The sequence below is a fragment of the Impatiens glandulifera genome, chromosome 6 (assembly GCF_907164915.1).
Source record: "Impatiens glandulifera chromosome 6, dImpGla2.1, whole genome shotgun sequence".
Lineage (NCBI taxonomy): Eukaryota > Viridiplantae > Streptophyta > Magnoliopsida > Ericales > Balsaminaceae > Impatiens > Impatiens glandulifera.
In genome coordinates this window covers 52,630,261-52,702,349 of record NC_061867.1, presented here as the reverse complement: position 1 = coordinate 52,702,349, position 72,089 = coordinate 52,630,261, and the positions used below count along the sequence as shown (strand labels likewise).

Sequence of the window (72,089 nt, the reverse complement as noted above, 5' to 3'; positions counted from 1 at the left end):
TGGGACATCTCAATTTCGATGATTTAAAAATCATGTCTGAAAAGAAAATGGTGAAGCGGATGTCTTTGATCAATCATCTAGATCAACTTTGTGAAGCATGTCTTCTAGGCAAACATGCAAGATATAGCTTTATGAAGGAAACAACGTCAAGAGCAACAAATTCACTTAAATTAATTCATGCCGATGTTTGTGGACCGAACAAGCCATCGTCTTATAGCAAAAGTAATTATTACTTACTTTCATCGACGATTTTAGCCGGAAGACTTGGGTTTATTTTTTGAAAGATAATTCTAAATGTTTTAAGAATTTCAAAACGTTGATGGAGAAAGAGTATAGCTACATAATTCGGGCGTTGAGAACCAATAGAGGTGGAGAATTTAGTTTTAATATCATTAACTGTTTTTGTGAAGAAAATGACATTAATCGTTTTCTCACAGCTCCAAGATCTCCACAGCAAAATGGAGTGGCTGAAAAGAAGAACCGATCCATTCTCAACATGTCTCAAAGCATTATGAAACCTAAGAGGATGCCAAAAGAATTTTGAGCGGAAGTAGTGGCTTGTGCATTGTATCTCCTTAATCGTTGTCTGACTAAAAGCGTGAAAGACCTAACACCAATTGAAGATTGGAGCGGAAAGAAGCCAGATGTATCTCACCTAACCATTTTTGGAAGTATTACCTACAAGCATGTGCCGGAGAAAAAGAGAACCAAACTTGATGATAGAAGTAAAAAGTTTGTGTTAATCGGTTATGACGGAAAATCAAAGAGATTATAGCTCTACAATCCTGCCAACGGAAAGATGGTTGTGAGTCGTGATGTAAAGTTTGATGAAGATGATTCTTGGAATTAATTAGGAAGTTAATGAAAATTTCGTCAACAATTTATTCTCATTCTTCGATGAGGACAATCAAGGAGAAATTATTAAATATATATAATTTGAGAAGAATACCATATTTAAAATTTATTTTAGAACAACAAATATTTGTTAATGCATAGTACTTGACAAAATATGTCAACATTTATTCAATAAATAAATTTTTTTTTTTTTTAGGATATGTATAAATTAAAACTATTATTCTTATGAAGACATGGAGGAGGATCCCCAAAGGCGAACGCGAATGAAATCTATGTCGGGATTGGAAGATTTCATATAAGAAAGTCACTTCTTTGGAAAATTTTAAGGCGACATAAGAGTTCTATTGTTTGTGTTTGTAATTCAAGTGTAAAAGTCATTAGAATTGTTTGTATTTCTTTTAAACTTTGGTTCTATCTTTCTAGGTTGATAGAATGATTGACGAAACCTTGTCTCGTTTTTTTTTTCCTTTTTGAAATTTTTTAATAAAATAACATTAAGTCGTTTTTTCCCTAATAGAAAACTATTATTCTTTTCTTATTAAAAGTTTAAATTAAAATTAAAATCATAATAAATATTTTATATTTACTTATTATTTGATCAATGAAATTTTAAGTAATTTAATCGGATCATATTAATAATTATCACGAATGATGGAGATTGGACACAAATGTATGCACAATTAAGTACTTGTCTTTTTCGTCATACCTCTATAAACCCTTCCGTATACATACAAAAATCAAATTCTCCTGTATTTCAACTCTTGATACCATGTTGAAAGTCAAGAAAAGCACAAATTAAAAAATTGATTGATTGCAAATCTATCATAATTTTATACACAACTCTTTCCAAATCTTACATTGTGGAATACACAACTATTTTTTACCTTTAATATATATATCATAATTTATTCTATACTTGTTGTAAGAGTTGGAGAAGCTACAAGTTTGCTCATAAATAAGTAATACAACAGAGTGATTTTTATGACAAACTTAGTTAATTAAGTCATTCTAGAATAACCAAACCAGTATAAGTACCATGGAGATTAGTTATGAATTAATTTTTTTTTTAAAGAAAAATCACATCAACATTATTTTTTATTAATAGAGGTGTTGTAAAATACTTCAAATAATATCCTAGAAGTATTAAGCTCTTGACTTGAACACATTGGCTCATAGTGTCCACTATTAAACAAATACTTATTTTTTGGTTTCAACATAATTTTTTTTTTAATGTAAATCTAATATTATACATTAGGTATCTTAAATAAAATTATTGTTTATCAAAAAGTTGGCCAAGAGGTAATGCAACGTACTTAAAGTAAAACCTCGATAAATTAATAATTTATTAATTAATCGATAAATTAATAATTTATTAATTTATCGAGATATTCATGAATTTTAGTAAATTAAATAAATTCATAAATATAATTAAATTATAGATGCATGAATTTAATAAAATTATAGATGCATGAATTTAAATAAATTAAATATATTCATGAATATTACTAAAATTAATTCATTCATGATAGGAAGCAAATTTCAAGATGAAGTACAAAGAGATATCATTTTTAAAAAGGAAGCAAATTAAATTAGAGTCTTATTATAAAAGCAAATATCTATAATTTTGATGTATTATAGAATTATTAATTTATATATTATATGAGACTTATATGCATTAATAAAAATATATTATCTTATAAATTTAACAAATTGTTAATTTATCTTAATGGACCAAGTTGGGACTAAAAAAATTATTAATTAATTGAGTTAATTTATCGAGATTTTACTGTATCTAATTGTATAGAGTCCCGCTTTTTTAGGCTCAAATTTCTCAAAATTTTCAAAAGTATATAGTATTATTATTTATTATTTAACTAATAAATATATATTATAAATTAATTAACATTTTTTTATCACTTATATTAATATATTTTTATATATTAAAAAATATATATATATAGTGAATATTATAATTATATATTTATTTATATATATTTTAAGAAAATGAGAGTGGGAGAAACAAACATTTCGATGATACGAGAGAATAATTAGCACTTACTAACTAAGAATGAAATTAAAAAATATTTATTTTCTCCTTATATTAATATTTTTCTCTGTTAATAATTTATCCCTCTTTATCTTAGATTAAGATGTAAATATATATATATAAATATATATATATATATATATAATATATATATATATATATATATATATATATATATATATATATTATCAGTTAACTTATTTATTTATTCTTATATATAGTTTTGAAATTAATTAGAGAAAATGAATAAATCAAATATATATATATATATATATATGTTTTAAAATATATTATATTTTTTAGAATAAAATGGATAATGAATAAATAAAATAAAATATTATTAAAGAAATTTTTGTGTTTTGAAAAAAAAAATATATTGAAAATTAAAAAAAAATGAAATTTATTTTTTTATTTTTATCTAGTTGTGTATATACTAACATTATGTATATTTAAATTGTTGCCTAATAAATTAAATACATTAATATTTTGCAATGTTAACTCTAGTCAATTAATTTTTTCTAATTCTTAGGACCGCTCTGGTTATTGGTAGTCAAAGAATTTAGTGATGTGGTTAAAAAACACTAATATTATACTAATGGTTAATAACACAAAAATTCAAAGAAACTGCATAAAATGGTCATGATTATGCACCAAAATTATTGTTAAGAATCTCTTAAAATATTTTAAAATAAAAAACTTGATTTTAACATATTTATGTAAAACTTAAGTTACAAAATTAATAATATAAATTATTATAATAATTCTTGTAAAATAAAAGAAGAAGAAAAACTTGGTTAACCCTTATATTATTTTCTTAATTATGTTTCTCAAATTCAAATATTTAAAAATAGAGAAGGATAAACTTTAACAATATAACATTACTTATATGTCTTTCAATTATCTATGTCGATTATTGATTTTAGATGTACCTGGTTTATTTATAAACAAAATATAAAGAATTCGAAGAAAAAAATTAAATACTTCACTAATAATAATTTCCTACCAACATAATTAACTTATTATCTACTACATAACACTTATAAATAAATAAATAAAACATTAATGTCGTTAATTTAACTATCGAATTTCAATGAATTAAATTTTTTTACTGCTAATTCTATTAATTAAGTTTAAACAAGGATTATGAAAATAATAAATATTAATATATATATATATATATATATATATATTTTATCTGTCATATAAATTATGATTTTTTTATATAATAGTTTTAACAATTATATATTTTATTTATCTATATATTTTATTTTTTTAAACTTATAATTATTTGGACGAAAAAAAAAAAGTTACTAGGACATCCCAATCTTAGGGTTGGACCCACAAGAACAAAACTTGAGAGAGATTCATTGCACATTATATGGTGTAACAAAACAAAACTTGAATTGTGTTCTATAATAAAGGAGAGTGAGCGAGTAATAAAAATGTAATGTGTCTTTTTCATTAATATATGTTTCTTAATTTCATAATAAATGTTTAGAAAAGTAGTTCACTTTTATAATTTAGGTGGCACATTTTTTTTATCTATGTTTTATGTTTGGTGGTATATTTTTGTTATTTTATTTCATGAAAAAGAATTTCACTTTTACACAAAGGGATTATTGTTTCATCTTGAATTTTTTAAATATTTTTATAATGTAAAATAAAATTGTTCAACAAAAAAAACTGTTATTTGAGATTTATTTAAGATAAAATTGAAGTAATTAAACAAGTAAAGATAGATAAAATATTTCAAAAAATTAAATTTTGATTAATAATTATTTTTTTAAAAGAAATTGATATTATTAAAAAATTTGAAAAAACATAACGAATAAACATGAAAAAATAAAATAAGAGAGAATAACAATAAACAAGATCCACAAATAATAAACACAAAAAAATGGGATTGTTTCATCTTTGTTCTTTTACACAAAGGGATCTACAAAATTGATTAAACTCAACAAAGATAAATAACAACAAATGCAACTTCTAATGTCAACTATTCACTTATCATCCCTATGACAATCGTTCAAAATGAACCCAAATAATTAACTGTTTGTCCGTTGAATTAACTGGGTTTGTTTAGAATGCCTATATGGTAATGGAATTCTAATCTTTTCCGTAGGGCGAAGGATGATCTCGGTGGGTTCATTGAGTGTGATGAGAGTTCTCAAAGAGAAAACGATGAAAGATGAGTCTGAATTCTTGTGGCCCCTCTTGAGCCAAACATTAGATATACGGAAGTCCTTCTTATGAATAACGGAACACATAATTGTAAGGTTATGGTTTAGCCACAACGTTCTACATAGGTTTAAATAACGTCGAATATTGTTTCTTGTTCTGGTCCTAACAAGGATATCGTTGTTGAACCTTCATTGACAACTCATTCTACGGGTCCGACGACATTAAGAGTACTTGTTAAGGAATTAGTGGTTACACATTTCTATGTGGATTAGACTTATTTAGATCCCATTTAGATGGGATCGCTAATGTTGAATGATTAACCGTTATGGATGGTATTGTCCGGGTATTAAGTCTTGACGCCTTATATGTCGTAGAAGTCACAGTGTGTTTAAGCAAAGAGAATGTAGGTCATGAGGTTGTATCCAAGATTATTCACTTGTTATATTCGACTCATCTTTCTCATGATTCTCCCTGTTAGAGTATAATATAATATATTTGTAAGATATTTTCACAATATTATAAATTATGATAATATCAATATTATATTATTTAGTTTTCTTATATGTCAAATATAATATCTATATAATAGACATAATCTATGTAACCATGAATAATAATTTCAATAAAATCTTTCTCTCTTTAGTTTTACAGTCCCGTCCCAAATAAGGGTCATGTCAAAGTTATAGAGTATTTGTTTGAGATGCACACAGTTTAGACGAATATTAAGCATTTTTCTCTTCTCTTACTCGTACCCGAGCTTGTCAACCATATCTCTCTAGTCGGTTCTCCTATGAGAAATAATTTACATTTGGCCTCATACCAAGCTAGGGTACCCCGTTATCACATCAATCTCATATTTAATTGATGATTTGGAACGTGTTGAAAGGGTTGCGGATGATATCTAGTCCCCTTCTTCTAGTTTGTTAATATCACCCTAAGCAGATATCTGTATCCCATTGTCAAGCCGCCGCATGTGGTCATTCATGAGGTTTTCGAGAAAGAATTTGTGGAATCTAATCCTTAGTACGATGCCAAAGAGGAGGTTTGTGCAGAGTTCTCGACTCATAATATTATTCTGAACGAGAATAGATCTCTACTGCAAAATGTTTTGAGGTCCGAGACGGAGGTTTAGCCAAAGATTCACGAGTTTTCCCCACTTCTATATTGTTATCTTTGAAGTAAAATGAAGAAGATTGCTCTGCCTAATGGTAATATTATTGATGAAAAATGGGTTACAAAGTCTAATAGAGCATACATTAATTAGTTTATTTTAATGATTGGAAAATTTTTGGCGTGGATGTTTGCGGGATTAACTATTATGCAAAATGCAAAGTGATTAATTCTTTGGTTGGCACGTGGAGTTGTGGTATCTATTATTTCAGCGAGACTAAGATGCAACATATGACTCAATAGATTGTTCGTGACCTCTATAATTGGAGGATGTAGTTATGAGGCTCTAAATTTTGAAGGGGCCTCAGGTGGGATTCTCGTAGCATGAAATGAGGATTTATTTATGAAAATTGATGCTAATGTAGGTCGATTTTTGGTTAGTATTCAGTTTCGAAAGCATGGGAATAATTATTAATAGAGAAAAGAGAGAAAAATATTAATGTAAAGAGAAAAAATTAAGAAATGTCTTATATAACATTAAGTCTAATTTCTTCAATGAGCTTGTGGATTTGGCCAGTATATGGGAATATGGGATCTACCTATTATTTTTGCGGGGATATGAATGAAGTTAGGGTTTTACTGAGAAAAAAGGTGATTAGACTCACAAAGCATATGCGTGAGTTTTTTGAGACAATCGAATTTGGAGCTCGTTGATTTGTCTTTGAAAAGAGGACAATTCACATTTAGAAGAGGTAAATGACATGGTGGGAGTGTGCAATCCCTCATTCATAAATTTTTAGTGAGTAACTCGATTTTCTGTGGTGTATCTAATATATTTTAGAAGATCTATCCGTGGAGATTTTCTGATCATCGTCGTATCCTTATTGAGAGGGGGGATGTGGTTTGAACAAATCAGCCTTTCAGATTCGAGAAGAAGTGATTGACTAGAGATGATTTTAGCTCGATTGTAGAAGGGTGGTGGGCGAGTGATTTTGTGTTTGACTCCCCATCCTTTAGGTTATTTATCAAACTTAACCATTTATGGAAGTTGCTAAAAAGTTGGTTTGTAGGGGATCATGCATTATTTTTCTCTAGAGTTGATATTTTAAGTCGTAAAATTTTAACAATTAATGGTGTAGAGGAAGTTCGTGAACTTTCTATTATAGAAATTTCTTCACTTATTCATCTCGTGAACGAGTTGCTTTAACTATGTAAAGAGAAGGAAATTGAGGCGAGACAACGTATTAGAGAAATTTGGCTGCGTGAAGGTGATAAAATACCAAGTATTTCCATGGAATCTCTAAAGCACACAATTAAGAAATTACACTATTAACTCGATATTTATTGCGGGTGTCATGTATGAGAAAAAATTGTCCATATCCACTAGTATTATTTATTTTCACAAAGATTTGTTCCATGAACTATTTTGGGTTAAACCAAAGCTAATTGACATCAGTTTTGCCTCTATAAATGCAAATGAGAAGTGCATGTTGAAAGCTCGTTTTCCTATCAAGGAAGTGGAGGCAGCAATAATGGATTGTGGTAGTGATAAGGCCCTTGGGAGCGATGGTTTTATTTTGGGTTTTTTTAAAAAGGCTTAGGAGTTTCTTAAGACTGATATTATGGCGGCTATGAATCATTTCTATCAATTCTCATTTTTTGAGAAAATCTGGATTTCTACGTTGATTGTCCTCATTTGTAAGGCAACATAGACTATCGATGTGAAGAACTTCTGACCCATCAGTCAAGTCACGTCATTTTATATGATTATCTCAAAGTGTTTGGCACACTCAATGTTACCTCTGTCATGTTCAAAGTAATTTAACAATTATTGATATCAGATTCTTCAAGTGTCTTATAAAACAAGTTCGGTCTTCACTAGTATGCAAGATTAGAGAAAGGAAAAAAAATAGAAGCAACATGGAAGAAATTGGGTGAGAAAGAATTGCAAGAAAATTGAGACACATACCTGTTTTTCCTTATTGATCTGTCCAAAAATTAAAGTTACCAAATTGTGTATGAAAATTTTTTTAAGGAAATAATCAACGATTATTTCAGAATCGGTAATATAACTTCAGCATGATAAATATATGTTATTTTACTATTTTATTTATTGGCGAGACTTTAGCAATGTTTCAACTAGCAATGGTAAAAGTAACTTTAGCGCCGATAATTGTATTTTAATGTACTGTTTATGTTTTGAAATGGACCATTCTTCCCGCTATTGGACCAATTTCATTCCAGGACTAAAGAATGACATTGGTGGAGTGATAATCAAATGAAGTCACATTTTGATTCTCATTAAAATAAATAGTCTATTCTTTGTTTTCAACACAACAAATGTCCTTTACTGGCGCAAATATGTGTCGCAAATGTATATCAGCGTAAAATTTATTAGACGATATTGGCGACGCTTATTTTAAATTTTAGCAACGCTTTAGTTAACGACGGTAAAAATAATAACTTTAGCTTCAGAACTGTGTTTTAGTTTACTATTTATATTTTAATGAAATTACTACATAATTATTAGTGTTCACATGTTTTAAAACATGGTTTTTAATTTTCAAACTCAAATAGAATTACACTTCAAGATTTTTTTATTAATTCCTTACCAACATGACCCTTCCAATTCAACTTAGTGGGTTTCAAATCTAACATTGTTTGTATATTAAGGAAAACTTTCTCTAGGCATATTAGAAGATGAAACAAATGATGTTGAGAATAATATTTGTCGCACAAATAATCGAAAGAACACTGGCAAACTTGATGAAAAGAACAAGAAGCCAAGTCTCACACTTGTAACTTCTGATTCTCTTGAGTGATAGTTGTGAGAATAAATTATGATTAAAGAATGAAACTTTTGAAGTTTAAGGAAAAGGTGATTTATGTGCATGGAAGTAATAGTTATAATTTATTATGTGTCATTTTCGCTTGTTTGATTTGTGTCACTTTCTCCTAACATGGTTGAGTGTTAGTGATTGATCTGATTTGTGTAGTTTTCACACATTATTAGTTATATATCTATTTGGTGTTGGTTATATTTGTCTCTTTCATTTAACATGCATGATTGAATGCAATGCATCCATTATTGCTTTGATTTGTATCTCTTTCACCTAACAATTATGTTTGGTCGACCCAATAGCAATATCAAGCTCGAACTTGGTCGAGGATTTGGATTTCCGCTCGTACTAAAATGTCGCCATACGAGGCTTCAACTTGAATATTGTGTCATCTCCCAAAATTTATGGGTTGGTGTTGGTGTTGGTGTTGGTGTGACTTCTCTTTTAAATTATTTTTTAATGTTAGTGTCCGCCGCGTGTGATTTAAGGTTCTCAAATGTTGGTTTCCTTTATTTTTTTCTTAATTTCATATTTTAGTTTTTAGGCGAGGTGAATTATAGAATATGAGGGGGTCTACCCTTGGACATGCTCGCAAAGGAATGGAGATCCAAAATGACTCTTTTTGGATTTCCATCATTTAAGTTCATTTCTCTTTCTTTTTGAAGTTTTTCTATCTATCTCATTCTTTTTTTTAACTTATGACATTGACACTTTTTCTTAATTTTTTATTTAATTTGGTTTCTTCTCGAGGTGAATGCAGTTCCCACGAAATTATATATGAAGGGAAAATTTCCTGAGTATTGAAAGGGTGAAACATACCCAAGTAGGGGTGTAAGTATTGATTAAGGAAAATAGATATTTAGAAATAAAATACCAATTTAAATTGGGCAGTTCTATACTATTTCTAGTCTATTCTTCATATGAGAAAGAGGGTGGTTCCTTAATATTATGATATTTGAATCATAAATACATAATGGAAACTTATAGAATATATCTTGGAGATTGAAGAAACAATAAATATAGAAATTGATAATGTGTCAAAAATCACACAAATAACCAATTTAAAACAATATAGATCATGTAAAAAAATAAAAACACAAAAATTTAACAAGATTTGACCAAAATATGTCTATATCGTCAAGGAACTGCTCATAAACACATCATTGAACTGCTAAATTACCACGTCTCTATTTATATGTTTAACAAAAGAATAATTTGATCATTCAAAAATAAATAAAACTTACATAAAACTAAATGAATCACACCTTTATGTCGAAAATAGGTTTAGCAGGATTGTATTTAGAAATCCGTTCAAGCTCGACACCAATTTGATTCCCCGTTAATTCTATATATAAATTTTCAAAATCCAGTAGGTAAAGGCATAGCATTCCAGTCTGATCCCAGCAAAGCCAGCTTGGGTGGCTAGGATGTGAAATTGCTCATGTAACAATTCTTGTTCGAACTCCAAACATTAATGTTCATCACTCCAATCGTGAACTACCCGGTACATGAAAGAAATGCAACTTTTTTACCGACGCAAGCACAAAAAACTATGTGTTTCAATGTAAGGATAAGAAAATAAAAAGTAATTTAAAACATATTTAAATAGTATATTTAAAACTTGTAGTAAACATTTATCACAATAATGAATTCTAATAATACAAATAACATTCATTTAAGGATTTAGATCAAGTCACAATAAATTGCTATTGTTTTGTCTGTTTTATTTTTTGTACGAACGGAATAATAAAAAAATTAACTATTTTTCATATGATATATAATATTAACTAGATGCTTTTAAATTTCCTTCAGGATTTATCTAATTATCTCCATGTTATGCCTTTTGTTCTTACTAAGGTTTATTACAACACAAAATGCTAATGGAAACAAGCATGTCATCATGTCTCTTCTACACTCTGAAATCGCAAAATACATAAAGTGTCATAAATCTAATGAATCACACATCGATTTAGAAAATTGGGAATGACATTAATGTTCGAGAATCTCGTTCATGTTCAAGAACCAATACAATTTTCTCACCATTTTTATTTATAAATTTCCATAATGGAGTAGGTAAAGGCAGTGCATTGCAATCTTAGCTCTGCAAAGCCCGCTTGGGCGGCTAGGAAATGAAATTCTTTATGAGTTCGCTCTTTTCCTCCGTGATTCATTAATAGCATAATCATGTCAAGCTCGTAAATGCTCTTCGTGTTTGTTTTGTTATCGAACACTTCCGAAACTACACATTCGACCAGTATCAATTTTCCATTGTATGGTAACGCTTTGTAACAATTCTTGAGCAATTTTAAACACTGTTCATCACTCCAATCATGGAGTATTGACTGCATGAAAGAAATTAAATCTCTCACAAACAAATAAAAAAAATATACGTTTCTATCTCACGATGATAAGAAAAAATGGTTGTCAATAATATTTTAAATTATATTTAATTATTAATTGCTTTATAATTTATATTTGAAACTTTTTATGTTAATTATAGAGTTGTTGAAAAAATTCGAGTTCTAATTATACAAACAATTTATATACTAGATCTTAAATATGGTAGCAAATGGGGTAATAGCGACGTATTTATTAACCGTCGCTAAAGATCTTTTATTAGAATTTAATGCGACAAGTATTGGTCTCTTTTGTTAATGTTTTGTTTAGTAGCGACGAGTAATACAGCTGTCGCTACTTCCCCTCTTTATACTAATATATGCTAACAAATTGACTGTTTTTCATATGATTCGAAAGAGTAGAAGACGATTTCGATTAACCTTCATGAAAATGACATCGGCCTTGGGGACACTCTCGAACATATTTCCAGTGACATGTTCCACGCCTGTTGTCACGGGCTCAGTCTTTTCACTGACGATCCGTGCGGCACTAGTTACGATCTTCGCAAGAAAGAGTAACTAGTCAGCCTTTCTCGACGCAACACTCGGCGTTTAATAGAATTGACACAAGAATTCTAGAGAGAGAGAATAACTCTTATAAAAAAAATAGTAGTATATTACTCGAATACTTGGTGATTTACAATGTAATACCTCACAGGTATTTATAGGACTAATTCTAACTGTTACATTGATTGTGCACTAATTTAGGGATTCCTTATAATTATCAATCAAGGACATTCCTAATTAAGGACATTCCTTTTATATATCAATTAGTGATCCACTAATCAAGGAATTCCTTTTAACTCTCCATTAAGTGCGCTAATCAAGGACCTTCCTTCCAGCTTCCTTCCAATCTAGAATCTTCCTTGGGTTGGGCTTAAGAGGGCTCAAGCCTCCTCCTCTTCTTGGGCTAGGAGGATTGGGCCGTGACATTCTCCTTAAGCCTCCTCTTCCTGAGCCAAGAAGATTGGGCTGTGACACTGTACGTGTGAAATTTTAAATCTCAATTCTTGTAAATAGTAAATAATGCATTTGATAATTAGGGGTAGTAATAATTAAACCAGGATAAGGAGGAGCGTGATAAATGACATGCGGTAGGTCGAAGTTAAAGCCCTTGATATTGGGATACATAGAAATAATGATTTTGAGGGTATGACCAAGGCCTCCGCCCACATCCACCAATGTCATGCTCTCCATGTCTTTGTGAAATCCTCGGTATTGTCGTAGCAACTCTTTCATCACGATTATAGTGTGATTCATCAATCCTTGATTAAACAAGTCATTATACCTCGGGTCCACGCCCTGGTAATCGAATGTGTTAGTCCCGTTTTCCCTGTCAAAAGGTACCCCTCCTTCCATTACAGAATTTTTCAAATGATACCTACATGATTACAAACCAATGTAATTAATCATATATGATTTTTAGATCACCCATTCACCATTAATGTAGAAGAAACTATACTAACCAGCTTCGAACAACCGCCTTGTCATGTAAGAGTGTCATGAATGGTGCAAAGGAAACACCTTCTTCATTTTTCACAAAATATTTTGCCACGGGAGCCAATCCGTATCGTGGCTCGCCATTAGTGGTAGTTGTGGTCAAAACATTGAAGCTAGTGAGAAGCTTGAGGATTCGTTCAAGCATTATGTGTGCGTTAGGGTTTTTGCAAGGGATTTCAGATGCAATCTCTAAAGGGGAGAGCATCGTGCCATGACCGGACCTAGATATGATCTCAAATACGTTGAGATCGATGGCTGCCTGCATCGTCATGGGTAGCGAAAGGGAGCTTAATAATTGGGTGGCATATGCTCGATTCTCTTCTTCGTCTTCTATAATACTAAGAGAAATGTCGTTGTTGGCTTGAGCCATCATATTTGGTAGTGAATAGGGATATTACTAAGTTTCTATGAGCTATGAAGAAAGGAGGTTGTCTATTTATAATAGAGTTTAGTTAGAAAATTAGTTATATATATTGTGTTAAAGATAATAAAAAAAAAGGGTTAGTTATAATTCTTATTTTGAAAAAGATGGCATTAATCTTCCCTATTATTAATTAATATTATTATTTAATTTTTTAAGGAATAAATATTTACATTATTATATATAAGACATTGTCGTTATAGTAAGACATCACATATAAACAACATCAAAGCGCTTTGCGTAGCCCGATGTAGTCGAGGAGAAGCACGCGCGCATCGCACCGGATCGGGTAACACCCTGTTAGCTAGGAATCTAGCGGACCGCCCAAACACAACGGCGCTTGACACACTACAACAAATTGCACCTGTGCCAACGTTTAATCGCCAACATATATTAAGCGTGGAAAGAGTTTATAAAATAAAAAGACTTTTCCCAACCCTTGACTTACCGCAACCCTTAAAATATTTTGATTTAAGAAAATAATGATAAAACCCTAAAATCAGCTTAGCTTCGGATAACTTAAATCCTTAACTAAATTTTAGATAAACGGCTTCAAGACATTCACATCACCCCACTCACCACGAAGAGAAAATCTCATCTGATTCCATCGAGACTATCAACAATCTTCCGATCTTTCCAAATGTTTATATTACGACAGTAAAGTTAGTCCAAATCAGCTTAGAGATGCTTCTAAACATTTCTAAACGGCGATCAGTTTGATCGGAACTAGTATCGTTCTCCATCAAACCCTACCTGTCAATGTTTACCCCCATTTCTCTCACTCTCCACCAGACGACTACAAAAGGAAAGATGCAAGTAAGGCTTATTTCGTCTGATTGTTTGTTTGATGGTGTATTTTTACATGCAAATTTTGTTTTCTGTAGATTATGAATATATATTTAGATGAAACTCTCGTATTTTGATCTCTATTTCAATGATTATTTTAGAATGTTTACAATATTTTTCTACTCATTCTGAAATTATACACGAGAAATTTCACCCTTGGTTTATTTTTAGTCTAAAGATGAAATTATTAATGATAGTTGGTCATGTATTCACAAATTTTCAGTTTGATTTTCATTATTTTCTTTGATTCTAGTCATTTACAATCCAATTATTTGTAAGTTTTATATAGGAGAAAGAAAGTTTATATAGTTTGAAAATGGCAATAAAACTATTAGTTTGTTCTGAACAGGGCAATAAAATTGTATAGACTATATTTTTTTTTTTAATTTGACGTAACAGAGAAGAGTGAAGAAAATTGGTCCATAAAACTAATCACATGAATGAAAACATAATTTCAACAGACGGACATTAATCATTCAAAACATTGTTTAATCTAATCTAGACTTTTGCTTTGTAAACTTTTATAAATCTAATAACAAGACACAAGCTTCCTAATCTAACATTATACAGAAACTAGTTGGTCTTCTCCCTTTCTAACAACATAACAACATACCTTCATGTGGCAATCTCTTCTTTCATCATATTTGTAAGAGTGTGTTGTAGCAGAAAATTCATTGAAAGGAAAAAAGATAAATAGAACATAATTTTTTTTTATTATTCCAAACCATATATTGTGTATAAGTAATTACGAGCATATATTTACAGAAATTATCATTTTTATCTACGAAAATGGTGCAAGGTAGGATCAGATGTACTCATAGTTTATTGGATTTCTTATTATAAACAATTATTTTGATCTGCAATTCAAAAAAGTTGCGCTATTCCTGCTGAACTGCAGAAGGTGTTGAATTGCAGAAGGTATATTTGTTATACATTTTCTATTCCTGAACTTGTTTAATTGTTGTTTTCTTCGGGTTTCAAATCCTGTACCTAGCATGACTCATCCTGATTGATAATCTCGTATGACAAGTAAAAATGATCGGTCCCTCTAGTTGATCGTTAATAGATATTATTTTTAATCTTGATAATGTGAAGGAAGTTATGAATAAGGTAAGAGGAATTTTTTAGGGTCCCTTCAGGCTTTTGTCGACAAACTATCTGAGAGTGTGTTGTCTGTAATATTCGTTTAGGGACTAAAAAAAACTTCATTTCATATAGGTAGATTACAACTTTTGATGTTTATTTTTTCACTTATGTAAATATCACCAACCATTTTCTATGTTTTTGAGATCTTTTCCATAAACTTTCACTATCAAAGATGTTATTGTACTATTGTATATATATCAAATTTGGTTAATTGGGGGAGTAGTGATCATGGCTCCAAAGATAACGACGGATAATGAAGAATTTAGGCAGATTTGGTCCACCCATGAACCCGATGGGATTTGGCTGGATGGAAAGACAATATTTCTTATTCAGTTTTTATTAATTTTAGGTGTCCAATTACCAATAGGGTGACCAATATTTAGTTATATCATATAATATTGAGGTGGTTGGATAAAAAAAGGTGAGAAATGTCATTGCCAACATCTCAAATAAGGTTGTTGAAAATAATGTGGATTACTTATCATTTTTATTATTATTATTAAATAACTATTTTTGAATTGCAGATTCTCCATGGATGGTGTATAAAAAGGCATCATCATAATGATCATGATATCCACATGCATGATGTCACGGGTTCAGTCTTTTCACTAACGATCTGTGCGGCACTAGTTACGATCTTCGCAAGAACGAGTAACTAGTCATCCTTACTCGACGCAACACTCGACGTTGAATATTATATCACTCGACGTTTAGAATTGACACAAGAATTCTATAGAGCGAGTAAACTCTTACAAAGAATAATATTATATCACTTTAATACTTGATGCTTCACAATGTAATACTTCACTGGTATTTATATGACTAATTCTAGCTATTACATTAATGACACACTAATTTATGGCATTCCTTATAAGAGTCAATTAGTGTTGCACTAATTTAGGGATTCCTTCTAATTGTCAATTAGTGATGCACTAATCAAGGACATTCCTTTTAACTATAAATTAGTGATGCGCTAATTAAGGACATACTTTTTAACTGTCAATCAATGATGCACTAATCTAGCACCTTCCTTCCAGCTAGAACATTCCTTGCGTTAGGTTTAAGCGGGCTTAAACCTCTTCCTCTTCTTGGGCCAGGAAGATTGAGCCATGACATTCTCCTTAAGCCTCCTCCTCTTCCTGGACCATGAAGATTGGGCCGTGACATTTTCCCCCACTCAATTTGGCGACGTCCTTGGCGTGTCCTTCTTGTAGGCCCGGATGATGTCTCCACATATGATAGAAGTTTTGAGCGACATGCTAGTTTTCCGACCCGTTTCCTCTATAAGAAAGTGTCTTCGTATTGCCTCACAAGCCCCTTGTGAACTTTGAAAAATCGTCTCCCTTGATGAAGGAGAAGTTTTACTATCACTCGGTTTCCTCTGAACTCCTAGTGTATTCTCTTCTTGTCCTCCCATTTCTTAATTCTTTTGGTGGTGTTGGTTATTTCACACTTCTCTTTCTTGAAGGGAAACTCCTCCGGTTGCCTCTTAAATTCCTCCAATTTGGGAGGTTTAATGCGATAAAGAACCGCCTCCGGTGGTTTAGTACATTTGACTAACTCTTCTCTGTGATCCACCTCTCTCTTATGGTGGGGTTTCTCTAATAATCTAGCGGGCATTACATCGTGTTAGGATCTAGGTCGCGGCTGGGGGACCGGGGTTGGCCGGTTATCGCGTCTCACTCAAAGGTTGGTGATTAATCCGGTTAAAGATTAATACCAGGGTTTCAATACTACACAAACTGTCACAAACCCTTGAATAGAGTTCAAGCACGGAAGTGGTTTGTTTCAGGTTGAAGCAGCACACACACGAGATAGGCAGAACCGGATTTGAATAAGACAGGTTTAGAGATTGTTGGGTCGGTATTGGAGCTTAGTAATTCGGTTTAAGTGATGTTGAATCGGTCGGAGCGGTATTAGTAGGTTAGTGCAGATCGGTTATAAAGTAAAAGTAGGCGGAAAGTAAATAACAAGACATGTTTTATGGATATTCGGAGATAAAACTCCTACGTCACCCCTTCCTCTCGAAACCGCGAGAAGGATATTCACTAAGGAATACGAACACAATCCGATCGAGACTTATTTCCTGCTCGATAACACCCGTACAATTTAAATCGGAATTGTAGAATACACTTCAAATAAGCGCTTAAGCTTTTTAGAGATAGAACACAATCTTTTTCTTAGGCTGTAGAAAATTCAGAACTTGTAACCCGCGTTTATTCCTCTTCAGCTCCTTCTTTTATAGGTGAAATGTGCCAACGGTCATATTTCATTTCCTTGAATCTGATTGGTTGAGCAGAGGTTCATTGATTCAGACCTGGCGGTCTAATCTTCCAATGTGTAGGTCAAACCGGCTAGGTTTGTCTTTTACTTAATATGGCAACTGTCGGTTGGACAGTTCCTGTACCTGGAAGATTGCATTTCTGATTTATCCTGAAGTGGAAAGATCTTGTAGGAAGATCTTCTGCAGCCTGCAGACTATCCTCAGACTTGTATGAATATGGCAATACTAAGTCTGTTCCTTCGGTATCATTCTCAACAGATACCCGAAGTGTCTTTTTATGCTGGTCGGTTATTATGTTAACCGGATGACTTCCAATTTTTCCATGGCTTCGGATTGACCGACTGTTTAATTGATTCTGGCCTTATGATTTGACCGATCTTGTCTTTCTTGTTCGGTCATGTTTTTGGTCGGTTTGATTGCTTGACCGGTTGAGTTTCTTAACCGGTTGAGTTCTTTGACCGGTTCGATTCTTTGCCTGTTCCTGCACAAGGGATTTGTTTTTGTTAAGTTTTATTTAACCGATCTAATTATATCTAACAATTTCTCCCTTTTTGATTATTTTATCTAAAATATTCAAAATCATGTAAGAATGCAAATGTAGGCCGGTTTTGTTTTTAAGAATTTTATTTGGCCGGATTTTTGGAAACTGACTTGGGAGAATTTTTCGAAAAATTTTGGAAAATTTTGAAAAAAATTTTGAAATTTTTTATCTTTTATCTTATCAATTTCTCCCTTTTTGATTATTTTATTTAAAATATTCGAAATTTAGGCCGGTTTCCAAAAACACTTTATATTTAAGAAATATGCTAAGACAAAATGCTATATATAAAAACCGAAATAAATTTAAGGAAATATAGTAAATAAAGCCCCTATTTCTTCGATCTGGACGGTAGGAAATGATCCAGCAATTCATCGTCTTATTGTCCCTTGTCCTCTTGAACCGGCCTAGATGAGGATCCCCGACCGCTTGAGGTGTCGGTGTGAGGAGAGAACGGTTGACCGATCGATCTGATTGGAACCGCATTTAAAACCCGCTGTCTTCTGAGTTGCGACTGAACATCTTCTTCGAAATCATACTCAGCTTGCAGAACCGGGTTGGGTGGAGGGTCAACAACTGTCTCGGTGACTCTGTCCAATAGCCCCGTGATCTCCGTCTTCCTCGAAGCAGCCTTTCTTTTGCGTGTAACCGGAACGGAAGGAGAAGCAACCGCCTTGGACTTCTTGTGAGCCTTGGCGAAATTGTTGTACGTTTCTTGTTGAGCCCTTAGCCGGTTAGCATCTTCGGATTGTTGAGCTGCTATGGATGCTGCTATGGCCGGTGCATTAACCGCTAGATTTTACATATGGCCGGCTATGTTCGCATCAGCCGCTGCCGCTTCCTTCTGTGTCAGGATCTGCTCGTCCAATGCATCTTGGAGTTTCTGAGCCGCTAGAGCATTCGCCTCCTCAATTGCTTTATCGGCAGCCAGCTTAGCCATTGTTAACTCTGCCACCTGTTCGGTGACCGCCTTGAGATCGGCTTCAAGCTTTGCGTTCTTTTCTTCAAGGGTTGTATTCTTTTCTTCAAGGTTGATTACCCTGTCAAGTGTTGAGCCGGCTTGGGCACTTGACCGAGCCAAGTCCTCATCGACCTTTGTCAGCCTTTGATCGGTCGTTTCTTGAGATCGTTCCATCTCGGCTACCTTTTGGCTGACCGAATTGAGATCGGTCACCAGCTTCGGAGTTATAGCCTCCAATGCTTTGGTTCGATCAAGATGACCTCCGTACAATTGATCCGTATTACTGTAATTCGTTTCAACAGACGTGATCCGCTCGACCGCCTTCTTTAGATCATCTTTTGTCGTTTCGGCCATCTCTAAGGTTTTAGCGGCGGTTTCTTTGATTTTCTTTTTCCATGGCCGAACCGCGTCGTTGACAAATTCTTCAATGAGGGCCTTGACCCTCTCTTCCGTAATGGCCGGTTCCGAATTCCCGGTTTGAAAAGATCCACGCTGGTTGTTGGAAGGCGTACCTGTTCTCACTTCGGTTATGTTGATGTTCTGGTCCGGTGGAGGGGAGGATAGCTCTTTATCAGTCGGATTCTGACCGCCAACATCCTCAGGAGGCGGTGAGTTCGTTGGATCTTGATGTTCGGGCACCGCTTCAAGCCGCGCCACCTCCTCGGTCAGTGTCCTTTCCTTGACCGCAAGCAATTCCAACACCAAGAGTTGAAGTTGAGAATTCGGTGTTCCCGGAGTATGCTTTTTTTTAGACGTTGAATGTGTTCAGTTAGCCTTTGTAACCGAGCACGCGGTTCTACTATCGTGTTTCGTTCTAGGGCGGTTGTGACGTCGTTAGCCTTTGTGAGGCTGATGACCTCCTCCTCCATTTCCATCAACTTTTCGAATTTCTCGCTAACGGTGAGATCCGGTAGCATGTTTTTGTAGAAGATCTGATGCCGGTGCCGTATCCACTGATAGAACACCTCGGCTGCCGCGCGAGCCTGCTGGTATATCTCGTCCATGATTCTGCTGACGAGATCCTCGGCCGTTTTCCGGGTGTTATCATCAGCGTGGGCATCTTCCTCCCCAAGTCCGTCTGAACCGGCATCAGCGTTATCATGACTGGCCGATTGATCCTCCACTGTCGGTCCTTTCCCTTTACCGAACTGATCTTCTCCGGTATTTTGTGAAGTGGTTCGGCCAGAGCTTAATGCCGAGTCTTCAGTGTTGGGAGTTTCGGACATCGGATTTGCCGATCCGATTGGTTGTTTATCTTTCTTGCTCCCGAATTTTTCTTTTACCGGAGCTGCTTTCTTAGCGGTTGCCTTCTTCCTTCGGCCACCTGTAGAACCGGAGGCCTTTCCTTTGCCTTTCTTGTCCTTATAAGTGATGGGACTTTATGATTTTGCTTGAGGTTAGGTGAACACCAGGGCCGGTGTTGATGTCGAAATGGCGCATAATTTTTCCAAGTGAGATGGCGTATCCCCATGACCGAGTGGAAGCCGGATCCACCATTTCACATAGTTTGTTGAAAATAACCTTGGCCCAGTTTATTTTGATGCCGTTGACTAAACCGGCAAGCATCTCGATCTTCGCCCGGGTGAGACTGTCATAGTTTCCCCCTCTTGCTTGGACCGATTTTGTGAAAATATCACACAGCGGTCGGTACTCCGGTCGAAGAGATGATTTCTTTCCGGAGATTTCAATAGGAACCACGGTTTCAGAAAGAATTTGGCAAGCTGCCTCGAATGTCTCCTCATCCAAGGCTGCAGAGAAGTTGCTCCCTTCGGATGGTAGATGTAGGATTTCAGCGACCGACTCCTCCATCAGTTCGAGCTGCTGACCGCCGATGTGTGCAATTATTGATCCTCCGGTGATGAATGCGGTTCGGAAAAATTCGTTAACCGCATCTTGGTATAGAACAAATGGACCGCCCAGAAAGTATTCGAGGCCGGACTCGGAGATCCGGGATAACACCTGCTTTGCCGGAGCCGAACCGTTTGCCCGGATTTCCTCAAAGTCGACTTGGATGATATGTTTGAATAGTACGGAATCGCGACCCATTCTAGATGATCGAACCGAGAGACAAGACAATAAGGATTTGAGAAAGTTTGAGGAAGCTGAAAGCTAGAGAGAGAAAGTTGATTCGCGTGAGAATGAAATAAAATAACTAAGGACCCTATTTATAGTTGCGGTTTGGAATTCCAACCGTCGCGAACCGTCCCATCATGATTAGGCGGGAATTTTCCCTCCAAGAGCATTGAGCGGCAAACCGAATGCGGGAAACCATAGGCGGGAAAACCATAGGCGGGAAAACCCTAGGCGGGAAACCATAGGCGGGAAACCATAGGCGGGATTTAAGAGCGGGAACCTATAGGCGGGAGTCCATGGGCGGGAAATTTCTCTCCGAAGACTTTGAGTGGTCTTTTGATTACGGTTATGTGACTGGTGATTAGTCGGTTCTTCTTTTTAACCGTTTATTCAAGAAGCGGATTATTAGTCGCGATGATGCGGTTTTTGATTTTGACCGGATTTTTCAACAAAGTAGTTTATTTATATTAACTGGCTAGATAGATGGATGGATATTTTTGATTTTGCAATTATTGACCCGGTTATCAAGCTAAACAAAATAAGATCAGATAGTCATTGAAAAAGAGAGATACATGATAGAAACCGATTCATTGACCGGTTTAGAATACATAGGAAATGAAATTACAACCTATGTAATGACTATTCTGGAGAGCTTGTCCTCCACCCCATCCTTATCGAGAACATTTGAAGGGAATGCCGGTGTTCCTGGTCCATATTCTGGACGGTATTTGAGAAAGAGCCGGCTGAGGTGTGGAGCGTAACCGAGACCTTTCTTTGTCTCGACCATTTTCTTCAGGTTTTGGAAGATGACCGATGAACAGTTTATAGGTGTATTGCTGACAATGTAGGTCATCATGTCGAACACTCTCTTAGAGTAGTGTTGGTTCGGAGTTTGGCAAATGATGGATCGGTTGACAATCTCGTAGAGAAGCTGGATGTGGTGGGCAAGGTGGGTTTTTAGCCCGTAGTTTTCTACCGGCACCTCGGTTCCGGAGAACAGTTCAGAATAGTCGGTTGTTGCGCTTTCCACCCGGGTTGGGAAGTCAGAAAACCCCTCTGTGGGCAGGTTGAACATTTTAGCGAATTCGCTCTCGTCGAGAAAGACAGAGCGACCTCTCACCGAGGAAACAATGAAATCCCCTCTTATAGAGGCATTGTTGAAGAACTGGGTTACGTCCAGAATGAGTATGGGTCCGGATTCTTCTAGAAAATCCCGAAGACCGGTGTCGATTAGTGATTCGAACATGAGTTCCTTTGTTACCAGGTCCCAGTGCTCCATGCAAGAGTCGAAATCGATGCTTAAGAAGTTCCTTAGAGTTCGTCTCGACATTATTGCAAATTTTGCCAAGAGAGAGAGAGAGTTCAAGAATTTTTGTTTTGAGATGTGTTAAGTTGATAAGGTGGGGTTCCTTATATAGATCCGAAATTGGAGGGAAAATATTAGCATTTAATGTTGAAATTCAGTTTTGTCTTATTAATGAAGAGAATATTTATGTTTCCAAACTCCTTGGGAATGAGTTACTTTTGACCGGTTGCGGAGCTCGAGGTAAGGAATCTAGTTGAAAAGTAACTGATCTTGTTAGATAGTAATTGCTCATGTAGTTGGAAGTTGAAAGTTACTATCATTAATGAGAAGGTACAAGAAACCGGAAGTTGAAAGATTAAAAACCGAAATTGTCATAGACTAAACCGAGATGATCATAATAGAGTTGAACACTGATACAATCGGTGCGTGGAGCAAAATGACCGGTTGTAGGAAGGAGTGACTTAGTTGCCGGATGAGTTAATGTGGCGGTTCCTCCTCTTTCAGGCCTTCTCAAACTGCTCATAGAATGAGTCGGTGACCTCTTTGGTGATGACCTGGGCTTGGTTCAACCCTTCTCCTGGATAGAGCGGAACCCCAAGTTCCAATAGTAGGCAGCTTATCTGGGGGATGAGGCCGGTTTGACGAATGCCGATCATCCAGATTAGGACGTCAAACAACACCCTTGACAAGTTAACTGGCGTACCCATGGTTATGGCAGACATCATGTTAAAAACCGCAGCACAGTAAGTGTTTGTTACATCCCTACCCAGGATGCTTCGACCGATAACATCGTTGAGAAGCTAATACTCAGCTCGCAGCGATGACCTAGCACCGTGGTCATTGACCGGGTAGTTTGACCGAGCAAAGCTTAAGGCTATTTCGGCCTTGAGTTCAGCCAGAACGTTTAGGTCGGTGAACCCTTGCTTCGGAAGGTCGAAGCATCTTGCGAAATCACTTTCTTTGAAGTCAAACACAGTCCCTCCCACCTTGGATTGAATGTGGGTGTCAAAGTGAGGAGTACCTCGAAAGACCCTGGCATTTTAGAAGAATTCCAGGACTGTTTCTGGGAAGATGACATGTTTGTCATCTAGGAAGTGTTTGAGACCGGTGTCTTCAAGTGACTTAATCATCTTGAAGACTTCATAATGCTCAGTGCATTGAGCTGAATCGAAATCCACTTGAAGGATGTTTGGAAACTGAGACATTTTGTCTTAGTAAGAGGATGAGTTGTAGCTTGTGATTGTTTTGTTTAAGGTTTGCCTAACTTATATATTAGTGGAGGGATGATAGTATTATCCAGTGTGTTGCAGGTAATGACGTCTATTAACCATAGGATAAATCATTTTGCATGAAATAAGCATGTCTACAACATAGGATGTGGGTCATAGGCCTGGACGGTGAAAGATATCATATATTCACGTCTTTTGAGGTATGACCGTTTTACTTTGAAAAGGTAGTTTTTCTGAACAGATAAGTTTAAACACAGATAATTATTCCACTTTTATTTTGGAGTTCAAATAATCCGAAGTAACTACTTCCAAACCGGTTGGTTTTCAGTCATTCGTCCCGATGCGGTTATTTGGTGTATGCACTAAGTAACCGGTCGGTTTACTCTAACTGATAGACAAAGCGGTTCTTCCATAGATACCTTGGTGAATTTGGAATCAGACAATTTAGGAGGAACTACCGGCTTTGTCTGTTCGAACCGATTTCCCTTTTAAGCATTTTTAGGAATAATCTGACTAATATCGGTTAAACCAAGTGTGAGTCTGAATTGAGAAAACTTAGCTTCCTGCAGAGGCTTTGTGAAAATATCGGCTACTTGTTGTTCTGTCGATACGTATTCCAGCCGGATATTCTTCAGCATGACATGTTCCCGAATGAAGTGGTGCCTTATGTCAATGTGCTTGGTTCTAGAGTGTGGAACCGGATTGTAGGTGATTGCTATGGCAAATGTGTTATCACAGAAAATTGGAGACTCTTCGGCTGTGATACCGAAGTCCTTTAGTTGTTGTTGGATCCAAAGAAGTTGTGAACAGGAACTTCCGGCTACCAGATATTCAGCTTCTGCGGTTGACGTGGCAACAGATGTCTGTTTCTTGTTGTGCCATAAAACAAGCCGATCACCTAGGAATTGGCATGTTCCGTTGGTGCTTTTTCTATCAACTGTACAACCTGCATAATCTGCATCTGAGTAACTTGTGAGGTTAAAAGAAGAGTCCTTTGGATACCATAGACCGACTTCAGGAGTTCCCTTTAGGTATTTCAAGATTCGCTTTGCGGCTGTGTAGTGAGATTGTTTTGGATTAGCCTGGAATCTTCCACACACACCGACCACAAATAGTATATCCGGTCTACTTGCTGTCAGATATAGAAGAGAACCGATGATTCCTCGGTAAGCCGTTAGGTCGACTGCTTGCCCGTCATCATCCTTGTCCAGTTTGACCGATGAGCTCATTGGAGTAGCGGCTGAGGAGCACGTGTCCATCCCAAATTTCTTTAAAAGTTCCTTAGTATACTTGGGTTGGCTTATGAAGTTTCCTTCTTCGAGTTGCTTAACCTGAAGACCTAGGAAGAAACTTAATTCTCCCATCATGCTCATTTCAAATTTGTTAGTCATTAAGGTTGAAAATTTATCACATAGCTTAGGATCGGTTGAACCGAAGATGATATCATCTACATATATTTGAACAAGTATGATATGTTCCTTTTTCTCAAATTTAAATAATGTTTTGTCCATCGAACCGATGGTGAAATCATGTTTTAACAAGAATGCGGTTAGTGTATCATACCAAGCTCTAAAGCTTGCTTTAAACCGTATAAAGCTTTGTTTAAGCGGTATACATGGTTGGGCAGTTCAGCATTTTTGAAACCTGGTGGTTGTTCAACATATACTTCTTCACGTAGGTCACCATTCAAAAATGCACTTTTAACATCCATTTGAAAAACTTTAAAGTTTTTGAATGCAGCAAAAGCTAGAAAAATCCTAATAGCTTCAATCCTAGCTATAGGGGCAAATGATTCTTCAAAATCAATGTCTTCTTCCTGTTTGTATCCTTGTGCCACTAATCTGGCTTTATTCCTCGTGACCAAACCGTCTTCATTGAGTTTGTTTCTGAATACCCATCTTGTTCTTATGACCGGTTGATCTTTTGGTCTAAGGACTAGGTACCAGACTTTGTTACTCTCAAATTGGTTTAACTCTTCTTGCATTCCCAAGATCCAATCCGGATCTGACAATGCTTCATCCACACTTTTCGGCTCAATCTGGGATATAAAAGCGGAATTAAAGTATTCCTCCAGGATTTGTCGCCTAGTTCGAACGGGTTCTGAAGGGTCACCTATAATTAGCTCAGGAGGATGATTTATGTTCCTTTTGAGGTTCGGTTCAGGAGTGTCTACCAAATCACCGTTTACTTGACCAAGGCTAGACATATCGGTAGGTTGAACAGGAGTGTCAGACCGACCGATTTCCTCGGTTTGGACCGAAGTGTCAGCTTCCTGCCGTTGGACAGCTTGATCCGACTGGGTTTCATCATTACCCATTTGGTCATGGACAAATCGCCTAAAAACCGGAATCTCATCTTCACTATCAGAATGGATATTGTTATTTTCCAATCTGTTGTGTAAATCAAAGCATGATGCAGTGTTGCTTTCAACCGATTCATCGAAAACAACATGAAGTGATTCCTCCACGGTTAAAGTTCTAGTGTTATATACTCTATATGCTTTAATAACTGCTGAGTAACCTAACTTGATCCCAACATCGGATTTTGCATCAAAGGCAGATAAATATGTTTTGCCATTTATGTGAATGTAGCATTTACAACCGAAAATCTTAAGATACCTAAGGTTAGGAACCCTATCAAAATATACCTCATAAGGTGTTTTGTTGTGAAACTTGTTAATTAGAGACCAGTTTTGTGTATGACATGCGGTGTTGATAACCTCAGCCTAGAATTTCTGGGCAATACCCGAATCGGCTATCATGGACTGTGCGGCTTCCTTGAGAGTTCGGTTTCTTTCTCGGCCAGGCCATTTTGTTGAGGAGTCCTAGCACTAGACAACTCGTGTTTAATACCGGATTCATCAAGAAATGCATTTAGAGTACTATTTATAAATTCGGTTCCTCCATCACTTCTAATGCTATTAATGCGTGTTGATTTTTTATTTTGCAAACGTTTAAGTAGTGTAATCAAATTTGATGCGGTTTCACGTTTGGATGGCAAGAATATTACCCATGTATACCTAGAATAATCATCAAGGACTACCATAGTGTAAAGCATACCTCCTAGGCTAACGACCCTAATCGGTCCAAATAAATACATGTGGAGAAGATCTAAGCATCGGTTATATTGAATGTGTCCTTTACTCTTAAAGGTTGACTTAGTTTGCTTACCCACTTGACATGCTGAACAGACTTTATCCTTATTAAATACTATATCAGGAATTCTTTCAACTAACTTTTTACCGCGGATATAGTTTAAGGTTTTCATGTTTAAGTGGTTTAGTCTTTTATGCCACAGCCAGGTTTGATCAGTTTTAGCTATTATGCAAACAAGATATTCTACTTTATTTTTCCAATCTACCTTGTAAATGTTACCTAACCTATTTCCGGTTAGCAGTGTGATACCTTGAGAGTTTTTAACTAAGCATGCATGTTTAAGAAATTCTACAGTGTATCCAGCATCACACATTTGACTAATGCTTAGCAAGTTAAAACGTAGGTTTTCGACTAAGAGTACATTATCAATTGTTAAGTTACAATGGACAATCTTACCATTGCCCACAGTTCTACCTTTTGAGTTGTCACTGAAGGTGATTAATGCACCGATTTCTATTCTGATGTCGGTTAGAAGATTGTTGTTCCCGGTCATATGTCTGGAGCAACCGCTATCCAAGTACCATTTAGAGTTTCCTAGCCGTTTCTTCATATCCTGTAAAATGTACATATTTACAACTATTTGGTACCCACATTTACTTGGGTCCACAAACGATTAGTCCCTTAGGTATCCAGACTTTGACAAACTGGACAGCTTTCCTGGTTAATGTCTTAACTAATTTTCTTGCACTCGGTTTTGAATCTTTCTATTTTCCTAAAAGGGCCTTATGTGGGGATGATCTATAGTTTGTCCTATGTAGTTGTGAGTTGGCTTGCCTATTTTTGAACCGGTTGACTTTCCTTTTCTCAGGGTGAAGCCATATTTCAGAATCGGTTGGACCTACATAGGTTAGTTTGTCTTTAATATAATAGGCACTTAATTCCTCTTCAACGGTTAAGGAACTTCTGACAAAACTTACAAAGGGAAGATTATCCTTTGTGGGCCTCATTTTGTCGAAGTGTTTTTGGTTTTTGGGTCTATTGTTTTTGTATCCTAGACCAAACATGCAAGTAGGGTGTCTTTTATAACTACACATTTTGCTTACCATTTCACTAGATCTTTTCCATGCGGCCATTGGATACTGGATTCGGGCATTTTCCTCTTCGGTCAGCTCTTGAACTAGCTCCTTGAGCTGTTTAGTCTTAGAGGGTAGTTCAATTAATGCCTCGGTTTCTAGAATGTTTTCATGTTCTATGGTTTTTGGTTCGGTCAAGGTAGGTACTATGGGGTCGGTTCTAAAGTTGAGTTGATTAGGTAATTAAGTTAATAGGTTCTTATACTCTGCTACCATATCATTCAATGCATTATATAACTCATCTTTAGTAAATTCTTCACAAGGAGAGTCAAATACCTGTTCCTCGTTTGCCATGAGACATGTGAGTTCATCATCACTGTCACTGTGAGCCCATAAGCTTCCTCCATCATCGGCTATCAGTGCTTTCTGAACCTCACTTCCTTCACCGGTTTGTTGATAGTTATTTCGGTTATTCTGATTGTCCAGTTTCCGGTCATCCCTCCTTGGTTTTCTGCATTCCCACTTGAAATGTCCCAAACAGTTGCAGTTATAACATCTTACATTAGATTTATCACCATAGTTATAGTTGTTGTTTGTCGGTTGACTTCTCTTCATGAATCTCCCAAATTTCTGTGCAAGCATTACCATGGCATCCTCGGTGAACTGTTCAGCGGTTCTGATCGGTGCGGGAGCAACCGGTTCTGTGGATGTGATCAAGGCTCTAGTTGAGGTTGAGGCTGAGACTTCTTCTTCAGTCTTAGATTTCATTTCAAACTCATATGCCTTAAGATCTTCGAATACATCGTGTAGCTTCATCTTGCTTAGGCATTTTGATTCCCTCATCACCATTGTCTTTATGTCCCATGCACTTGGAAGAGATCTTAACGCTTTCATGATGACTTCCTTGTTGTCATACCTCTTGCCAAGAGTTGCTAGCTTGTCTATCACACCTGTGAACCGATCACTGTATTCTCTCATTGTTTCTTCCGGTTTCATCTTGATGTTTTCAAACTTCTGTGTAGCCACCATTATCTTATTTTCCTTGGTTCTTTCATTTCCCTCATGAATCTGAATCACCGCTTCCCATGTTTCCTTTGCTGTTTTGCAATCTCGGACCTTGCAATACGTGTTTCTGTCCAAATCGTTAGAGATGCGGTTTCTGGCATGGTTATCCAGATTGTTTCTTCTCCTATCTTCAGCTGTCCAATCCTTTCTGTCTTTGTCAATTATTATCGGTCCTTCAGCTATGATGAACTGCATCTCGTCATCCATGGTGATTAAGTGCATGTGCATGCGTGCCTTCCAGTTGGCAAAGTCGTCACCTTCTAGCATTGGGGGCCTATCGAACGACATGCTTGTTTGAGTATTGAAACTAACTGCTCTGATGCCAATTGTTAGGATCTAGGTCGCGGCTGGGGGACCGGGGTTGGCCGGTTATCGCGTCTCACTCAAAGGTTGGTGATTAATCCGGTTAGAGATTAATACCCGGGTTTCAATACTACACAAACTGTCACAAACCCTTGAACAGAGTTCAAGCGCGGAAGTGATTTGTTTCAGGTTGAAGCAGCACACACACGAGATAGGCAGAACCGGATTTGAATAGGACAGGTTTTGAGATTGCTGGGTCGGTTTTGGAGCTTAGTAATTCAGTTTAAGTGATGTTGAATCGGTTGGAGCGGTATTAGTAGGTTAGTGTAGATCGGTTATAAAGTAAAGCACGCGGAAAGTAAATAGCAAGACAGGTTTTTATGGATGTTCAGAGATAAAACTCCTACGTCACCCCTTCCTCTCGAAACCGCGAGAAGGATATTCACTAAGGAATACAAACACAATCCGATCGAGACTTATTTCCTACTCGATAACACCCGTACAATTTTAACCGGAATTGTAGAATACACTTCAAATAAGCGATTAAGCTTTTTAGAGATAGAACACAATCTTTTTCTTAGGCTGTAGAAAATTCAGAACTTGTAACCCGCATTTATTCCTCTTCAGCTCCTTCTTTTATAGGTGAAATGTGCCAACGGTCATATTTCATTTCCTTGAATCTGATTGGTTGAGCAGAGGTTCATTGATTCAGACCTGGCGGTCTAGTCTTCAGACCTGGTGGTCTAGTCTTCCAGTGTGTAGGTCAAACCGGCTAGGTTTGTCTTTTACTTAATTTGGCAACTGTCGGTTGGACAGTTGCCTGTACCTGGAAGATTGCCTTTCTGATTTATCCTGAAGTGGAAAGATCTTGTAGGACGATCTTCTGCAGCCTGCAGACTGTCCTCAGATTTGTATGAATATGGCAATACTAAGTCTGTTCCTTCGGTATCATTCTCAACAGATACCCAAGTGTCTTTTTATGCTGGTCGGTTATTTATGTTAACCGGATGACTTCCGGTTTTTCCATGGCTTCTGATTGACCGACTGTTTAATTGATTCTGGTCTTCTAATTTGACCGATCTTGTCTTTCTTGTTCGGTCATATTTTTGGTCGGTTTGATTGCTTGACCGGTTGAGTTTCTTAACCGGTTGAGTTCTTTGACCGGTTCGATTCTTTGCCTGTTCCTGCACAAGGGATTTCTTTTTGTTAAGTTTTATTTAACCGATCTAATTTTATCTAACACATCGTGACCTTTCTCTAGGACATTTGTAACTTCTGGAGGTATCTTCTCTTTAGATGCAGTTTTCTTATCTTCTTTCACGGTGACAAAAGATTATGGGTAGGTCTTCTCCGCACCTTGGTAGATAGGTTCCTAGTTTCTCTCTTGCCCTCTCTTGTTAAAGGTATTGTGCGAGTATTACATTGCTCTAGAATGTACATCATATTGGCAGAAGGGAGTAGGATGGCATTTACCCTGTCTAGAAACTCTATGCCGAGAACTATTTTGTAGTCGTCCATGTCAATAATGGAGAAATCCAGAAGGACAGTCCACTCCCCCAAGTTGATCTTTACATTACGAGAAACTCCATAAGTTGCACTTGGTGCCGAGTTGACTACTTTAAGCCATCCTTGCTCCTTAGTGTACCTAATCCCCATTCTTCCCGTCTCCTTTACCTCTAGAAAATTGTTGTTGGCTCTCGTATCCAGCAAAGCTTTAACCATGTGGTTTCTTACTTTTGTTTCCGCAAATAGTCCTCATTTCTTCGCGGACTTTGCCTCATTAAAATTTGTTGTAACGGCACTAAGTAAGTTTAACGACCCCAATCGAGCTTCATCGTGAAGGCGTTCTTGCTACACCATCAATGCTGATAATTTATTCTTCATAGGGCACTCTCTTGCTTTGTGCGGCCCTTCACAAAAGAAACACTTTATCCGAGGTCTCTCTACATGTTTCTCCTCCCGATCTTCTCTACCATTGGGTTTGGTAGACTTAACTGGGTCTTCATTGTTGTAGATATGGTTTCCATCATTTTCCCCCTTATCATTCCTCTCATAGGCCGACTTTGGTTTCTTTTGCCTTCTCATTTCGACAAGTGATTCAGCCACGGTAATAGTGGTGTTTAGATCTTGGACACCACGCCGTTCCAACTCCAGATTCGCCCACATTTTAGACCATCAGTGAAGGCGAACAAGGCTTCAACGTCTGAGTAGTTAGGGATTTCAAGGAGAGTAGCGATGAACTCCTTAACATACTCCTTAATACTCCCTCTATGTGAGAGTCGCCGCAACTTGGCCCTTGCTTCTCGAATGCCGTTTTCAGGATAGAACTGTCTCTTAAGTTCCTCCTTGAATTCACTCTAGGTATTGATAGAACATAGATCTCTTTCTATGTCACTACTTCTTCTCCTCCACCACAGCATTGTGGTGTCTTCCAGGTATGTCGCGGAAGTATTTATCTTCCTCGCCTCTACTACTAGGCCGAGTGCTTTGAAATACTGGTTCAGACTCCATAAGAAGTTGTCGATCTCCTTCGCATATCTCTCGCCTAAATACGCTTTAGGCCTTGGAACGTCTATCCTTATCAGATTGGGGACTCCTACAGGCGCACGCCCGCACTCTTGCGCAGCCGCCTTTTTGAGTAACGCCACACCTAATTCAAAAAAAAATCCATAATATATTTTTATAGTTTTGAAAAATAATAATGTCGAACTGTTACGATTGTGTCTTGTGCCGGCCTTGGTGCCAGGAGTCGGAGACTTTAAAGTATTGTATTGTCATTTTAAAATATGAACAATTTCAATCAAACTGCAATATACCACTAACAACGAAAATAACTTTAAGTGGAAAATGTCTTACTTTGATCTTAAACTGTTCAATTCTCACTCAGAATTGTTCTCATTTAAAGGAGTTCATGCTAGCAACTTGGGAAAAACACGGGTCACCAAAAAAACATCAAATTCTCTTAAATAAAACAACAAACTTTTGCAAATCTATGAAATAGCCAATTAAGGGGAAAACAATCACAAAAAAAATCTAGTTCATGCCATGTTCTTAAAAAAGCTAAAAATAACCAACATGAAGTATGAAACCGATAAAATGATCATTACTAACTGATCCTAAAATTCGTGTCATGGAAATCTTTATTAATACCAACTTTAACATTAGAAAAACATTAACTTCTCAATCAGAGTCGAAACCTTCTTCCACAACTGTCCTATAATTTTTGTTATACTATTTTGATTATATTCTTCATATGAGAAAGAGGGTGGTTCCTAAATAATATTATAGTTAAGTTATAAATAAATGATGGAAACAAATAGAAAATATATTGAACATAGAAGAAATAATAAATACAGAAATAGATAATGTGTTGAGAAATCATACAAATAAAGCTAATCTTAAACAGTATAGATAACAAAAAAAAATGCGAAAAAAAAGTTAACAAGGTTCAGTCAAGAATGTCTACATTCTCATGTAGTTACTTGTAAATATTTCAATAAATAATGGTTCAAGTAACCTTAGATTATAACATCTTTATTTATACATCAAACGAAATTATCAAATCATTCAATAATACATAAAAGTGACATAAAACCTAAAGAATCGCATGTTGATGTCGATAATAGGTTAAGGCGGATCTTATTTAGGAATTCGTTCAAGCTTGACACCAATTTTATTCCTCGTTAGTTCTATTTATAAATTTCCATAATCCAGTAGGTAAAGGCATTGCATTCCAATTTGATCCCAGCAAAGCCAGCTTGGGTGGCTAGGATGTGAAATTGCTCAAGGGTTCGTTCCTTTCCTCCGGGAGTCATTATTAGCATAGTCATGTCAAGTTGATAAATGCTCTTCACGCTTGTTTTGTTATCGACCACATCTGGAACTACACATTCGACCACTATCACTTTTCCTTTAGAAGGCAACGCCTTGTAACAATTCTTGAGCAACTTCAAACAATCTTCATCATTCCAATCGTGAAGTATCCACTGCATGAAACAAATGTACATTTTCACGAACACAAGCACACAAAAACTATGTGTGTTTCAATGTAAGGAAATCTTAAACATGTGCCTTGAACGTTGTTCATTGAAGAATTCAAATCAAGTCAACATAAATTGCTATGTTTTGTTTGTTTTCTTTTAGGAACATATATAATAATAAAAATTAACTATTTTTCATATGATAAGAATGAGTAGATTCTTTTAAATTTACCTTCATGAAAATTACATCGCCCTTTGGGACGCTGTCAAACATATTTCCTTCAATGTGTGTCACACCTGTATGTGTGAAATTTTAAATATCAATTAAGTCTGGTAGAATAAACAATTACATGATAATATATAGGCTAAAATATGCATGCAATATATAATAAGGAAGTGTTAACAACCGAGATAACGAGGAGCGTGACAAATAACGTGTGGTAGGTCAAAGTTAATGCCCTTGATCTTGGGATAAATTGAAATAATTGAGTTGAGGGTATGGCCTAGGCCGCCGCCCACATCCACCAGTGTCATGCTTTCCATGTCTTTGTGAAAGCCTCGATAAGTCAATAGCAACTCTTTGATCATCATATTTGTATGGTTCAACATGGCTCGATTGAACACGTCATTGTACCTTGGATCAACACCTTGGTAATCGAATGGGTTTTTCCCATTTTCCCAATGGAAGGCTACCCCTCCTTCCACCACAGATTTTTTCAAGTGATACCTTCATATTATTAATATCGATCAATGTAATTAATCATATGTTGTCTACCCTTATTAATGACCGGTTTTAGTTCACAATTAATGTAGAACAAACAATACTAACCAGCTTCCAACAACGACCTTGTCATGAAAGAATGTCATGAATGGTGCAAAGGAAACTCCTTCTTCGTTCTTCACAAAATATTTCGCCACAGGAGCCAATCCATATCGTGGCTCGCCATTAGTGGTAGTTGTTGTCAAAATATTGAAGCTAGTGAGAAGCTTGAGTATTCGTTCAAGCATGAGGTGTGCAATAGGATTCTTACAAGGGATTTCAGATACAATCTCTAAAGGGGAGAGCATCACGCCATGACCGGCCTTAGATATGATCTCAAATAAGTTGAGATCGATGGCTGCCTGCATAGTCATGGGTAGTGAAAGGGAGGTTAATAATTGGGTGGCATAGGCTCGGTTCTCTTCTACTTCGTCTTCTATAATACGAAGAGAAATATCGTTGTTGGCTTGAGCCATCGTATGTGGTGGTAAATAGGGATATATTACTAAGTGTATATGTTTGCAATGAATTATAAAGAAAGAAGGTTGTCTATTTATAATAGAGTTTAGTTAGAAAGTTAGTTATATATTGTGTTAGAGATAATCAAAACTAAAATAAGGTTGGATTATAATTCTTATTTTAATTGAATATAAAATCTTCCCTATTATTAATTAATATTATTATTTGTTTTTTTAGAAAAAAAATCATTATTATAAGACATTGTCGTTATATTAAGACATCACATATAAACAACATTTAGTACAGAAAAGTTAGTTAATTACCTAAATCATACCAAAAAATCAATTGTTATCTATTATTAAGACATCACATATAAACAACATTTAGTACATAAGAGTTAGTTAATTACCTAAATCATACCAAAAAAATTAATGGTTATCTTTTGTTTAATAGGTGTCTTAATTAATATTAAGAGTCTAGTTAACATGTCTTAATTAACATTAATTCTAAGAGTTTAAAAGTCATGAAAGTTTGGAAGTTTAAGAATTTTTTTCTTGGAATAAATAGAATAACTAAAATAAAAATATTTTCCATTTTTTTAATCTTATTATCTTGAGTTTGTGAGAGAATACGTCAATTGCCCACTAATGTTTCCAACAAAGTGGTATTAAAGCATGAATGTCTTTGATGTTCCAATATCCACGTCTTACGAATGACAACTATGATAGTTGGTTTATCCGAGTAAAGATGTTACTCGATTCCCAAGGCACTCGGGAAATCATCAGTGATGGAATTGTCTAACCTGATGAGGATGCGACGTTGATCCTAATTCAAACTTTTGAGAAAAACAAAACGAATGATCAGAATGCGCTTTCCATCATCCACTAGTGTCTGGATGATGTTGTTTTTGAGAAAGAAGTAAATGCGTCAACATCGAAGGAGGCATGGGAAATTCTAGAAAATTCTCACAAATGAGTTGTTAAGGTAAAGAGGGTGTCACTTCAGATCTTACGGGAGAATTTGAAGCTCTTCATCAGGAAGCATCGAAGTCTATTTCAGACTATTTCATGTAGATCTTATCTATCGTCAAGCAAATGAAGTGAAATGGAGAAAGCATAGAAGACATTTGAGTAATCGAGAAAATACGGGAAGGGATACAAAAGTCGTTCTTTGAGTGCTACAATTGTCACAAATTAGGTCATTATGCTCGTAATTGCTGGTATTTTGGGGATACAAAAGGAGAAGTCAATTTGACAGAAGAGAAAGAAATGGACGAGTCGATGTATAGTTCTTGGCGCTAAATCAAGAAGTTATTGAAGTAGAAGGTCAATGGTATCTTAACAACGGTGCGAGTAACCACATTTGTGGCGACTGGTCGAAATTCATTGAGATTGAGAAAGAGGCAACTAGAAATATCACGTTCGGAGATGCTTCGAAAATTTAGATGGAAGGCGAAAGTACCAATTTGATTTGGTTGAAGAATGGTACGCACAAGTTTATTTCTAATGTGTATTATGTCCCTAAATTAAAGAGTAATATTTTGAGTTTTGGGCAACTCATGGAAAGAGACTACCATATTTTAATGAAGTATCATAATTTTTGGCTAGAGATGGAAGCACTAACCTAATTACGAAGGTGACGATGTCGAAGAATATGATGTTTTCGCTTCCTATTCAAAATGAATGGCTAAATTTCTTGCAAGTGTTTGTGACAGAACCAGCGTGGTGTTGGAACATGAGGATGGGACATTTCAATTTCGGTGATCTAAAAAGGATGTCCGAAAAGAAAATGGTGAAGGGGGATGTCTTTGATTAATCATCTAGATCAACTTTGTGAAGCATGTCTTCTAGGAAAACATGCAAGAGATAGCTTACCGAAGGAAACAACGTCAAGAGCAACGAATCCACTTGAATTAATTCATGCCGATGTATGTGGACCAAACAAGCCATCGTCTTATGGTCAAAGTAATTATTACTTACTTTCATCGACGATTTTAGCCAAAAGAAATGGGTTTATTTCTTGAAAAAAATTCTAAATGTTTTGATAATTTTAAGAATTTCAAAACGTTGATGGAGAAAGAGTAGATCTACATGATTCAGGCGTTGAGAACCAATAGAGGTGAAATTTACTTTTAATGCCTTTAACTGTTTTTGTGAATAAAATGGCATTAGTCATTTTCTCACAGCTCCAAGATCTCCACAACAAAATGGAGTGGCTGAAAAGAAGAACCGATCTATTCTCAACATGTCTCAAAGCATTATGAAACATAGAGAAGATGCCAAAAGAATTTTGGGCGGAAGTAGTGGCTTGTGCATTGTATCTCCTTAATCGTTGTCCGACCAAAAGCGGGAAAGACCTAACACCAATTGAAGATTGGAGCGGAAAGAAGCCAGATGTATCTCACCTAAGCATTTTTGGATGTATTACCTACAAGCATGTGCCTGAGCAAAAGAGAACCAAACTTGATGATAGAAGCAAAAAGTTTGTGTTCATCAGTTATGACGGAAAATCAAAGGGATTATAGCTCTACAATTCTGTCAACGGAAATATGGTTGTGAGTCATGATGTAAAGTTTGATGAAAATGATTCTTGGAATTAGGAAGTTAATGAAGATTCCGTTAACAAATTATTCTCATTCTTCGATGAGGACAAACAAGAAACATGGCAACCCGTAATTTCTACAACGACAAGGACATATATTCTAGTGCATCTTTATCAAGTGGAAGTTCTAATAAAGGATCACGAAGGATGAGAACTATCCAAGAACTTTACGAGAATACGAAGGTAATGAATGTTGTCTTTATGTTCTATCTTTTAGCCGAAACAACGCCCTTATGTTTTGAAAAAACTAGTAAGGAGAATAAATGGATGTAAGCCATGGAAGATGAGATTCGAGCCATTGAAAGAAACGATACATGGGAAATCACTTCTCTTCTAGCGGGTCAAAAGTCCATTGGTGACAAGTGGATATTCAAAGAGAAAAAGAATTTCAAAGGTGTGGTGGAAAAATATAAAGCAATATTAGTCATCAAATCGTATGCACAACGACACGGAGTGGACTATGATAAAGTATTTACTCCAGTTACTCGTCTAGAAACAATCAAATTTTTTATTTCACTAGCGGCACAAAAAAACTAAAAATATTATTCCAATTAGACGTGAAGTCAATATTTCTTAACGGTTTCCTTAAGGAGGATGTTAGGATCGGGGTCCCCCTTGGAGGACCGGGGTTCCGGTTTTGGGAGGGTTGACCGCTTAAAATACAATACACACGCTCTAATTAGTGATAGTCCGGTTACAGACTACAATTATTCTCAACACTACGCAAACTGTTACAAACTCTTGAACCGGGTTCAAGGGCGGAAATGTCTATTTCAGCTTGAAGCAAACACGCAAGATTTAGTTTTGATGAGATTAATAAGGAATCGGTTAAATGGAATATGTGGACCGGTTTGGTTAAGGATTATGTTTAGGTTTGTAGTAGTTCGGTTTTTAGAGTGAATAAGCCGGAAATAAAAGAAAAGACACGAGATAAGATTTTTTATGGATGTTCGGAGCAAACCCTCCTACGTCACCCCTTCTTCTCAGATTATGAGAAGGATCTCCACTAACTTTGAATGTTACAACACTCACAACTGCCGGATGAGCCTAACTCGCTACTCGCCGGTTACACCACTTCACTCTGATGTAATACAATAACACAATACAACAACAATGCTTTTGGTAAATGAAATTGCTATTTAGGATCGCGCGTGAGATTTCTTTCTCTCTCTTAAGATTTCAGAATTGTATTTAATGAAGACCTTTCGTCTTCCTTTTATAGTAAATGATATCCTAACAGTCATTTTCTTCTCTCTCTCCGTAGGATTGGTCAGTTTGACACCACGTCGGTTCAGAGATGTTGTGTGCACGTTTCATCTTTCTGGAACTTGGCAAGCATGCATACACCGGTCAGGTATTGGTGACGTGAGCGGCTTGCAGTTTTGGACACATGTCAAACATGCACGTTCAGGCCGTCTGATTCAGATAAGCAGATCATCATTGTTTTTATTGCATGCTTCTGATCCGGATCTAATCTTCTTACATTTTCCTAAGAATCGTCTATTTCGTCATATTACATCATCTTGTACTTCGAAGTTTTCGGTTGATCTTCTCGTAATATGGTCCGGCTGGGATTGAGAGCCTTCTTGCTAGCCGGTCTGGTTGAGATGTTAAAGCCGGTTCCTCTTGATCATGATTTGATCATCTAGAGCCGGATTACTTTGGTATACTCTCCAGGCGGTTTATGCGGTCTCCAGTCGGTGGCTTGATCTGTTTCTGCACATGAAAGTTGAGATTAATTTAGTTCTCTGGCCGTTTAAAATTAACTTACTTAATTTTTCTAACAATTTCTCCCTTTTTGATTATTTAGAATAAATATTCAAAAATTGTAGTGTATGGCCGATTTTAAAATTAATTTACTTAATTTTTCTAACAATTTCTCTCTTTTTGATTATTTAGAATAAATTTTCAAAACTAGTAATGTTTGACCGGTTTTGAAAAATGTGTTTAACAATTTCTCCCTTTTTGATATTTTTCAAAAAAAAATTTCAAAACCAAAATGTTTTTCAAAAATGCAAATTATAATTTACGTCTAAAATCTTTTGAAGATAATAGAGTGCATAAACCGGGATAACTTAAAAACAATAGATATCTTAAACGATAAGTTCATAGAGAATAAGGTAAGTAAGTAAGCTAAGGGTCGGATGATCCTCCCTTTTCCTTTTTCTTTCGCTTAGCCTCCTCTTCTTTCCATTCTCTTTCTCTTCTGTCCGCGTCAATGCACCATCCGGTAAAAACACTTGTTGTACCGGGATTACGTTGGTTGAACCGGAAGAAACCGTCTGCTGGTCTAGGTGGTTGGGATGATTGAGAAATTATCGGTCCATGGCTTGGTGATGCGATTGATGATGCTACGGCTTTCTTCTTCCTTGGGTTTAGCTGTTCAGCATCCTCCTCTTCTTCTTCATCAAGAGGTTCTTCGGACTGACCAACTGGTTAAGGACCTTCAATGCCGCTTTGTTCCACCTGTTTCATCAAACTTACAATCTGCTTTCTTTTATTCCTCTTCCTTGTTATCATTGAGTGCTGAGCTTGTATTGGCGTGGATTCCGGTTGAGCGACTTTTTCTTCCTTATCGATTTTCTTGGCTAACTTGAGGTCATTGTCTTCCGTTTCCTTTCTCAACCGTTCCCTGTCTTCCTCTTCGGTTTGGATTCTACGAGCTGTTTCGGCATTCAATCGAATCTGTTCTTGTGTTCTAGCCTCTTGCAGCTTAGTCAGCTCATCAATCTGAGCTGTAATAGCTTGCATCATCTCGAGAATCGGTGCGGTTGCCATTTCAACTGATCTTTCAACCGTTGTCTTGATGGATACCTGAACCGTTTCAACTAATTCGGTTTGTACGGATGCCCGAACCGTTTCAACTAATTCAGTTTGTATGGATGAGATTATGGCGTCCGTAACTGTGTTGAATTCGTTGAATGAGGAGGCGGTGGTATCGGTAATGACTTCCTTAATCTGCTCAAGTCCCAGATTCTGATCAGTTTGAGATGGAGATTTGACCCGGTTATCCTCGTTTTCAATTTCTTGTGGCTGAGGTCCCTCTTGCCTGTTCCCCGCCGACTTGGAAGATTCACCGATTTTGAAGATCGGTCTACTTTGAAACTGATCGGCATGTAGAAGAAGTTGTTTGCAGTTTTCTCTCCATTCTGCCTCTAGCCGGTTAACATTATTGATGAGGTCATCTCTTACTTTTTGGAACCGATTGAACATTTTCAATTCCATCTGAGTTAATTCTTCTCCATCCGCATTCATCAAGGCGTCGTCTACCGCCTTCAGCTTGGCGTACTACTCAATCGCTTCTATTTTGGCATATGCTGCTTGAACAACTTCAGTGCCTGCAATTTTGAGAGCATCATGTTCTAACCGCAAAAGTTTCGTCCAATAATCATTTCCTGTGAAGTCGGGGATCATGTCGGAGAGTTTTGTTTCACATCTGAGTCTGACCCACAAGTGATACGGGCCGGCTATTTCTTCAGCCTCCTTATTCATGTCCCGGATGAACTCTTGGAACATTGCTTCTTATTCTTCCTTTGAAATAGGAACCTCAGCGTCGGGTGTGATTTCATGTTGTCTAGGACCGGTTATGTTTCTTTGCGAGTCGTTGCCTCCTTGCACCAGAGGGTCTTCGATCATTACCTCTTTTCCTTTGGAGACCTGAGATGAACCTTCAGGTGTAATAGATGGATTAGATGGCCCATCTTGGGCCGCTTTAGAATTTGATCCGGTTGGAACAAATTTGTCCCCAGCTGATCCGGATGGTTCCCTTTCATCGTTGTTTCCCTCCCACGCCGGAGAGATGATGTTTTCAGAGTTGGCCGCTTCTTCGGCTGGGTTAACTGTGGTCTGACCGGTTGCTCCAACCTGATCAGTGTTCTTGAGAAAGCTTGTAACATCGTCTTCAGTTTCACAATTGACGTTTTGGACCACGTTCTCTATTACCTCCGATGTTCTCAATTCGATATTGTCGATTACATCGTTAATATTTTTAGTCGGAGACTTAGAGCTTTAAGAGTAAGTACTAACTTCTATAACTGGAGTCTCCTTTAACTAGAGTCTCCTTTAACTTGGACAGTACATCTTGGCTCCCCGAGGATTCGGTTTGCCTTAATGGAACTGCTTCGGCCAAGTTTGTCTCCTTTTCCGGAGGAGAAGAAGAGTGGATCAATGTCGGACGGACTATGTTTAGTGGGGTTGGTTGAATCAGCTGATCATTCGGTTTGGGAGATGTTCCCGAAGACAAGGTTTTCTCAGAATCTGCCGGTTTCTTAGTGCTTTTCTTTGCTGAAAGCTTTACTCTCCCCTTTTTCTGCGGAACCTCGATTTGTTTGGCCTTTCCCTTTGGATCGGCTTCTTTGGAACTATCACCAACCGGTGCAGCCGGTTCGGCTTCCTTTGTTGATTTGGCCCTTGTAGCTCTCGGCTTGGCTGGCTTAACCGTTCTCTTACTCATGTGTTCAGAAGTTAATATTTTAGAGGAGGAGAGCAGTGTACCTTCGCCGATTTTGACGCGTAGGAAATGCAAAAGTTTCCCAATCTGCATGGCATAAGCTTGAACCCGACCGTTCGTTTTGGCCACCACCTCGCAAAGTTGTTCGAACAAAACGTATCCCCAATCGATCTTGTCAGAGTGGACAATTGCCATCAACATTTGCAGCTTCAATTTGGTCAGATTGTCAAAGTTTCCTCATTTTCCTTGAAGAGATCTAGAGATAATATCCACTAGCCATCTGAACTCTGGCTTGAGCTTGTTCTTCCGGCTGAAGTGAGATACCAGATCCGTTTCATCGCATGAGATAGTTAGCCGGACTGCGTTAGATTCGGCTTGTGATAGACTTGTTTTGAAATCTTTCCCGGTGTTGGGCAAACCGAGAGCTTCCGAAAATATCTCTTCAGTTATAACGACCGCCTTGCCGCACACGGTGGCAGAGATAGTTTTTTTCGTCAGAGTCGCCGTTCTTAAGAACTCTTCAACTTCATTCTGGTGGACGAAGAACGGACCAGAAAGAAAGGTCTCTAGCCCAGAATCTTTCACGGATTGGAACACTGCTTTGTGTTCGTCGGCAGCATGTTCTTCGATATCGTTGAAATTGACCTGCAAGATATATTTGAAGAGTGCTAGATTTGATTCCATGGTGAGATAATTCAATGAGGAAGATGAAGATCGTGAGTAGTTTAGAATGCAGAAAGCTGTAGGGATTTTTAGAGAGAGAAAGCTTGGGTGAATAATGAGAGGTTTCTGACTTATATAGGTGAGCGGTTTTTGACGGTTAAGAAGTTGAACCGTCACTTCATTCTTTGTTTTGGCACCAATTTTCCTTCCAAAAGTTACTGCAGTAACTTTTGGCGGTAATTACGAAGAGTAAATGTGGGCGGTAAGATTGGACGGTAAACTGTGGGCGGTAAACCTGAATTTTTAGATGTGTTTTTGAGATTTATTTCCTCAACCGGAAATTTTGTTAACCAGAAGATTTGATGTGAATGAGGTTAAAACCGGAAGGAAATTTGTGTGAAAAACCGGGAGATTAAAAATATGAAAATCTTATAATAAACCGAAAGAAATGAGATCATAAGTGGTTATCTGGTCGTACAACAAAATGACTACAGTAACCGGAAACTACATAGATTTAAAGAAAATCAAACCACTCTCCCTCTCTCATCCTGTCAACCCATTCCTCCACGGTGTTGCCACTCCGGTTTTGGATTCTTCTTATCCATCTTTCCATCATGGAGTTGGTAATGGTGTTGGTCGGTCCTACAGGAACCTCCGGTCCGAAGTTGGGAAAGTGAGCTCGTAGGTATCGGTTGATTTGGGGAGCAAAGTCGATTCTTCCCCTTGGAGCTTGAATGAGTTTCTTCAGATTGTTGAAGAGGTATGAGGCCCAGTTTATGGGCGAGGATGTGACGATTGCGATCATGAGGTCGAAAACCTCGCGGTTGTAATTCTGGTTTGCCATTCGGCCCAGAATGGACCACTGGACCAAGTCGTGAAAGATTTGGTATTGAGGTGCGAGTTCATCTTTTTGACCGCAATCATCAACCGGATGGATAGAGCCGGAAAAGATGAAAGCATAGTGCTCTTTTGCTGGAAATTAGGGTGTTGGGAAATCCGAAAATCCTTCGGATGGAAGTTGGAAAAAGTTGGCGAATGACTCCTCGGTGAGCCAATGGAGTGAGCCGTCAATGATGGTTCTGATGCTGCCATCAATGCAAACGTGTCCGTTGTTGAAAAATTCATACACCTCCTCTTCGAGGATGGTGTTCGAACCTTCAAGAAAACTTTGTAGCCCCGATTCGACGATAGAAGAAAAGATAGTCTCTTCAATCTAGAGTTTAGCATTTCGTAGAAATAAACTATGATAGTGTTTCAGATTTTGGCAATCATCTTCGAAAGATTCAATCTTAGAGAGAGAAGGATGTTTCTGAAGTGTGATTTGCTGGAGGAGGGGTGAAGTCACTTTTATAGTGCAGGCGGTTGAAGTGCATTTAATTAGAATATTTTGAAAAATCAGACCGTTCATGTATGGTCATAAATGCTTGACATTTTTCAAGGGAATAATCTGTTTGGGAAGGATAATTAGTAGGCTGTCTAGTCTATCCGGATTAGGCATGCTTTTTGAGAAGCGGATATTTCAATTTTCAAGACTGATTTGATATTGTTTGATGTAGAGCATTTAATGTCTTTATTTTCTCAAGATTTTGACGGAAGAGGAAATAACAGGTTTTCATTACGAAAAGTACCAAACCGGTAGTACAGCAAAATTACAGGTTTGATAAGTGAAAAATAAAGAAGAGATTAGACATTGGATGATCCATCGGTTTGATTCTTCTTAGCTCTTGCCGCTTCCCACCGGTCGATCAGCTCTTGGATTCTATCCTTCGTTAGCACATGTTTCGGGTGGAGAGTTACGAAAGGGCCGGAGTGAATGTTCAGGCTTTCATAGAAACCGCTTAGCTGAGGAGCGTATCCGGTTTTGTTTGAGATGATCATCTTCTTCAGATTGCTGAAGATGATTCAGGACTAGTTTACCGGTGTCCCGACCGTGATGGCAATCATCATTTCGAACATTCTCTGGGTATAGTAGTAGCTCTTTTTTCTACCCAGAACAGATTTTCCTAGAATCTCATTCAAAATCTGGTACTTGTGAGAGAGTTGACTCTTAGCACCCCAGGGCTTAACCGGGATGTTAAAGTTTGAGAATTGGTGACACATTTCTTCAATGGTCACTAGAGAGTAAGTGAGGTCGGTTACCCCTTCAGTAGGTAAACCGCAATATTCAGCGAAATCCGTCTCGCTGAATAAAAATGATTGACCATAGACTCGTGCCACGATAATGTCTCGGTGAACTTCTTTTGCTGTTTCGAAGAACTCATCGACTACCAAATAGTCGATGATGAATCTATTCTCCAAGAACTTTCTTAGCCCGGTTCTTTCAAGGTCTAAGAACATTTCCTTAATGCCATGATATTCATATTGGTAGATGGAGTTAAAATCAGCCAACAAGATCTTTTTAGCGAATGGTGAGGAGTTCATGTTCTTGTGATAGGTTTAGTTCAAGAGTTTTGTGAATAGTGAATTGTTTTGAAGGATGAAAGGTTGTTTATATAGCAAGGGGTTCGGCTAGGTTAGTAGGTTAAGCATGCTTAGTGATGTCATCGGTTAATTAATAGGGGTTAACTTGTTTAGGTGTAGAATGTTTAGTTCCAATGCAAAAGTAATCATTACTAAAGATTTTCATGATGACAGTAAATATATGGACAAGATGTTAGTCTTCCTCTCTTGATGATGGACACGTGTCGTCATCTTGATTGTGGTAGACTGTTTTATGATTCATAGGTTTCATTTTGAAGGTGTGCATAAAAACGCGGTTAGCCGTCCCAAGTTAACCGGAAAAGTTCAATTTACCGAAACCATGATGCATTTTACCAGTTGGTTTTCCATGACCGGTTTTATTAGAATAGATTGTTCTGGTGTGAAGAAATATTGAATTAGGTCAACATTTGTTCTGCTTTGGACTAAACTTATCCGGTTTACCAAGTCATTTGAACCGCTTAGTACGTATACATGTGGTTTGATATTATGAATTTGTCAGGTATAACCGAAGACTTCCTTCCGGTTAGCATCCTTGAATATTTAATGTCATATTAGGGTAAAGTTTGAGAAGCGAGAGCTTCTCCCTAAACACATACCCCAGTTTTCATGATGAGATTTTTGAAAGCATGCATTAATGATTATGCCATAAGTTGTTTGCTATCAGTAAGTCCTAAAATATTTCTAAAATAAGAGAACTTAGCTTCCTGTAGCGGTTTGGTGAAGATGTCAGCCACTTGTTGTTCAGTCGAGACATACTTCAGCCGGATGTGTTTCTGTTGAACATGCTCCCGGATGAAATGATGTCTTATGTCAATGTGTTTCGTTATTGAGTGCAACACCGGATTATATGTGATCGATATTGCGCTGGTGTTGTCACAGAATATTGGTGACTCTTCAGCAATCACGCCAAAATCCCTTAGTTGTTGTTGGATCCAGAGGAGTTGTGCATAGTAGCTTCCGGCTGCTAGGTACTCTGCCTCTGCAGTTGATGTTGCAACTGAAGTTTACTTTTTGCTATTACATGAGACAAGTCGGTCTCCCAGAAACTGGAAGGTCCCACTTGTACTCTTTTGATCAATTTTGCAGCCTGCATAGTCTGCATCTGAGTAGCTTATGTGATTGAAGCTTGAATCTTTTGGGTACCAAAGTCCCACATCTTGAGTCCTTTTCAAATATTTTAAGATCCTTTTAGCCGCGGTATAGTGTGATTGCTTTGGATTGGCTTGAAATCTCCTGCATTCTCCGACCCCGAACAGGATGTCCGGTCGGCTGGCTGTGAGATAAAGCAATGAACCAATGATTCCTCAATATGCCGTGATGTCAACGGCTTGACCATCCTCATCTTTGTCTAGTTTTACGGAAGAACTCATCGGTGTGGCCGCCTCAACACATGTGTCCATTCCAAATTTCTTCAATAGTTCGGTTGTGTACTTTGGCTGGCTTATAAATGTTCCGGTTTCGATCTGCTTAACCTGAAGCCCTATGAATAAACTTAGTTCTCCCATCATACTCATTTGAAATTTGTTAGTCATCATTTTTGAGAATTTATCACATAATTTTGGATCGGTTGATCCAAAAATAATATCATCAACATAGATTTGAACAAGTAGTATGTGTTCCTTTTTCTTAAATTTGAAAAGAGTTTTATCGACTGAGCCTATTGTAAACTTGTGATCAAATAAGAATTGTGTTAATGTATCGTACCAAGCTCTTGTAGCCTGTTTCAAACCGTAAAGGGCTTTGTTTAGCCGGTAAACATGATTTACGTGTTCTAGATTTTTAAAACCTGGAGGTTCATTAACATACACCTCTTCATTTATTTTACCGTTTAGAAAAGCGCTTTTAACATCTATTTGAAATATTTTGGAATTTTTGAAAGCTGCAAATGCTAGAAATATTCGAATGGCTTCAAGTCTAGCTACAGTAGCAAATGATTCTTCAAAATCAATGCCTTCTTCCTGTTTATACCCTTGAGCCACTAACCGGGTCTTATTCCTCGTAACTAAACTGTCTTCATTGAGTTTATTTCTGAATAACATCATGTTCCTATAACCGGTTTGTTTTTCAGTCTAGGAACTAAGTATCAGACTTTATTTCTCTCAAACTCGTTTAGTTCCTCTTGCATTGCTAAGATCCAATCAGGATCTGACAAAGCTTCATCCACCTTTTCCGGCTCAATTTGTGATATTAAAGCTGAGTTTTCATAGTGTTCTAAATTGTGTTGCCTAGTTCGGACGGGTGATGAGATGTTACCTATTACTAGTTCAAGAGGATGATTTTTATTCCTTCTGAGATTTATCCGAGACGTGTCTTCCAAGCGTTCGGTTGGCTGATCAAGGTTAGACTGATCGGTAGGCTGAACAGAGTTAGACCAACCGATTTCTTCAGTTGAAACTGAAGAGTCAACTTTTTGTGGTAAAGCAGCTTGATCAGGCTGAGGTTCAACATCAACCGCTTGATCATTTACATATCGTTTATAAACCGGAACCTCATCTTCATCATCAGAATAGATATTGAAATTTTCCATTTTGTTGTGAAGGTCGAAGGGTAATGCAGTATTTCGTTCAACCGATTCATAAAAAACAACGTGAGATGTTTCTTCAACTGTTAAGGTTCTAGTATTGTAAATTCTATACACTTTACTTACAGCTGAATATCCCAACATTATTCCTTCATCGGATTTAGCATCAAATGCGGTCAAATAAGTTTTGCCGTTGATGTGAACATAGCATTTACTACCAAAAATTCTAAAATACCGTATGTTTGGAATTCTGTCATAGTATATCTCAAAAGGGGTTTTAGAAAATCATTTAGTTACTAGAGACCGGTTTTGAGTATAACATGCGGTATTGATAGTCTCAGCCCAGAATTTTTGAGCAATACCCGAATCGGCTATCATTGACCTTGCGGCTTCCTTGAGAGTTCGGTTTCTTCTCTCATTCAGGCCGTTTTGTTGAGGAGTTCTGGCACTAGACAACTCGTGTCTAATACCGAAATCATCAAGAAAAGTAGTTAAGTTGTTATTTGTAAATTCGGTTCCTCTATCACTTCTGATTTTGTTTACCCGAATAGATTTTTCATTTTGTATCTTCAAAATCAGTTTAATTAGGTTTGGTGTTGCTTGATTTTTAGAAGCTAAAAATGTTACCCACGTAAATTTAGAATAATCATCAACAACTACCATAGTATATTGCATGCCTCCTATGCTTGTTACCCTAACTGGACCAAACAGATCCATATGAAGGAGTTCTAAACATCGTTCGGATTGATGATTTCCTTTACTTTTAAAAAAAGACTTTATTTGTTTACCCATTTGGCATGCAGCACATACTTTGTCTTTTGAGAACTTGACATTTGGAAAACTGTAAACTAATTCCTTGGAACAAATGAAGTTTATTGTTTTAAAATTCAAATGGTTTAGTCGTTTGTGCCAGAGCCAGTTTGGATCATTTCCAGCTATCATGCATACAGGGTTTTCAATCTTAGTTTTCCAATCAACTTTGTAAATATTCCCTATCCGGTTTCCGGTTAGTAAAATGTCATTTTGATGATCTTTAACTAAACATGCATTTTTATGAAACTCAACCTTGTATCCTACATCGCACATTTGACTAATGCTTAACAAGTTAAAATGCAAGTTTTCTACCAATGGTACATTATTTATAGACAAGTTACCATGGACAATCTTACCCTTGCCCACAGTTCTACCTTTTGAGTTGTCACCAAATGTGATTACTGCTCCGCTTTCATGCATGATGTCGGTGAGTAGTCCACTGTTGCTGGTCATGTGTCTTGAACATCCACTGTCCAGATACCATTCCGAGTTCCTTAGGCGATTGCTTCTCCTAACCTGCAAAAAGAAATATTTACACCTTTTTGGTACCCACATTCAGTTGGGTCCGTGGTTGATTAGTCCCTTTGGGATCCAGACTTTGATGAGTCGGATCACTTTTCCGGTAATGGTTCTAATTGTATTTGGCTTAACCTCTTGCTGTTCACCCAAGAGTGCCTTGTGTCGTGGTGATGAATAGTTTTGATTATTTTGAGATACACGTGTTTTGTTTTGTTTATCTCTTGACCGGTTGGCTCACATTCTCTCAAGATGAAGTCATTTTTCCGAGTCAGTTGGACTAACATATTTTAGTTCCGGTTTTATGACAGTTTCTGCCTCATTGTTGGTTGAAGAGCTCTTGACAAATCTTACGAAGGAAGATTTTTTTTGTGAGATTCATCCCGTTAGAGTGATTTGATTTGTTGGATTTGTTTTGTTTGTATCCGATACCAAATTTACATTTAGGGTGCCTCTTATACTTGCACATCTGATTTACGGCTTCACGGGATCTTTTCCAAGCAGTCATAATATAATATGTTCGTTCATTTTCTTCGGTTACCGGTTGAACTGTCTCCTCATTTTCTAAGGATAGTCCAGCCGGTTCATATACCGTGGTTTCGCATGGCTCACCAGCGGTACCACTTTACTCTCCGGTTTCATGTTCTAACCGAGTCGGTATGTATGCAGATATGTTTCTGAACTCAAACCATTTCGTTGAGTGCAGAAATCAGATATTCCTTAGTAAATTCATCAGAAGAGAAGTCAAATACCTCTTCGTCGTTTGCCATGAAGCATGTTACTCTCTTCATTATTTTCGTTGTCGAAGTATGCCCAGTCGCTTCCACCGTCGGATACGATGAGTGTCTTTTGTATTTCTTTTCCTTCATCGGCTTGCTGGTTATCGTTCCTTCGGTAATCGTTTCTTTGGTTGCCATTCCTCCGGTAATCGTTCCCTTGATAGTTGTTACCCTAATAACGGTTACCTTGATAGTTGTTGTTTTGGTAGTTGTTTTCCGGTTTTCGATTGTCTCTTCTCGGTTTCCTACACTCCGGTCTGAAATGTCCAAAACCATTATAGTTATAGCATCTTTTATTTGATTTATCAACATAGTTATAATTAAAACTGTTGTTAGATGGTGGTTGGTTCTAATTCATGAATCTCCCGAATTTCTTTGCTAGCATCGCCATCACGTCTTCACTGATCTGGTCATCGTTTTTGACGGGAGCCAGAGTGGTTGATACATGGACCGCCAGTTCCACCGTTGTAACCAAAGCTCTGGTTGCGGTTGACATTGATGCTTCATCTTCGATTCGAGACTTTATCTCGAACTCGTATGCTTTTAGATCTTCAAACACATCATGCAGTTTCATCTGCCCGAGATTGCTTGACTCTCTCATCACTATGGTCTTGATATCACATGTGCTCGGTAGTGATCTTAAAGCTTTGATAATTATCTCACTGTTATCATATCTTTTTCCGAGTGTTTGCAGCTCGTTGACCACGCTAGTGAACCGGTTGCTGAACTCCTTCATGTTTTTTCCCGGTTTCATCCTGATGTTCTCGTATTTTTGAGTTGCCACCAAGATTTTGTTTTCTTTTGTCCTTTCATTTCCTTCATGGATCTGAATGGACGTTTCCCATGCTTCCTTTGCATTTTCACAATCTGAGATTTTGTTCAGTGTGTTGTCGTCTATAGCCTTGTAGATGTGTCTCATGCAATGGTTGTCCAGGTTACTTTTTCTCTGATCTTCAGTTGTCCATGCATCTATCTCCTTGTTATCTATCCATCCACATTTACCGACTCCTTATAAATATCATCCAAACCTTGTGCGTTGCTTCAAACTGAAATAGACATTTCCGCCCTTGAACCCTGTTCAAGAGTCTGTGACAGTTTGCGTAGTATTGAGAACGGTTGTAGTCTCTAACCGGACTATCACCAATCAGAGAGTGTGTTGTGTTGTTGTAAGCGTTCACCCTTCAAAACCGGAACCTCGGTACTCCAAGGGCGATCCCGATCCTAACAAGTGGTATTAGAGCGAGGTTCTTAACAGTCAAGCAACCAAAGAAGATGGGAAGCATGACCCACAGCGATAGGCCACTTATTCTAAACATTGAGGCATTTAACAGTTGGAAGAAACAGATGTATTTACATCTGATCACGTTGGATGATGAAATGAGCAGCATCCTAAAGGAAGGTCCGATAAAGATTGAAAAGGAGAAAGAAGCATGGACGGCTGAAGATAAGAGAAGAAGTAACCTAGACAACCATTGCATGAGACATATTTTCAAATCTTTGGACAACAACACTTTCGAGAAAGTCATGGAATGCGAAACGGGAAAAGAAGTGTGGGAAAAGTTTATCCAACTGTTTGTAGGTAGTGATCAAACAAAGGAGAACCAGAAAGAGTAGAAGGCTCTAATGGCTGCTGAAAGCAAGAGAAAATGGGCCGATAGCGATTCAGACGACTCATCATCCAGCGACAGTGATGATAAAGTTGAAACCTACTTAACGGCTAAGAAAGAATCTGAGGTATTTGATCTCTCCTTTGATGATTTTACCCGAGATGATCTAATTGCTGCACTAAATGACATGGTCATTAAGTATAGAAAACTGTCAGAATCTTTTAATAAAACTATTTCAAAAAGTAAGTTTGATAGTTCAAGTTGTTCATCTCAAATCAAAGAGGTTGATGTTTCAATAAGTGAGATCTCATCTGTAAATGAGAAGCTCAATGAAGAAATTACAAGCTGTAATGATTTAACTTCAAAGGATGAAATGATTTATGAAAACCAACTTCAAGCTGGCTGAAACCTGAGAGAAGGATAGACAGTTTGTATGGCAAAGAAAAACTTGACCGAAAGTCAAGAGATGTTTACTGAAAATCATCCTTTAAAGTTAAATCATCAGCAGGTAGATATACTATACATACACACAACGAAAAATCCATCAAAATAATCAAAGTATGGATTCCCAGGGGATTAATAAGCCATGGACCCAAAGAAAAATGGGGACCAGATTTTCTGTTGTCTATGAATGTAGGTAATCAAGACATAAACTTAGAAGAGTAAACATTGCATCCGGGCCGGTTGTTGACGAACACATCACATGAAGGGAACAAGAATGAAGTGGCTAACATCCTCACAAAGCCACTTCTCGAGTCTAAGTTTTCTTCCCTTAGAAATATTTTAGGATTGTTAGATTACAATAATTCCTAAACTAATTTAAATTTTAAATCCGGCCAAACAAATTTAAGCTCTTTAAAACCGGCCAAACAAATATAAGCTCTTTAAAACCGGCCAAACAAATATAAGCTCTTTAAAACCAGCCAAACAAATATAAGCTCTTTAAAACCGGCCAAACAAATATAAGCTCTTTAAAACCAGCCAAACAGATATAAGCATTTTAAAAACCGGCCAACAATTACAAGTTTTGAATATTTATTCTAAATAATCAAAAAGGGAGAAATTGTTAGAAAAATTAAGTAGATTAATTTTAAATCGGCCACATATTACAATTTTTGAATATTTATTCTAAATAATCAAAAAGGGAGAAATTGTTAGAAAATAATTGTTAGAGCTTATGAAAAGTTTAATGAATAGATAAAACTAAGTTCAAATATATATGTTAAACCGCTAAGTTATATCAAGTATATTAATTGGTTTAAATATAACAAGAAGTTGTTGTAGCGTAGTGGTAAACACCCTTGCCTGTCACACAGGTGACCAGGGATCGAATCTCACTAGGGGAAGCTGAGTAAAATATCAAAATCTCCATGTAGGTGAGATTGACTCGGCAAATGTATACCGTTTCGGTTGTTTGACTTCGGTTTGAAGTGAAAAGCTCGGTCAACCGGTTCGGTCAAGAAGCTCAGTTAACCGGTTCGGTCAACCGGAGTTCGGTCAACAAGAGTTCAGTCAATCGGTTCGGTCAAACAGGCATTTAATGAAAGAAGGCTCTGGTCAAACCGGATCGGTCAACCGACACTTAATGAAGTAGCTGTCAGGCATGCTTGTCCAAATCCAGAAGCAATCTCCAGAAAGCAGGTAGCTGTCAGGCATGCTTGTCCAAATCCAAAAGAAATCTCCAGAAAACAGGTAGTTGTCAGGCATCTCTAGCAAATCTCTGAAATAGGCGGTCGGCTAAGTGCATGTCTGCCATGTGTCCAAAATGCAAACCGGCTAAGTAGGGGTGTTCATCGGTTCGGTTTCGGGTTATTCGAGTTACTCAATTCGGTTTCTTCGAATTTTTTATTTTTTTTCGTCAATTCGAAAACCGAACCGAATTCGAATAAATTCTAATTAAACCGAACCGAATTCGAATTTTATATTCGGTTCGAACTTCGAATAATTCGAATTCAAACCGAATTCATTTCTTTTATTTTAAACTCAAAATAAAATGTATCAACCAAGAATTGAACCCAAAGTCTATACCATGGTAGGATACTATTCTACCACTAGACCACTAGTGTTTTCGTTTCTTCTATTATAAATCTTAATTCAAAATATTCTAGTTTGATTATTTTGAACTTATTCTTAAGTTAAGTTTGGAAAAATAAATAATAAAAAATGAATTCGGTTTTCGGTTTGGTTTTCGAGTTGAAACCCAAACTCGAAAACCAATTCGAAAACCGTATTTGAATTCGAATTGGTTTGAAATTCGATTCGAAAACCGAAAATGAAATTCGAATTCGGTTTATTCGAATTCGGTGAATTCGAATTCGGTCGGATATTCGGTTCAGAACAAATATTGAACAACCCTACGGCTAAGTGCATGTCTGCCATGTGTCTAAAATGATCTATCCAAGAGGAAAGGCGTGCAAGTCCCTTGATCATTACCGGCTTCAGATGGCCAATCTCTCAGAGAGAGAAAATATGACCGTTGTCATATTTTTTATATAAATATAAGCCAAGGAAGAAATTTTGCCAAGCATCAAAATTGTCAAAAACGGTTCTGAACAGTTTTAATAGAGAGAAATAAATCTCAGGCGTGATCCTAAATAGCTGTGTCAATCATTGAAAGCATTGTTGTTGTATTGAATTATTGTATTACATCAGAGTGAAGTGGTGTAACCGGTGAGTAGCGATTAAGGCTCGTCCGGCATTGTGTGAGTGTTGTAACATTTAAGTTAGTGGAAATCCTTCTCATAATCTGAGAAGAAGGGGTAACGTAGGAGAGTTTGCTCCGAACATCCATAAAAATCTTGTCTCGTGTTATTTTCTTTGCATCCGGCTCACTTACTCTAAACTGAACTATAACTCACCTCAAATCAAACCAAAACATAATCCTCTTCCTTAATCAAACCGGTCTATCCATCCACCTTAACCGACTCCTTATAAATATCATTCAAACCTTGTGCGTTGCTTCAAACTGAAATAGACATTTCTGCCCTTGAACCCGGTTCAATAGTTTGTGACAATTTGCGTAGTGTTGAGAACGGTTGTAGTCTCTGACCAAACTATCACCAATCAGAGAGTGTGTTGTGTTGTTGTAAGCGTTCACCCTTCAAAACCGGAACTCCGGTACTCTAAGGGCGATCCCGATCCTAACAGAGGATGTTTTGTTGAGCAACCATAAGGTTATGTGATGAAAGGACAAGAAAGAAATGTATTAAAGTTGAGGAGGGATTTGTACGGTCTCAAACAAGCGCCTCGAGCATGGTATAATCAGATTGATGCTTTTTTCATGAGAAATGATTTGAAAAATGTCCACGTGAGTATGCGCTTTATGTGAAAATAGATAAAAATAGAGATTGTTTATTCATTTGTCTCTACGTGGATGATCTTATTTTCACAGGAAATAATCCGAGTTTTTTTGATGATTTCAAGAATGATATGGCTCGAGAATTTAGGATGACAGATATTGGCTTAATGTCATCTTATCTCGGATTAGAAGTGTGTCAATCGATGATGAAATTTTTGTTGGGCAACAAGAATATGTGAATTAAGTTCTTGATAGATTCAATATATCGAATAGTAAATCGATGGCTATCCCTATGGAGGTTGAGCTAAATTGAGCAAGAATGAAAAGGGAGAAAATGTGGATCTCACACTGTTCAAAATTCTCGTTGGATGTCTAAGGTATTTGACATGTACTCGGCCGAATATTCTTTTTAGTGTGAGAATTATTAGTCGATTCATGGAGGTGCCCACGACGGAGCATATGAAGGCGACAAAGAGGATTTTGAGATATTTGAAAGGTACTATTGATTTTGGACTGCTTTATTCATCGTCTAAGGAATTTCAACTTGTTAGATATTCCAATAGTGATTTTGTCGAAGATATAGATTATCGGAAGAGCACAACTAGATTTGTTTTTTTATGAGGTCTAATACAATTTCGTGAAGATCGAATAAACAAGCGATAGTCCCGCTATCATCTTCTGAAGTTGAATATGTCACAATAACAACATGCGCTTGTCGCGCAATTTTCTTAGAAGGATATTGAAGGAGATAGGTTTGTCAAAGAATGAAGCGATCACAATTTTTGTCGAAACAAGTCAGCTCAAGCTCTAGCAAAGAATCTTGTTTTTCGTGATTGAAATAATACATCGATACACGCTATCACTTCATCAATGAGAGTATTACGAAAAAAATATATCAGACTTGAATATGTGAAATTTGTTGATCAAGTTGTAGATATTTTTACGAAGCCTCTTGGAGTGGAATTTTTCAGAAAATGAGGAGTATGTTTGGAATCACGAAGAAGAATTAATTTACGGGGGAGTGTTGAAAATAAAATTAATAAAAAAAATTAAAAATTAGACGCTATTATCTTTTATTTAAAAAGTGTTTTAATTATAATATTAAACGTTATTATCTTGTGTTTAATAAATGTCTCAATTAATATTAATTTTTACTGTTTAAGAATAGTTGAGATTTTTTTTTCTAATATAAATAGAATAAATGTATTTACAAAAAGAAGATAATTAAAATAAATTTTTTTTTTCTTAATCTTTATTTTCCCATTGACGTTCCAACAATATTTTCCTTATTATTAATTAATATTATTATTTATTTTCTTTAAAGAAAAAAATCATTATTACACGATATTATCGTTCATTAAGACATTACCTATAAACAATATTTATAAACAATATTTAGGACAGATAAATTAGTTAACTAGATAAATCACACCAAAAAAATCAGATAGGAAAACACTAATCGAAATCAATGAGGTAAGCTTAGATTTCTAATTTATTTTTCTTGAAGCGCTTGCATCGTTAATAAGTTGTTTAAATAATTTCATAAATTATTTTCCCTTGGTCCATTAAAAAGTTCTCTATCTTTTGCTTTATAAACTCAATTATGAGTTATTTTATAACTAATCCATTACTCTTGTTTTTTAATTTTGTATAGTGAGATATTTAAATTTTAAAAATTAAAACTAAATTGTGAAAATATATCAAATGAAGTTTAGGTAAAACAACATTTATTTTAATAAAAGGTATATATTGAATAATTCTCTTAATCAAAATCCTACTTTTCTCAAGCAGTCTATTCTCTCTGCCCTCTCCATATGAGTGGATGATATTTGTTTCTTAATTTGGCTGAAAGCTGAAAATTTTATTTATAAACCAAAAATGAATAACAAGATGACACAAATATTTGGTGGATATAGGTTGTTTTGTTTTGTTATAACTAAATGGCTAAGTGCTTGATTGATGTTAAATCCAAATAATGGAACATATCATTAAACCATTAAATAAAATAACCAAATACCCTTAATTTTCTTTAATTACATGATAGTAAGAAAAAAAAAAGTCATATATATGGTAAGAAAAATGAAATGAGAAGTATTAAAGTGAGATGGGTTAATTTATTTTATTTTTTTAGTAATTTTATATTAATTCCTCCAAATTTAATTATTTTCAAGTTTGATCTTAATACTTTTAATTTTTTAAAAGTACACAAAACCATATATAAAAACAAAATTTATTCAAGTTAGGTGCATAATATAACAAATATTAATTTTTTAATATATACCGAAATATGATATCAATACCAGTACTGAAAAATATGTAAGATAAATGTATGAGATATTCAAATTTTCGATATATAATAAAATTATATTTATATAAATGAAATATATATATGATACTGATAAGAAAATATATAATAATTAATAAATTATAAATAATTATACTTTTTCAGCAAACCGTTATCACGAATTAACCATTTAGTAAATTTATTATTAATTTAATAAATTTACAACTAGTATCAATTTGATCACACACCTCATATACCTCGTCAATCCAACCACTAACCTCCCAATTAATCATCAACTTTTGACTCACACTTTTTCATATGCATTTTTATCCTTTGACAAACCACTCACCAATCTTAGTCGACCTCTTTTACCACCACTTCAACAATCATATGCCTCTTTATCCCCTCAGTAGACAAACAACATCTCATGACCTCACACGTTGTGTTACCATATATTATACTCGTGAATGCATTCTTTAACATCGATCTCTGAAATATTTATAATACTCACTTTTAAATTTGCAATTTTTGGGATTCGAATCATAGTCTTAAACATTAAATATGAACACCTTAACCGCTAGAGATTGTTGAGATAATTTTATAATTTTGTGTATCTATATATATTTTGTATTTAATATGTATTATCAATTAGTTAATTAGTCGACATCCTGTGACTCACATTTTCCATATGACTCTTTATTAAGTTTGAAACATACATATAACATTTTTAATTTTATTTTAACCGTTTCAAGTTTATGGGAGGATGAACCCACGATCTGACCCAAGTATTCATTACTCTCACATATATATCTAAATTAACCAAAGAACTCGACCTGACAAATCAAACAAATTTAAATTAAGCATTATTAAATATATATATATATATATATATATATATATATATATATATATATATATATATATATATATATATATATATATATATATATTAGTTAATTAAAAAGTTAAACTAGGAATGTCGCACATTTATCAAATTTGGTGTTGATTTTTATTATGTTGATTTTCATTACAGTGAAATGGAAAATAATTGAAAATTATTTTAAAAGTCATTATAATATATTTATTAATATAGTCTAGCCATACATAACTAACGTATATTACTACTCTAAAATTCTTTAATGAATTAATTTATTTTAAAAAATTAACAAAGTTTATATATTCAATTTAATATAAATAATTTAAATATTATTGAAATAATTCATATTAATCTTACATGTTATTTCTTTAACCAATTTAATAATTAAATTATCAAAACAAATTCAAAAAAATCAAAATTATGTGAATATTCTTATTCAAATAACAAATCATCACAATTTAAATAAAAATTTTATATTTTAATTATTAAATTTATTTTATTATATTATTTTGTTAGTTAATTTTTCATTTATTAACTTTTTAACTTCTTTTTTATTAGTTTTACAGTTTTATAAATAATTTAAAAATTATATATATTATTATTAATATATATATATATATATATATACACATAATTAATTTTACATATTTAATTTATGTATATAATATAATGTTGTTAAAATTATGATGAGTATCATTTTAATTTTAATTCGCCGGCCACAAATTTTTATTTTGCATTGGCCTTAATTCTCTGGTTGGACCTGAACACAATCCTAACCTAAAGGGTAATTTTGTAGATAATTGATTTTTAAAAACTAATTTAACTTTGAAATTATATATAGTACCACTTTGTAAGTGGTACCTCAATTTGGCAAGTTTGCCAAGAATCTTGCCTAATTGATTTAATGTTTTGAGTTCAATTTTTAAATATGAATAAGCAAACAAAATAGTACATGGATCTTATAAATATCTCGCTCAACTTCATTGGATAAGCTTGGCATTCCTCCCTTGCTATTTGTCGGACGGACCAAACTCTCTATTATAAATAGAAAAATCTTGTTCTAGTTGCTCTCATTTGATAGCTACTAAATCTAATGGAGAAAGACAACAACAACGACATCATTGCTCTTCATACTAGAGAATAAGAAGAGCATCGAGACTATGCCACCCAGTTATTTGGCTCGCTCGCACTGCCCATGACAATGCAAGCAGCCTTCAATCTCGATCTACTAGAGATCATAGCTAAGGCCGGTCATGGCATGATGCTCACTCCATTAGAGATTGCGTCTCAAATACCTTACAATAACCCTAACACACCCTTCATGCTTCGACGAATACTCAACCTTCTCACTAGCTTCAATATTTTGACCGTCGCTACCACAAATGATGAGACACGATACGGATTGGCCCCGGTGGCGAAATATTTTGTGAAGAACGAAGAAGGTTTTTCCTTTGCACCATTCATGACCGTTTTACACGACAAGGTCTTTCTTGACAGCTGGTTAGTATTGATGATTCTTCTATTTTAATAATAGAATTATTTAATTCATACATATGCATGGTTAGAGTTTTGCTGACCCTAGCTAGAGGGTTTACTGTTGTGGTATTGACCTATTTTAAAATGTGTTATGCACTAGAGTTTCTAGTTCTTCTACTTGTTTTTATTTAGGTTCTTACTTATCATTTATTTATAAGACACATGCCCCTCATAGTTGGGTATGTTTGGAGGGTCCTATATTTTAATTTTTTCTAAATTTTGTTTTTAAAGAATATAGAGATATATAATATTTTAATGTAAAAAAAAAAATAAAAAAAAATAACTTAATTAGTTCATTATTCATTTGTTCATAGCTTCTTAGTGGGCGAGTCTACACAAATAAATATGTTACACCAACTTATGGTGGCCTAATAACACATATTAACAATCACATTGATGTTGTAAATACATATGTAGGTATCAATTGAAAAATGTTGTGGTTGGAAGATCTATAGCCTTTGATAAGGAAAATGAGACAAACGAATTCAATTACCAAGGTGTGGACCCAAGGTTCAATGATGTGTTTAATAGAGGCATGATGAACCACACAAAAGTCATTATAAAAGAGTTGCTACTAGCATACCCTGGATTCAACAAAGACATGCAAAGCATAACATTGGTGGATGTGGGCGGTGGCTTAGGCGCGACCCTCAACACAATTATTTCAATGTATCCCATGATCAAGGGCATTAACTTCGATTTGCCTCATGTCATTTGTCAAGCTCCTCCTTATCCTGGTTAACTATTTTCTCTAAGTTATATCTGGTTATTAGCTTAGAGCACATGTATGCATGCATCTTAATTGTTTATAATATTAAACTTTAGATTTTTGAAATTTTGATATATACAGGTATGGAACACGTACATGGAAAATATGTTTGAAAGCGTCCCAGAGGGCGATGTCATTTTTCTAAAGGTAAATATAAAACGTCTACCATTTTCTTTAGTTTTGTTTGCCCTCCAGCATGAAGGATGTTAGCCCTTGTTTAATTGCAATCTTTTTTTCTTCATTTTTCCACTTGTTTTTCATTTTATTTTTACAATTGTTGATTAGAATACCCTTTTTATTCATATATTGGAGAATATTGTATTTCATACTTGATTATTCTTAGACAACCACTCTAATAATTCAAACTTCAATATTTTAAAGATAAGAGTAGTTTGATTAAATGTTATTTATTAAGTGTATATATATCTCCTTTTCTTTTTCTTATCACCATGTTTGTACAATCAAATTATGCCCACTTAGAAGCACAGTAATATATATACATTTAGGATTATTGTCGTGCATTTGTTGGTGATGAAAGAATTGATTTATTTTGTGTAGAGTATACTTATAGATTGGAGTGACGAAAAATGTTTGAAGTTGCTCGGGAATTGTTACAAAGCACTTCATTCTAATGGGAAAGTGATAATAGTTGATGTAATAGCTCTAGAAGTGCCCGATAACAAAACAAACTCGAAGAGCATTTATGAACTGGACATGATCGCATTAGCTATAAATCATGGAGGGAATTTACGGACTTTTAAGGAGCTTCAAGTCCTAGCCACCAAAGCTGGGTTTACTAGGATTGTAATGGGATGCACTACCTTTACTAACTCAATTATCGAATTTTATAAATAGAAAGGCGAGGAAAACGTAGCAAGCGCCTTTTGATCACAAAAATAAATAAAATAAAATAAGTTGTTTGAAAATCAAATTGTGTCTCGTCCAGGGATTCTTTTATTGCTTATGTTCCATTATTTTGGTTGTATATGAAAATATTATGTATTTTTCGAGTTTGGTTTTAGGTTAGAATTGAGTTCGGGTCAACCAAAGAATTAGGGCCAATGCAAAATAAATATTTGTGGCCGTCAAATTAAAAACAAAATGATACTCATCATACTTTTAACAACATTAAAATATATACATAAATTAAATATGTAAAATTAATTATGTATATATATAATAATAATCATATATACAATTTTTAAATTATTTATAAAACTGTAAATTAAGGAAAAAGAAGTTGAAAAGTTAATTAATAAAAAGTTAACTAACAAGATAATATAATAAAATAAATTTAATAATTAATATATCAATTTTTTATTTAAATTGTGATGATTTGTTATTTGAATAAGAATAAAAAGTTATAATAATTTATTAAAATACTGTATAAAATAATAATTTAAATTTAAATTGATTTAAATTTAAATATTTTAAAATATATGATTAAATATTTTTAATTAAAAGATAAGACTTTGTTAATATTAATATATATAAAAAATATTTATATTACAAATTAATTTTATAAAATATAAATGAGAAATTAAATTAACCCAATGTATAATTAGTTATAACTCTGATTAATCAGGTGAGATGTTGAATAAACGAATTTTTAATAGAATATAAACTTTTAATAGTTAATATATGTAAATAAAGTAGTTAGACTTGTATATACGATGATAATGGGTATTTGTATGTTCGATACCTGTGGGTACCGATAGTCATAGTCGGGTTCAGGTATTTTAAATTGGGCTCGGGGTCAGGCATGGGAAGGGGGGAGAAGATATTCGATCGGATACGGGATGAGGAGTGTGCGAAATACAAACCTGATACCCAATACTCAATTATATTAATATTAATTTTTTTTATTAAAGTTTAATGTGTGGCTTTTCAAATACTTATCATTACAATTATATTATAAATATATCATTTAATTTGATATTATTCATAGCGTTATAAATACATTACACTCCAATTTTAAATTTCTTATATTCCCAAAAAGAATATTTCTTTATATTAATCTTCAACTTCAACTTTTATTTTAATAAATCAATTAGTGTTTATTTTAATTGCCTATAAATAGTCTCTTATGTGTAATATAATAATAACATCTTTTGCTACAATAATACAATTATCTTTTTGTATTCTCTTTTCTACATAATGGAAACAAATAAAAATATATTGAGTTAGAATATAAAATAATATATAAGTAAGATATTATCACAATAGGATAAATTGTGATAATATAAATATTATATTATATTATATTAGTTTCCTTAATTGTAAGTTTAATTTAATGTCTATATAATAGACATAACCTATTTAATTTAAGATATATCAGTTAATACAATCTCCTTCCATATTCTTACATTGTATCAGAGACAAAGTTTTGTTCTTGAGCTACAAAATCTAGTATTTCGTTGTCTCCATCAATGATTACTTTAGTCATCGATGGAGAAATCTAATAATGATATAATTATTATTATTATTATTATATTTTAATATAAAAATATTCTTCGACAATTATATTTTCTGAGTTTTGAGTTTAGTTGTTTCAACCAAGCATTTTATATATGCTAATGGGTGGCATAAGGTTTTGTTCCTCGGTCGGTGAATTAGCTATTAGAGTTTCGAAAGATTATGCTTCGACCTATTCGTTAGTTTTTATTTTATGCAACACACGGACATCCCCGTTATTGGATGGATTTCGAGACTAACAAGTAACTTTAGAGTTTATTTAGTTATTATTTCATCCCAGCATTCAATGCCCATAAGATTCGACATCTTCGTTGATTTACCAGTTAACACATTGACATCCTGTAACTGGATGGAGCTAACGAGTTTTTAATGTTTAAATAATATATTATCAACATTTCAACATCTCGATCGTCTTCAACCTCAAATTGTTCAAACGTTTTTCATCTTAACTTTGAGGAGGAATGTTATAATATAAAATAATATATCTTTAAGATATTATCACTATAATAAATTATGATAATATCAATATTATATTATATTAGTTTCCTTATAAGTTCAATGTAATATTTATATAATACACATAACTTATATAATTCTAATATATTCTAATATATCTTCTCTCCATATTCATACATAGAAGAAATAATAAATATAAAACTAAAGTTAAACAATATAGATAATGCAAAAATTAGAATGCGAAGAAAATTTAACAAGGTTCAATCAAGAATGTCTACATTCTCATGTAGTCACTTGTAATATTTCAATAAATAATGGTACACCTTAGATTACAACATCTTTATTTATACATGCAATGAAATTATCAAATCATTCAATAATACATAAAAGTGACATAAAACCTAATGAATCGCATGTTGATGTCGATAATAGGTTAAGGCGGATCTTATTTAGGAATTCGTTCAAGCTTGACACCAATTTTATTCCTCGTTAGTTCTATTTATAAATTTCCATAATCCAGTAGGTAAAGGCATTGCATTCCAATTTGATCCCAGCAAAGCCAGCTTGGGTGGCTAGGATGTGAAATTGCTCAAGGGTTCGTTCCTTTCCTCCGGGAGTCATCATTATTAGCATAGTCATGTCAAGTTGATAAATGCTCTTCACGCTTGTTTTGTTATCGACCACATCTGGAACTACACATTCGACCACTATCACTTTTCCTTTAGAAGGCAACGCCTTGTAACAATTCTTGAGCAACTTCAAACAATCTTCATCATTCCAATCGTGAAGTATCCACTGCATGAAACAAATGTACATTTTCACCAACACAAGCACACAAAAACTATGTGTGTTTCAATGTAAGGAAATCTAAAACATGTGACTTGAACGTTGTTCATTGAAGAATTCAAATCAAGTCAACATAAATTGCTATGTTTTGTTTGTTTTCTTTTAGGAACATATATAATAATAAAAATTAACTATTTTTCATATAATAAGAATGATTAGATTCTTTTAAATTTACCTTCATGAAAATTACATCGCCCTTTGGGACGCTGTCAAACATATTTCCTTCCATGTGTGTCACACCTGTATGTGTGAAATTTTAAATATCAATTAAGTCTAGTAGAATAAACAATTACATGATAATATATAGGCTAAAATATGCATGCAATATATAATAAGGAAGTGTTAACAACCGAGATAACGAGGAGCGTGACAAATAACGTGTGGTAGGTCAAAGTTAATGCCCTTGATCTTGGGATAAATTGAAATAATTGTGTTGAGGGTATGGCCTAGGCCGCCGCCCACATCCACCAGTGTCATGCTTTCCATGTCTTTGTGAAAGCCTCGATAAGTCAATAGCAACTCTTTGATCACCATATTTGTATGGTTCAACATGGCTCGATTGAACACGTCATTGTACCTTGGATCAACACCTTGGTAATCGAATACGTTTTTCCCATTTTCCCAATGGAAGGCTACCCCTTCTTCCACCACAGATTTTTTCAAGTGATACCTTCATATTATTAATATCGATCAATGTAATTAATCATATGTTGTCTACCCTTATTAATGACCGGTTTTAGATCACAATTAATGTAGAACAAACAATACTAACCAGCTTCCAACCATGACCTTGTCATGAAAGGCTGTCATGAATGGTGCAAAGGAAACTCCTTCTTCGTTCTTCACAAAATATTTCGCCACAGGAGCCAATCCATATCGTGGCTCGCCATTGGTGGTAGTTGTTGTCAAAACATTGAAGCTAGTGAGAAGCTTGAGTATTCGTTCAAGCATGACGTGTGCAATAGGATTCTTACAAGGGATTTCAGATACAATCTCTAAAGGGGAGAGCATCACGCCATGACCGGCCTTAGATATGATCTCAAATACGTTGAGATCGATGGCTGCCTGCATAGTCATGGGTAGTGAAAGGGAGGTTAATAATTGGGTGGCATAGGCTCGGTTCTCTTCTTCTTCGTCTTCTATAATACGAAGAGAAATATCGTTGTTGGCTTGAGCCATCGTATGTGGTGGTAAATAGGGATATATTACTAAGTGTATATGTTTGCAATGAATTATAAAGAAAGGAGGTTGTCTATTTATAATAGAGTTTAGTTAGAAAGTTAGTTATATATATTGTGTTAGAGATAATCAAACCTAAAATAAGGTTGGATTATAATTCTTATTTTAATTGAATATGAAATCTTCCCTATTATTAATTAATATTATTATTTGTTTTTTTAAGGAAAAAAATCATTATTATAAGACATTATTATAAGACATTGTCATTATGTTAAGATATCACATATAAACAACATATAGTACAGAAAAGTTAGTTAATTACCTAAATCATACCAAAAAAATCAATTATTATCATATAGTACAGAAAAGTTAGTTAATTACATAAATCATACCAAAAAAATCAATTATTATCATATAGTACAGAAAAGTTAGTTAATTACCTAAATCATACCAAAAAAATTAATTATTATCTTTTGTTTAATAGGTGTTTTAATTAATATTAAAAGTCTAGTTAATATTAGACTTTATTATCTTGTATTTAATAGGTGTCTTAATTAACATTAATTTTAACTTTTTTAAAATTTGGAAGTTTAAAAATTTATTTTTTGGAATAAATAGAATAACTAAAATAAAAATATTTTCCCTTTTTTTAATCTTATTATCTTGAGTTTGTGAGAGAATACGTCGATTGCCCACTAATGTTTCCAACAAAGTGGTATTAGAGCATGAATGTCTTTGATGTTCCAATATCCACGTCTTACAAAGGACAACTATGATAGTTGGTTTATTCGAGTAAAGATGTTACTCGATTCCCAAGGCACTCGGGAAATCATCAGTGATGGAATTGTCTAACCTGATGAGGATGCGACGTTGATCCTAATTCAAACTTTCGAGAAAAACAAAAAGAATGATCAGAATGCCCTTTCAATCATCCACCAGTGTCTGGATGATGTTGTTTTTGAGAAAGAAGTAAATGCGTCAACATCGAAGGAGGCGTGGGAAATTCTAGAAAATTCTCACAAATGAGTTGTTAAGGTAAAGAGGGTGTCACTTCAGATCTTACGGGAGAATTTGAAGCTCTACATCAGGAAGCATCGGAGTCTATTTCAGACTATTTCACGTAAATCTTATCTATCGTCAACCAAATGAAGTGAAATGGAGAAAGCATAGAAGACGTTTAAATAATCGAGAAAATTTTAAGTTCTCTACATCAAAGATTTGATCATGTAGTGGTTGAAATCAAAGAGAATAAGATTTAGAGATACTCTCAATCAACGAATTAAATAGATCGTTACTGGTGCACGAGGAACAGATGAACAAACACAAGAAGAAGCCTTTAGAGCAAGCCCTTCTAGTCAAGCATTCGTTTGGGAAAAGGGGAGGGTAGTTCATCGAGATCGAGGTCGAGGATATTCTCGGGTGGCGGTCGAGAACGTTGCAGAAATCCAGATGTTGCGAAATCAAATGATAAAATCCTTGAAGAAATCCAAGAGGTTGAGGAAGAGAAAGAGGACGCAAACAAAGACAAGGAAGTGACGAATACGAGAAGGGATACAAAAAGTCGTGCTTTGAGTGTTACAATTGTCACAAATTGGGTCATTATGCTCGTAATTTTTGGTATTTTGGGGATACAAAAGTAGAAGTCAATTTGACAGAAGAGAAAGAAATGGAGGAGTTGATGTAGTTGTTGGCGCTAAATCAAGAAGTTATTGAAGGAGAAAGTCAATGGTATCTTGACAACGGTGCGAGTAACCACATTTGTGGCGACTGGTCGAAATTCATTGAGATTGAGAAAGAGGCAATCAAAAATATCACGTTTGGAGATGCTTCGAAAATTTAGATGGGAGGCAAAGGTACCAATTTATTCGGTTGAAGAATGGTACGCACAAGTTTATTTCTGATGTGTATTATGTCCCTAAATTAAAGAGTAATATTTTGAGTTTGGGGCAACTCATGTAAAGAGGCTACCATATTTTAATGAAGTATCGTAATTTTTAGCTAGAGATGGAAGCACTAACCTAATTACGAAGGTGACGATGTCGAAAAATATGATGTTTTCGCTTCCTATTCAAACCGAATGGCCAAATTGCTTGCAAGTATTTGTGACAGATCCAGCGTGGTGTTGGAACATGAGGATGGGACATTTCAATTTTGGTGATCTAAAAATGATGTCCGAAAAGAAAATGGTGAAGGGGGATGTCTTTGATCAATCATCTGGATCAACTTTGTGAAGCATGTCTTCTAGGCAAACATGCAAGAGATAGCTTACCAAAGGAAACAACGTCAAGAGCAACGAATCCACTTGAATAAATTCATGCCGATGTATGTGGACCAAACAAGCCATCGTCTTATGGTCAAAGTAATTATTACTTACTTTCATCGACGATTTTAGCCAAAAGAAATGGGTTTATTTCTTGAAAAAAATTCTAAATAATTTGATAATTTTAAGAATTTCAAAACGTTGATGGAGAAAGAGTATAGCTACATGATTCAGGCGTTGAGAACCAATAGAGGTGGAGAATTAACTTTTAATGCCTTTAACTGTTTTTGTGAATAAAATGGCATTAGTCATTTTCTCACAGCTCCAAGATCTCCACAACAAAATGGAATGGCTGAAAAGAAGAACCGATCTATTCTCAACATGTCTCAAAGCATTATGAAACATAGAGAAGATGCTGAAAGAATTTTCGGCGGAAGTAGTGGCTTGTGCATTGTATCTCCTTAATCGTTGTCCGACCAAAAGCGGGAAAGACCTAACACCAATTGAAGATTGGAGCGGAAAGAAGCCAGATGTATTTCACCTAAGCATTTTTGAAAGTATTACCTACAAGCATGTGCCTGAGCAAAAGAGAACCAAACTTGATGATAGAAGCAAAAAGTTTGTGTTCATCGGTTATGACGGAAAATCAAAGGGATTATAGTTCTACAATTCTGTCAACAGAAATATGGTTGTCAGTCGTGATGTGAAGTTTGATGAAGATGATTCTTGGAATTAGGAAGTTAATGAAGATTCCGTTAACAAATTATTCTCATTCTTCGATGAGGACAAACAAGAAACATGGCAACCCGTAATTTCTACAACGACAAGGACATATATTCTAGTGCATCTTTATCAAGTGGAAGTCCTAATAAAGGATCACGAAGGATGAGAACTATCCAAGAACTTTACGAGAATACGAAGGTAATGAATGATGTCTTTATGTTCTATCTTTTAGTCGAAACAACGCCTTTAAGTTTTGAAAAAACTAGTAAGGAGAATAAATGGATTTAAGCCATGGAAGATGAGATTCGAGCCATTGAAAGAAACGATACATGGGAAATCACTTCTCTTCTAGCGGGTCAAAAGTCCATTGGTGTCAAGTGGATATTCAAAGAGAAAAAGAATTTCAAAGGTGTGGTGGAAAAATATAAAGCAATATTAGTCATCAAATCGTATGCACAACGACACGGAGTGGACTATGATAAAGTATTTACTCTAGTTGCTCGTCTAGAAACAATCAAATTTTTTATTTCACTAGCGGCACAAAAAACTAAAGAAATTATTCCAATTAGACGTGAAGTCAACATTTCTTAACGGTTTTCTTAAGGAGGATGTTAGGATCGGGGTCGCCCTTGGAGGACCAGGGTTCCGGTTTTGGGAGGGTTGACCGCTTACAACACAACACACACGCTCTAATTGGTGATAGTCCGGTTAGAGACTACAACTGTTCTCAACACTACGCAAACTGTTACAAACTCTTGAACCGGGTTCAATGGCGTAAATGTCTATTTTAGCTTGAAGCAAACACGCAAGACTTAGTTTTGATGAGATTAACAAGGAATCGGTTAAATGGAATATCTGGACCGGTTTGGTTATGGATTATGTTTAGGTTTGTAGTAGTTCAGTTTTTAAAGTGAATAAGCCGGAAATGTGGATCTCACACTGTTCAAAATTCTCGTTGGATGTCTAAGGTATTTGACATGTACTCGGCCGGATATTCTTTTTAGTGTGAGAATTATTAGTCGATTCATGGAGGTGCCCACGACGGAGCATATGAAGGCGACAAAGAGGATTTTGAGATATTTGAAAGGTACTATTAATTTTGGACTGCTTTATTCATCGTCTAAGGAATTTCAACTTGTTAAATATTCCAATAGTGATTTTGTCGAAGATATAGATTATCGGAAGAGCACAACTAGATTTGTTTTTTTATGAGGTCTAATACAATTTTGTTAAGTTCGAATAAACAAGCGATAGTCCCGCTATCATCTTGTGAAGTTGAATATGTCACAATAACAACATGCGCTTGTCGCGCAATTTTCTTAGAAGGATATTGAAGGAGATAGGTTTGTCAAAGAATGAAGCGGTCATTATTTTTGTCGAAACAAGTCTGCTCAAGCTCTAGCAAAGAATCTTGTTTTTCGTGATCGAAATAATACATCGATACACGCTATCACTTCATCAATGAGAGTATTACGAAAAAAAGATATCAGACTTGAATATGTGAAATTTGTTGATCAAGTTGTAGATATTTTTACGAAGCCTCTTGGAGTGGAATTTTTCAGAAAATGAGGAGTATGTTTGGAATCACGAAGAAGAATTAATTTACGGGGGAGTGTTGAAAATAAAATTAATAAAAAAATTAAAAATTAGACGCTATTATCTTTTATTTAAAAAGTGTTTTAATTATAATATTAAATGTTATTATCTTGTGTTTAATAAATGTCTCAATTAATATTAATTTTTACTGTTTAAGAATAGTTGAGATTTTGAAAATTTAATTATGAGTTTTTTTCTAATATAAATAGAATAAATGTATTTACAAAAAGAAGATAATTGAAATAATTTTTTTTTCTTAATCTTTATTTGGCCACTGACGTTTCAACAATATTTTCCTTATTATTAATTAATATTATTATTTATTTTCTTTAAGGAAAAAAAATCATTATTACACGTTATTATCGTGTAATTAAGACATTACCTATAAACAATATTTAGGACAGATAAATTAGTTAACTAGATAAATCACACCAAAAAAATCAGATAGGAAAACACTAATCGAAATCAATGAGGTAAGCTTAGATTTCTAATTTATTTTTCTTGAAGCGCTCGCATCGTTGATAAGTTGTTTAAATAATTTCATAAATTATTTTCCCTTGTGCATTAAAAAGTTCTCTACTTTTGCTTTATAAACTCAATTATGAGTTATTTTATAACTAATCCATTACTCTTGTTTTTTTAATTTTGTATAGTGAGATATTTAAATTTTAAAAATTAAAACTAAATTGTGAAAATATATAAAATGAAGTTTAGGTAAAACAACATTTATTTTAATAAAAGGTATATATTGAATAATTCTCTTAATCAAAATCCTACTTTTCTCAAGCAGTCTATTCTCTCTGCCCTCTCCATATGAGTGGATGATATTTGTTTCTTAATTTGGCTGAAAGCTGAAAATTTTATTTATAAACCAAAAATGAATAACAAGATGACACAAATATTTGGTGGATATAGGTTGTTTTGTTTTGTTATAACTAAATGGCTAAGTGCTTGATTGATGTTAAATCCAAATAATGGAACATATCATTAAACCATTAAATAAAATAACCAAATACCCTTAATTTTCTTTAATTACATGATAGTAGAAAAAAAATTCATATATATGGTAAGAAAAATGAAATGAGAAGTATTAAAGTGAGATGGGTTAATTTATTTTATTTTTTTAGTAATTTTATATTAATTCCTCCAAATTTAATTATTTTCAAGTTTGATCCTAATACTTTTACTTTTTTAAAAGTACATGTCATATATAAAAACAAAACTTATTCAAGTTAGGTGCATAATATAAAAAATCTTAATTTTTTAATATATACCGAAATATGATATCAATACCAATACTGAAAAATAAGTAAGATAAATGTATGAGATATTCAAATTTTCGATATATAACAAAATTATATTTATATAAATGAAATATATATATATATATAATACTGATAAGAAAATATATAATGATTAATAAATTATAAATAATTATACTTTTTCAGCAAACCGTTATCCACGAATTAACCCTTTAGTAAATTTATTATTAATTTAATAAATTTACAACTAGTATCAATTTGATCACACACGAATTGACTCACACTTTTTCATATGCATTTTTATCCTTTGACAAACCACTCACCAATCTTAGTCGACAAACAACATCTCATGACCTCACCCGTTGTGTTACCATATATTATACTCATGAATGCATTCTTTAACATCGATCTCTGAAATATTTATAATACTCACTTTTAAATTATCCAACCACTAACCTCCCAATTAATCATCAACTTTTGACTCACACTTTTTCATATGCATTTTTATCCTTTGACAAACCACTCACCAATCTTAGTCGATAAACAACATCTCATGACCTCACCCGTTGTGTTACCATATATTATACTCATGAATGCATTCTTTAACATCGATCTCTGAAATATTTATAATACTCACTTTTAAATTTGCAATTTTTGGGATTCGAATCCTAGTCTTAAGCATTAAATATGAACACCTTAACCGCTAGACCACTTGAGATTGTTGAGATAATTTTATAATTTTGTGTATCTATATATATTTTGTATTTAATATGTATTATCAATTAGTTAATTAGTCGACATCCTGTGACTCACATTTTCCATATGACTCTTTATTAAGTTTGAAACATACATATAACATTTTTAATTTTATTTTAACCGTTTCAAGTTTATGGGAGGGTGAACCCACGATCTGACTCAAGTATTCATTTACTCTCACATATATATCCAAATTAACCAAAGAACTCGACCCGACAAATCAAACAAATTTAAATTAAGCATTATTAAATATATATTAGTTAGTTAAAAAGTTAAATTAGAAATGTCGCACGTTTATCAAATTTGGTGTTGAATTTTATTATGTTGATTTTCATTACAGTAAAATGGAAAATAATTGAAAATTATTTTAAAAGTCATTTATAATATATTTATTAATATAGTCTAGCCATACATAACTAACGTATATTATTACTCTAAAACTCTTTAATGAATTAATTTATTTTAAAAAATTAACAAAGTTTATATATTCAATTTAATATAAATAATTTAAATATTATTTAAATAATTCATATTAATCTCACATGTTATTTCTTTAACTAATTTAATAATTAAATTATCAAAATAATTTTTAAAAAAATCAAAATTATGTGAATATTCTTGTTCAAATAACAAATCATCACAATTTAAATAAAAAATTGATATTTTAATTATTAAATTTATTTTATTATATTATTTTGTTAGTTAATTTTTCATTAATTAACTTTTTAACTTCTTTTTTATTAGTTTTACAGTTTTATAAATAATTTAAAAATTATATATATTATTATTAATATATATATATATAATTAATTTTACATATTTAATTTATGTATATAATATATAATGCTGTTAAAATTATGATGAGTATCATTT

General features: G+C 34.9%; 3 protein-coding genes across 3 annotated transcripts; 1 reads left to right on the top strand and 2 right to left on the bottom strand.

Annotated features, from left to right (window-relative positions):
- Window positions 1-11,078: 11,078 nt before the first annotated feature.
- LOC124943861 (caffeic acid 3-O-methyltransferase 1-like) lies at window positions 11,079-13,299 on the bottom strand. Its single transcript, XM_047484318.1, has 4 exons — window positions 12,896-13,299; window positions 12,491-12,810; window positions 11,811-11,875; window positions 11,079-11,375 (listed from the first exon to the last, which is right to left on the bottom strand). The coding sequence occupies exons 1-4, from the start codon at window positions 13,297-13,299 to the stop codon at window positions 11,079-11,081; spliced, it is 1,086 nt and encodes a 361-aa protein (XP_047340274.1).
- A 19,585-nt stretch (window positions 13,300-32,884) lies between these two features.
- LOC124941098 (caffeic acid 3-O-methyltransferase-like) lies at window positions 32,885-64,648 on the bottom strand. The gene is made up of 4 exons (XM_047481368.1): window positions 64,213-64,648; window positions 33,657-33,976; window positions 33,482-33,546; window positions 32,885-33,255 (listed from the first exon to the last, which is right to left on the bottom strand). Exons 1-4 carry the CDS (start codon window positions 64,617-64,619, stop codon window positions 32,959-32,961), a joined length of 1,089 nt encoding a protein of 362 aa, XP_047337324.1. The 5' UTR covers window positions 64,620-64,648; the 3' UTR covers window positions 32,885-32,958.
- Window positions 58,497-59,639, top strand: LOC124941099 (caffeic acid 3-O-methyltransferase-like). The gene is made up of 2 exons (XM_047481369.1): window positions 58,497-58,858; window positions 59,312-59,639. Exons 1-2 carry the CDS (start codon window positions 58,554-58,556, stop codon window positions 59,634-59,636), a joined length of 630 nt encoding a protein of 209 aa, XP_047337325.1. The 5' UTR covers window positions 58,497-58,553; the 3' UTR covers window positions 59,637-59,639.
- Window positions 64,649-72,089: the final 7,441 nt, after the last annotated feature.

Bases quoted from the DNA above. Each gene is read 5' to 3' on its own strand.
- LOC124943861 (XM_047484318.1), bottom strand. From the start codon at position 13,299: ATGGCTCAAGCCAACAACGACATTTCTCTTAGTATTATAGAAGACGAA. The intron at 12,811-12,895 runs GTTAGTATAGTT...GTAATCATGTAG, and splicing joins AAGGCGGTTGTTCGAAGCTG to GTATCATTTGAAAAATTCTG. The intron at 11,376-11,810 runs GTTAATCGAAAT...TCTTTCATGCAG, and splicing joins CCGATGTCATTTTCATGAAG to TCAATACTCCATGATTGGAG.
- LOC124941099 (XM_047481369.1), top strand. From the start codon at position 58,554: ATGACAATGCAAGCAGCCTTCAATCTCGATCTACTAGAGATCATAGCT. The intron at 58,859-59,311 runs GTTAGTATTGAT...ATACATATGTAG, and splicing joins AAGGTCTTTCTTGACAGCTG to GTATCAATTGAAAAATGTTG.
- LOC124941098 (XM_047481368.1), bottom strand. From the start codon at position 64,619: ATGGCTCAAGCCAACAACGATATTTCTCTTCGTATTATAGAAGACGAA. The intron at 33,977-64,212 runs GTTAGTATTGTT...AATAATATGAAG, and splicing joins AAGGTCATGGTTGGAAGCTG to GTATCACTTGAAAAAATCTG. The intron at 33,547-33,656 runs GTTGTTAACACT...TCACACATACAG, and splicing joins TCACGCTCCTCGTTATCTCG to GTGTGACACACATTGAAGGA.